Raw genomic sequence first — 69,407 nt, 5'->3', positions numbered from 1 at the left:
GCTAATAATCAAATATTTTATTTTTATCAACTTTATTTCAAAAGAAGAACAAAAAGAAAAAAGGCTAAAAATTGAAACCCAATGAGGATGAATCTAAAAAAAACTTTTATTTCAAATAAAAAAATAGTAATTAAAAAAATTAGAACCAAAATTGAAAAATTAGAAAAATCTTAAAAGGTGAAATTAAAAATCATTTGTAACATGATAGATTATTTATAAATTAAAAATTGATAGGGGGTAAAATAAAAAACAATTATTGAAGACTAATCCAATATAATCAAACAAAAATAATAAGAAAACAAGAGTAAAAAAATTAAACCGAAAAACAAAAAAAAAAGTTAAAAAAAGGATAGAAAATAAGAAAACATTATTTTAGAAAAAATAAAAAAATAGAAAAAACTTCTTAAACTTGGCCTAATCTATAAAATTTGCATCCTGTGAAATTATTGATTCAAATTCAATCTAAAAGCATAATTCTTAAACAATTTAATTTTAAAGGATGAGATCAGTAGAAAAATATTAATTTAAACAATTTAATTTTAAAGGATGAGATCGGTAGAAAAATATTAATAAAAAACCTGTAAAAATAACAAAAAGAATTAGAAAAAAATTTGATAGAAAAAACCCAACAAGGATGCAATTTTATGAAAAAAATAAAATAAATATCTCAAATAAAATAAATATCAATTAAAATAAAAAAATATCAAATTTTAAAGATTAAAAAAATTACATGGGATAAAATTAAAAATATTTGTAAAAACCAACCAAACCCGGACAAATATCCTAAACATGGTTAAATCTTCAAAAGCTTGTAATCTATGAAACCCTAAATCCGAATCCTATCAAGAAATTTATTGTATGCCAATTTAAAAATATAAATTTTAAAAACTTGTCATAGAAAAAATTAACAAAAAAGTTTTGAGCGAATTCAATGGCCAACCGGGTCAACAAATCAAATCTATAACCTAAAACATAAAACTGAGATGATCATATAAATAGGAAAGTGAAAAAAATACTAGCAAAAATATATTAAAAAATGCTTTAAAAAAATATGGAAGTCGACTCGAGCTAATCATACATATTTTTTACCTAATAAAAGCAAACCTAAAAAATAAAGAAGCAAGATTCTTAATCAAATAAATATTAATAGATAAAATTAAAAAAAATCAATAAAATAAAAATGTAAAAAAATAGTAATTAAAAGACTTTGGACTAAATTCAATATAAAAATTAAATGAAATTAAATGTTTATGGAAAAGTCAAATGAAATTAAAGAAATTGTAAAAAAAATCCATTAAAATAATGATTAAAAATAGTAATTAAAAGAATTGTGACCAAATTTAACATAAAAATTAAATAAAAATAAATGACTAAGGGTGGAATTGAAAAAAAAATCAATCAAGAAAATGATTTAAAAAATAAATAGCAATTAAAAAAATGATTAAATTTAAAAAAATAAAAAAATCAAATAACCAAGAATGAAAGTGAAAATAAAATCCAACTAGAAATAATTAATATAAATAAAAAAAATTACAAATAATAAAAGAGGAACTAATCAAAAGAAAAAATAAATTGAAAAGTTAGTATGAGTTTTTGCATTACTAGCACGCAATCCTAAAATAAAATAAAAAAAGCAATTTTTTTATCAAACCTTGCAAAACCACCACACATACATCACTTATAGAAAAAGAGAACGCGAGTACAAATCAAATAATATTGTAAAATCATAATCACAATCAGTAAATCCAACCACATATGATTTTAAAAGACAATGAAAAGTGAAAATATACTTAGAACTAAACAATAATAACTGCTTTCTGAACAGTTATTCTCTTTTTTTTTTTTTTTTAGATTAACGTGGGTGTCCGGGCCAGATTGTGTGCACCACGACTAATCCCACGAGCCCTGAAATTAACACCCATGTAAGTCTCCAATGGCCATCATAAGAGCAATCAAGAACTCGAACCTGAGACCACAGAGGAAGCAAACCCCTTAATCTCAAATCCTTACCATTTAGCCACCACCTAGATAGTTCTGAACAGTTATTCTTGAATGTATAGGTGCTTGTTTGAGAATGTGACAAATGTTAAAATGTATTAAAATAATATTTTTAAAAATTATTTTATATATTAATATATTAAAATAATTTAAAAATATAAAAAAAATAATTTAAATAAAAAATATTCAAAAAATAGCGGTACAGTTATTCACCCTCGTCGCTGAACAGGCCCTGAATATTCCGAACCAGAGTGACCCTGCCATGACGAACGACAATTTCAGCAATGATAAAATCATATGCTCTAGTTTGCACTGAAAAAGACAATATGGCTAATAGAGAACCCATATACCACTCCATGTTTGTGTTGTCTGGTCCACTTATCCATGCCATTGGATCCTATCTCAGTCACAGGAACCTTATGATCGCACAAATTTCATGTTTAGTGTTGAATGGAAAAGGACTTGCAACTACCAGCACCTCTCCTGCTTTGACATGTAGTTGTATTCGCAGCCAAAATGATCAAGCTCAAGCCTACTGGATACGCTGCCAGTAAGCTATTTATTCATCCATTAATTAGACTAAACTTCGTGCAATTAATGGCTGTTTTTTTGGGTTGGACCTGCTGCATGCTGTGCTAGTTACACTTCTGTTTGACTGCTAAGCGCATATTGATTTTAGGTCCACCACTTTGCTGTCAACATGGAAGACTTCACTAAAATGCCAATGGACTGCTGGCATTTTTTCAGAAAAGCAGCGGACTCTTGTTTTGGTATGTCAAGGTGTCACCTTTCATTTGATGCGATTTGTTTTTTTTTTTTTTTGTTGATTGGAACTGCTATGTTTTACTTGATAATGATGGGTATTGTTAGATTGAGGCACTGAGCAATTCGGAATGTTATTGAGTTCATATTTCTTCAACAGGAAAGGAATTTTGTTATCTTGTAACAGTTCTTCCTAGGTGAACTCCTGTTAATTGGCTAGTCTTCTATTTTGAATGGCAATGTCTTCAATATTGTGTGAGAATGCAGGATAATTGAATCTTGTTGTGTTTTCAGGGTTTCTAAGCTGCAAAGGAAATTGCAATGGCTCCTTTAGTGAAAGTGGTTCTAGGCACATTTGCCTTTGCAGTATTCTTGGTGCTGGCAATTTTCCCTGCTGTTCCATTTCTGCCCATTGGGAGGACTGCGGGATCTCTTCTAGGGGCAGTACTCATGGTTATTTTCGAAGTCATATCTCCTTCTCAAGCATATGCCTCCATTGATCTTTCAATTCTTGGCCTTCTCTTTGGAACAATAGTCGTAAGTGTCTATCTTGAAAGAGCAGATGCATTTATGTACTTGAGCAAACTGCTGTCATGGAAGAGCCTTGGAGCAAAGGATTTAGTTTGTAGAGTCAGCTTATTATCTGCCATTTCAAGTGCTTTCTTTACCAATGACACTTCTTGTATGATCTTGACTGAATTTGTACTCAAAGTTGCAAAACAACACAATCTCTCGCCTCAACCTTTCTTGGTTGCTCTTGCCTCAAGCTCAAATATTGGGTCATCAGCAACTCCAATAGGCAACCCTCAAAACCTGGTTGTTGCTGTAAATGGTCAGATTCCTTTTTTGACTTTCTTTGTTGGAATTGCACCTGCAGCACTTGTAGGAGTTTTTGTGAATGCTGTAGCTATCATATGTATGTATTGGAGAGAGTTATCCTCTCATCTCAAGGAAGAAGAAGATGCAAATGTGGAAGTTGTTCCTGATGATGACACGAGTTTCTACAGGTTTTTGCCAGCCACATTGCCACATTTCCCACGCTCAAGTTCTCAAGAAAGAAGCTTCATGTTGGATATGCAGGGCTCGCCTTCAATTCATGGGAATTCGGCTTATTTTAACACGTTAAGATACAGATCTGGTGCTAGTGAGACTGACATGTTCAGGGTTCCCAGTATTATGTTAGAGTCTGCAGGAAACTCGAGAGCATGCTCGAAATGGAAACCCATAATGTGGAAATCTTGTGTGTACCTGGTGACTCTAGGGATGTTGATTGCTTTGGTGATGGGAGTAAATATGTCATGGACTGCAGTCACTGCTGCTGTTGCTCTAATGGTTCTTGATTTCAAGGATGCTCAGCCATGCCTAGAGAAGGCAAGACACCAAACTTGATACTTCCGTTATTTTCTACCTGTCTTCTTTGTTAGTTAATGAAGATTTTTACTGGTCTGTCAAGAACCTGAAGCCTTGAATCTTTCTTCTTACATTTGGCCAGGTTTCCTATTCTCTTTTGATTCTCTTTTGTGGGATGTTTATGACAATTGAAGGCTTCAATAAAACTGGATTTCCAAGCTGTTTGTGGGAATTCGTGGAGCCCTTCGCACAAATTAACCATGCTAGCGGGATAGCAGTCCTTGCAGTTCTCATCCTTATCCTCTCAAATGTGGTGTCAAATGTACCAACTGGTATGTTCATACTTCCTTTTCTCCAAGCCCTAGTTATCCATTGAATGAGATTGGCATGCATGCATGGACCCAAATTATTCTGATCAATGCAACTTCATGCATATATAATGCACGTCATCCATTTATGGGGCATTGTGACATTAATTAATATGACTGAAAAGAAACATAAAAGAAGTTTATGGTAACTCTGCCGACCGTCTCAGTTCTCTTACTGGGGGCTCGGATGGCAGCATCGGCAGCTTGTATTTCCCCGGATTATGTGAGGAAGTCATGGCTGATTTTAGCGTGGGTGAGCACAGTGGCAGGCAACCTCTCGCTATTGGGTTCGGCTGCCAATATGATAGTGTGTGAGAAGGCAAGCCGTGCCCCAGATCTTGGTTACAATTTATCTTTCTGGAGCCATCTCAAATTTGGAGTCCCCTCCACCATTATCGTCACTGCTATTGGTTTGACAATCATTAGATAGTTCCTATTTTCTGGTTACGCCGAGAGAACTTCGCGCTACAGTTGCCGATTCATTCTATCCTTCTTATTTTATGGATAATCTTGTAATATTTTGTTTGGCTTGAAAATACACTGAACTGATATATATTTTTATTTTTAGTAAAGTACAGTTTTAACTGCATATAGATCGCAGCCTCACACCACTTTGTTCTCCCTCCCTCAAAAAATGCAAATGTTTTTGGGCTCAGAACCCTCTTTGGGACTAAAAACCCTGTTGTCAACAGAGACAAGCGACCTCGGCGGCTAGGGTTATCTAAGCCTTTTAAAAGAATAAGTAAAAGTATGATAGTAGTATTTTTTATTTAAAAATACATGTTAAAATAATTTAAAATTATTGAAAAATATGAATTTCAAACAAAAAAATATTTTTTAAAAAAATACACTTAAAACATAACAATAAATGATAGTTCAAGTGCCGGCCACTGCATGTAGTGGTATCGATTGCATCTCTTTGACATCGGTTGTTAGGAGCCCACATGAGCTCTTCATCCTAAACAACCGAAAGTCAAATGGATATTTAAAGAGAGAATGTCAAAAAGGTGATATCTCAGACAAGAAAAACCCACAGGCACAAGTTCCACGACAAGCGAGTGCCCATGAAGAGCATATGCAACTTGAGTACTTCTTTCCAAACATTTTGTGCCAGAATGAGAAATCAATCCATCATGCCCACTGGGTTGATCAAGATGCGTTTGATTAATGTTTTGATGCAGAAAAGGACATAAATGCATTGCCGATGGAGATAAATATAAAGACATGGGATGGATATGCTTTTGAAGTATTTTTGGAATTAATTTATATGTTCTCAAAACAAAACACATCTCTCGTATTCTCACGGCTTTTGTGTTCAAACAGTGACCAAACAGTTTTCAAAGGGAACAAATTCTTGCACAGCAGCCACATGCTGAAAGCGAAACACATGCACATAGGCATATCACATGTGCTGGTGTTTCTTGTCACAGGATGGCCATGGAGTTCAGCTGTGTAACTCAGAGGGCGGCAGCTCTGCCATGTTGCCAGCAACAAGTTAAGAGAGATGATGAGAAAGTAGATGGGACCTGTGGGCACGTGTAGGGCTGATGGTGTGGTGGGGCTAAATCTTTAGGACCCCACTGCCTTCCTTTTCGACCCTTGGGTACATCTCCCCTTCCATCTCCGTCCCCATCTACCGTCGCAGGCCCGCCCCTTCTGTCACATTCCTATTGCAGACCATGCCTCCATATCACATCTCGCCATGTGTTTTCTATGCTTCCTTTCATTTCAGCCACTATCTTCGAGTTTTTGTGCACAAAAAAACCTCTCAGATTGAGTGTGTGTTACGTCTAGTGTTCCACGAGGGTACCCGCCTGAAAAGACATTAAAAATATCCGCACAAAGAAAATCAGGTTGGATAAAAAAATAAAAAAACATTAAATCTATATATTTTTGGTTTTTTTCCTGTATTTGTATCCATATTCCGCAAAGAATAAATAATAATTTTTTAAAAAATATAAAATATAAAAAATTTATTTTAAAAGTTTTGAGTGTTGTAACAATATTAAACTCAATAATCTTGTATATGATAGTTATGCTAGACCGAAAAGCATGAAATCTTACAAACAAGCTTAACCCTATAAGGTCTAGTTACAATGTCTGACCTGGTGCTAGGGACGGAGCTATAATTATTTGTTAAGGGAGTCAAAATTAATATAACAAGATATAATATTTGTTTTAATTTATTATGCATGAGTTGTAAAAAAACCCTGTATAATTTAGTTTTATTCAAATAACTTACTACAAACATATAATGATCTTTGTATAAGATAAAAGGTTTGGAGCAATATCGAATTAAGTCAAAGCAATGAAGTTAATTTCATCTTCATAATATATCCATCACGTTAATGTTATTGATCTTTATACCTATCAAATATAAACATACAAAGTATATAAGAAACATTAGCTAAAGCAAAACATTATTTATATTTGATAAACTTTGAAATAGAGTAAAAAATAATTCTTACATATTTATTTTAATTGGACTCATCGTTCTTTCATATAATAGAAATAATCGATTATCATATCAATTATGAATCTTTCAACAATTTTTTTCTATATAGACAATCAAATAATTTGCAAGAAAATCATTCTTCATCCGATTGTTAAGTCTTATTTTAACAATCTTTATTACTAAAAAAAACTCATTCAGTAGTTGCTATCAAAACATGAAGAATCAAAATAAGCCGAGTCAACCTGTCAATTAATAGATAAATTATTAATTTTTCTATTCCAACCAATCCAGGATATAGATGATTGAGTAGATCAAGCTCATAATATTGCAACTGAAGTCTCAAATGAATTTTTTCATTGTCAGAAAAATCTTCAAGATAGAACTTGTCACTAATAAGCATATATCTTCAACATTGAATAATTTATAGCTATTTCTATGATTTAAAGTTGTGCTCAACTTAAAAAGCTCGATTACTTGCTTATTCAAGTTATTATTTAGCTCTTGTAATTGTTGATCAATTATAGCTGTAAATATATTAACTCAGTAGTGATATTCAACTGTTACTGATTTTTTTAATAGTGAGATCGTCCCACATTAAAAAACAAGTTTCCATACCAGGAACTTCAATATCTTAATGCTTACAAAATGATGTCACTTCTTTTAAAAGAGTTTCTCAACCATCTCTTGGCTTCTGAATTAAAGTCTTTATGATAGTCACTAAATGCATGGCATTTAAAATGTCTTGAGATTTTTATTGCAAGACTTGGAAAAACACATCAATAATTCTTACAACATTCTTCATTATAAGTAAGATGAATACAAAATCAAATAACAATAACAACTTAAATGAAAAGGCCGCATCACCATGTTAAGAATAAATAAACTGAAGCAATTTGGGGTTGCTCAATCATAACTTCAACATTACATATTATAGTTAGTTCACTAGGTTATAAGTATTCAAAAAAGAAATCAATTCATTAGGTTGTGAGTTTTCAAAAAAAGAATCAATCCTTCTTATTTTATTTATGGCTCAACCTAAAATCAAAACATATATCATGAGAAAAAATTGATAATTTTGGTGGTCATGTTAAAAATAAAATATATAAAAAAATCTAAGCATGATCAAAATAAACCAATAAAATATATCTAATAAATTAGAAAAAAATCACAATAACAAGAAAATAATTGGTAGAACTAGCATATCTAAAAAAAAAAAGTCAAAATTATAGAATTATAAAAATACCTCATTAAATTATTAATAAATATCTCAAAACAAAACAAAGATAGATTTTAAATTTAAGTTATCTTATTTTGTTTAATGATAGATAATTAATTGGTGGCTCGGCTTCAATCTTTTCACAAGAAAATTTTGCTTGCAATTTGTATTTTTATTTTTGTTTTTGATCGGCTGCAGGATTTATATTAGGACTGCGTAACATAAAATACATAAATGACTTTATATTCTTTTCTTTCCACGTGAGTATATAAAATCAAGAGTAAATTCAAAAAAAAATCAAGACTAAAGTCACACTTAATTACTAGTCACACTTAATTACTGTAAGAAGGTCCATCTTTTTTAAAATAAAAAAATATAACATTTCCTCACACTTAATTACGAAGTAATAAAAAATATTTAAATGTATTAAAGGGGCTAGGGCCCCTACTTGCCCCCATTTACTTCTACCCCTGCCTGATGTTGAGTGTCTTGCAACCATGTCATTCCTTGACATTTAGGGCATGACAGGCCTAATATTATCAGGTCTGGCAATAATACTAAACCTGGTAGCCTGGAGTCTAGTCGACATGTCATTCCTTAGCGTTTGAGGCAAAACATTATATCTCTAACCATTCTTTTAATACCAAATATATACCATAAAAAAAAAAATCTCAACCCCAACTGGATGCTTAACAAATTTTTTTGGCAATGACAATTATTTGAGAAATTAATTTTTTTTTAATTTATTTTAACTATTCAATATTATTAGAATTTTTTAGTTTTTTCTATATATAAAGTTGTAATAACATTTTGACAAGGAAGACATAAATGAATAAAATAAAATATTTTTTAATTTTTACTACAATCACCACCACCACCACCACCACTAACATCATTATTATAATTATCATAATAATTACTAATATTAATATCATCACCATAATTATAGACATCATAACCATTACAGCCATCATTATAATCTGTTGCTATTACTATTATTGAAATAAAAAAATCACAAACTTGATTTTATGAATAAAATTAAAAATCATAAATTTTTTGACAAAAAGGTAAAGGAAACAATTCAAAAAATCAAAAGAAAAAGGATCAAACTAAAAAAATATTATTACTGCTGAAAAAAATCATAAGTTTGATTTGAAGAATAAAATTACAGATGATAACAACTTTGGCAAAAGTGCCAAGGAAAAAAATAAGAAATCAAAAATAGAATGACCAAATCGAAAAGCATCATATACATAAAATAAAAATGAAAAACTAAATTAAAAATAGATAAAACTTTAACAAAAAAGCAAAGGACTAAAATTAAAAAATTAAAACTAAGATGATGGATTATAAACACTAACAAAAATTATGGATGAATTTAGATTTTAGCTAGGAAAGAGATATGAAGGAAAAGAATAAAGTAAATGCCACTGACGATAAACTGACTATTCTTAGGTTACACGCACCGTTTATAATGCAAGAGAACACAATGGAGAACAAAATGGCATAGCAAAATGATGATTTTAACCTTTAAGAGACACCACCTCCCACATGTTGATGTGTGTATAACATGCGCTAATATCATTTTTAACTAAAATAATAATAATAATAAAATGGAAAATTATGATACCACCCTTTACAGATCCATAAATTACAAAAAAAAAAAAAAATTTGAAAAGACAATGATACCCTTGCATTAATGCCTTACTATTTTTAAATCCAAGGTTAAATTTGTAACTATACTATATACTAGAATGTGAAAATACTGAAAAGATGATTTGCTAGAGTTTAATAATTTTTTATTTTTAAAGATAACAAAGTCATTTCACCATGTATAAATATGATAAAAAAAACAATAAATCTTTGGATAATTATTAAATAACAAATTGACAAGAGTGAAAATATTATTTACCCATAAAAAGCAACATTATGAGACTTTTTCAAAGGGTTAAATCATTATTTTAATATTCAAATCTACAATATACAAAAGCATATCCACAATGAAAATTTCACACTTTTAGCTACATGTTTGTGGTTCAAAATAAATATTTTAGTTAATTTTATTTTTTTATTTTTATCTTTCTATTTTGTATTATTATGTTTTTTAGCCTTTTTTATTTAAAGAAAATAGTTTTTCCATTTTATCTTTTTTATTATCCAGCATTACTAATGTTTTTCATTTTTTAAATATAAATAGTTGTAACAAGTTTTTTGCAAATGAGATATGAATGGATAGAATTATATTAAAAAAAAACCTATATATTTTTATAACTAGTATACATATACATTCACAAATAAAAAATACCATGATATAGAAGGAAATAATATATATATATATATATGTGTGTGTGTGTGTGTGTGAAAAAGTAAAAAAGTGATTGTATGGACATGCACAGTTGCTAGAAATGGAGAAGCTTAATAGAACGCTTGGTGACTTTTGTTTTAACCATTTAATTAGTTAAATGGCTTATACTTTTTGTACTGGATTTTATATACATTTGTTTTTCAAGTTTTGATTTTATAAAATCTAAAATAATTTATTTGTTTTTTATTCACGAAAACATATATTTATTTATTATATATATAAAAATCTATCTTATAATATTTTTAATTAAACACGTATTTTTTGAAACTGTAAATAAAAAACCTGTCAAAATACTAAACACAGATTAAAGACTTGTAAGTTACGGAGTATTTATATAACGATTCACATTCAACCACATACTAAACCCTAAATCCAAAAATAAAAATAAAAATCGCATGGCATGGAGAGTTGAAATTGGCGTCACAAAATCAAAGCCACACCCTTTTGGGCCAGGGAGACACCTGCACCCATCTTCATGTTGGGTCTTCATGTGCCAATGCCTGATTTTATGTTGAGGTGGAGACACTCGTACGTTTAATTTTTTTTAGATCTACACGCGTATGTGCCCAGTCCTGTATGAAGCAAGATCATGTCCTCGTCCAGTCTCCTCTTGGATTAGGGATGTGACACCGTCTAACTTCACATTAAAATATTACGTGTTCATCTTTAATTATTTTTAAGTACAATCATAAGCTACATCTAATGTTTTTTGGGCTCATTGTATAAGTTAAACCTAATGCTTATTAGATCGAGTGCATAGCTTAAAAGTAATTTTATACTGACTTTTTTACATTCTATGTCTGGATTAATAATTATAATAATTATTATATTCTATTAAATACAAATAATTATTTTATATTTATATTAATTAGATGTGATAGTACAAACAATAAAATAATATTATTTTATTTATATAAAATTATATTTTTATTTTTTTTACGTTGCATGAACATGTTAAGTCAGGTAATATAAAAAAAATATATAAAAAAGAGAAAAAAAATATACAGAAGAGGTTCAAAACTTTATATTCTCAGACGTAAACACATTCTCTACTTCTTTTTCCTGAATTCTACATCTTCTCTCCTTTCATCTTCTTTATCTTCATAAAAACTCATTAATATTTTTATTAATATATTTTACTATTCTAAAATATCTCATACTGACTTGATTTTTAAACGGTTTCCATCAATATTTTTAGAAGTTTTTAAGAGACTTTGTGTATATATTTCTTCAAGAAATGATTTATATCTCTTGATAAAATTAATTAAAGAAAAAACCAGTATAAAACACATTATACAATGTGTAAGGATTTTTAGGAATAATTTTTTTCAAAACCTCATCAACAACAATAACACAAGCATTAAATCAGTCGCCACTTAATTCATACTTGATATTTGTATATCAAGATTAACTTTTGCATTACATGGATATTATTTATACATAGGTTAATGGATTTATGAGGATTTTTAATATAAAATATATTGAAATACCATTAACTGCATGACTATAAACTTGATGATTTATTTATTTTTATTTTTGATGGTTACATTATTAAATGTGGTGTTTAAGGTTGTGCCATGATTATATTTTTTTAAATAAAAATAGTTTTTTAAAAAATAACTTTAAAAATTATTACCAAACTATCAAAAATGCCCAAAACCTATATCCAAATTAGTGTATTCATAATGCATTTTTGCCTCATTTTTTCTTAAAGTTTTGACGCAGAACACCCATCAAACATATACATTACATTAAACAAGCTTTGGAATAAAATTCCATAATTTTAATGGGAAGTTACAACAAAAACTTAATCATGTAGTAAATCCATGCTAGTCCATGATGTTCATTGCAAATATTAGCATACAAGATTAATAATAGAAGCGAGCAAGGGAGTGTTTGAAAATATAATTATATTTAAAATTTAAATTTTTTTAATTTTTTTTATTGTTTTAAAGTGCTGATTTTAAAATTAATTTTTAAAAAATTAAAAAATTATTTTAATATAAAAAATATTTTAAAAACAAATAAAATAATAAATTTCCGAGCGTCACCATAGACCAAAAGAATCAAAATCAACAAATCCACACTGCAATAATAATAATAATGTTTTTTTATTAAAACAAATTGTAGTAGTGGCAGCAGTGAGTAGTCCTGTTATTATATTATTAATAGAGCAAGAATCGAGCACATACAGAGCTCATGTCTTGGGACGGTCTCCCCCGCCCCATTTCTATCAAAATCTCTCTCTATTTCTAGCGCGATCTCTTATGATCTCTTCACGAACTTGCAAATTCAAAATCTTTTTCTCACTTTCTCACTTCTTAGATGCAGATTTTAATTGGGTTTCTTTTAATTTTGCTTCTTTCACTCTCTAAAGTGGAAACATTGAAGACTTGTTGCTCTATTCAATCACCTGGTCTCCCTCTACTTTAGCTTCTTCACTGCTTCATCAATTGCGTGGAAAAAGTAGGTGTTTTTCTTATGCCCCATTTTGTGTTTTTTTTTTCCTTACTAATGTTTTGAACGGAGTGGATTAAGTTTTGGTGTTTGCTGTTTTTTTTTTTTGTGGAATTTTAGATCTGTATTGGTAAAGTTTTCTTCTTTGTAGCAATTTGAGATCTTTAGAGTCTGTTTGGTTCCTGAGAAAATAGGATTGAATGAAGAGAATGGGAAAGAAACTGAGTGGAGGTATCCACTCTGTGCCCACTCTACTTGCTGTTGTTTTTGTAAAAAAATTGTAAATTCTGAGACTAATAATTGTGATAGAGATATTAAAGGATTGATTTTGGGTTTTTCCAGTTCTTATATATATATATATATCTGTAAGTATTGGAATAAAGGGTTGAATGAAGAGAATGGGAAAGAAACTGAGTGGAGGTATCCACTTTGTGCTCACTCTACTTTCTGTTGTTGTAAAAAAATTGTAAATTTTGAGACCAATAATTGTGATCATGATATTGAAGGATTGATTTTGGGTTTTTCCAGTTCTTATATTTATATCTGTAAGTATTGGAATAAAGGGTTTTTTTTTTCCCCGGAAAATTATATTTGATGTTTCTTTCCATTATTGAAGTCAAATGGGTATTCATGGAATTAGCGTCAGAAGCTGTTTGATAGACCTAGAAAGCACTCGAAAGTGGATTTTTGGGCTGATTTTTGACTTCCTACCAGTGTTTCCAGTAGACCTGTTTCGTACCTGAACTCTCATTGACTCATACAAAGGTTCTGCTAGAATTAAGAAGATGAAACCACACATGGATTCTTTTCATGTCGATGTGTTTATGGGATAATTAAAACTCTATTGTAAACTAGTCACAAGATGTTTCTGATGGTGTTAGTGATTAATGTTCTGTGAACTTCATAGTTTTGGATAATTTGTGTTATTTTTGAAGATGCTAAGTTTCTTAAGAGAACTGAAGACGGGCCTTTTCCATTTATGTCTGCAGGTTTATAATTTCTGACCGTTTTCAATGTCACTCAAAATCTGCCCCCCAGAATGTTAGCCTCAATTTTCATGAAACTCCTTCAGTGAACTTAATTGTTGAACTTTCTAAGACCTCAAGCTCAAGCTTTTTAGGGTTTTCATGTGGTTCATAACTTCATACCTAGGTGCTATATTATTATGTTTGATATCCGAATGGATTAGCTTTGGGAGAACTTTGCATGGTGATTCTTTGTAAATAAAAAAATTAATTTTTTTTTTGAGAAAAAGATGCCTTCGTGGTGGGGAAAGTCATCATCTAAAGAACTGAAGAAGAAAGCAAACAAGGAAAGTTTCATTGATACATTACACAGAAGATTTAAGAGTCCATCTGATGGTAACCTTAATGGTAGATCTGGAGGTTCTCGAAGATGTTGCAGTGACACAATTTCAGAGAGGGGATCTCAATCTCGAGCAGTATCAAGATCACCTTCACCTTCATCAAAACATGTTTCTAGGTGCCAGAGTTTTGCTGAGAGGCCCCATGCCCAACCACTCCCCCTTCCTGGCGTGCACCCTGCAAATGTGGGGCGCACAGACTCTGGAATTAGTATATTGACTAAACCAAGATTGGAAAAGGGTGCAAATTCGTCATTGTTTTTGCCCCTACCAAGACCAGGATGCATTCGTAATAGGCCCAATCCACCAGATTTAGATGGGGATTTGGCCACTGCTTCAGTTTCCAGTGAGAGCGCCACTGATAGTGATGATCCTGCTGACTCAAGTCATCGTAGTCCTCCAGCAACTGACTATGACCTTGGGACCAGAACCAAGACTAGCAGCCCTTCCAGGTAAGCCTTTGTATAATTTGTTAAATGTTCATTATTTGTGGTTTCTTCCATCATTCATTTAACTCATCCCTGATGAATGTACTACATTTTCTCCTGAAGTGCAATGCTCAAGGATCAGTGCACTATTGTGAGCCATTCAAACTCAAAAGAGGCAAAGAAACCAGCTAGTCTTTCTTTTGGTAATCACACCTCCTCTACATCACCCAAACAGAGACCTATAAGCAGTCATGTGCTGAATCTACAGGTTCCGCAACATGTTGCTTCCGGCAGTGCACCAGACAGCTCCATGTCAAGTCCTTCCAGAAGTCCCATGAGAGCATCTAGCACCGAGCAAGTCATAAACTCTGCTTTCTGGGCAGGCAAGCCATACCCAGATGTCAATTTTTTAGGATCTGGCCACTGCTCCAGTCCTGGTTCAGGCTACAACTCTGGACATAACTCAATGGGAGGGGATATGTCAGGACAGTTATTCTGGCAACAAAGCAGGGGTAGCCCTGAATGTTCTCCGATCCCTAGTCCTAGAATGACCAGCCCTGGCCCCAGCTCCAGAGTCCAGAGTGGTGCTGTTACACCAATTCATCCCAGAGCAGGAGGGACGATCATTGAGTCCCAGACAAGCTGGACAGATGATGGGAAACAACAAAGCCACCGGTTGCCCCTCCCTCCTGTAACAATTTCCAGCCCCTCTCCCTTTTCTCATTCAAACTCAGCAGCAGCATCTCCGTCTGTGCCACGAAGTCCAGGAAGGCAAGAGAATCCAACAAGCCCAGGATCTCGCTGGAAAAAAGGAAAGCTTCTGGGTAGAGGCACATTTGGACATGTCTATGTTGGATTTAACAGGTATAAACCCCAAAAGCAAACGCTTGAATTTGTTTGATTTATCAATATTGCATGTAAATTCTCATGGATGCATTATGCTCCAACTGTTTGCAACCTGCACTATAACCTAGTAGAGATGCCTAGTTGAGACCGTTGTTAGTCAGTTAAGTTGACTATTTGTTTGTGGTGCCATTCTTATGAGAACCTACATGATTGATTGACAGTTTTTATTGAATGACATTTTAAACTATTCCTAAGTTTCCAAATGTTTGTGAAATTGAGGACTACATGTCTGATTTTACTTTTACAATCGGGCAGTGAACGTGGCGAATTGTGTGCAATGAAGGAGGTGACATTATTTTCAGATGATGCTAAGTCAAAAGAGAGTGCTAAGCAGTTGATGCAGGTAAGTTGATCACCCCTTAGCAATGAAGTTTCTTGTGACAACACGATAAACTTTTCTGCTTGCATATATTTTTTATATATTATTTAACTTGTAAATAGCTTTGAAAGAAGTTCTTACATTCAGTCTTTTGACAGGAAATTTCTCTTTTAAGCCGTTTACAACACCCAAACATTGTGCAGTACCATGGATCTGAGACGGTATGTCTCTTATGTGCTGTTCTTTATCTTTTGCATGCAAGTGCTATTGAATTTAACCTCTTGTATTCATATTGAAACTTGTGTTGTTGGTACCATAACCTTTGGCTCTTTATAAGTCCTTTTATGTTAGGGTTAGAATAACAGTCAATGGTCAGTGATCATGAAACCTAATTATTGGGTTTGAATAACAGTCAATGGTCAGTGATCATAAAACCTAATTATTGATACTCTAGAGATTAAATTTTGGGTCATGTTGGCTTGCTTAACTGCGTAGTGCAATAAGTTGGCAGGTAGTATTTCTGCTTTGTGTGCAATTTGCTATTTCAAGGGACAATTGTAAGTACTACACTTCATTAACAAAACCTTCAAATGATTTCTTGAACAGGTTGGTGACCGGCTTTATATATACTTGGAGTATGTATCTGGTGGGTCCATATATAAACTTCTCCAGGAATATGGCCAATTGGGCGAGCTAGTTATTCGTAGTTATACCCAGCAAATCTTGTCAGGACTTGCATTTTTGCATTCTAAAAGCACTGTTCATAGGTGAGTGGACTTTCCTCGTTTTGATCTGCTAGATAATAACAATTTATTTGATCATCTTTACAATTGTTAATATTCTCTTGCTGTTCCTCAAATTTTTTTTTCTTGATAAATATCTTGCTTTCCTCTTCAGAGATATCAAAGGAGCAAACATTCTTGTAGATCCAAATGGTCGTGTTAAATTAGCTGATTTTGGCATGGCAAAACACGTAAGTGTGTAAACAGTTATTTTTCTCTCCAAAAGACGATGAATTTCATATTGAACCGGAGCTGATATATGTATATTTATGGATATGGAGTTTGTTGAATGCTGCATATGACAACTTGGTAGCTTGCATAATCCCTTGCCAGCAAGTAAAATTACCTTGTGAAGACTGATTTTTTAAGTTTAAATTCCTTGGGTGCATGCACTAGGTGCAAAAATTAAAGAAAAAAAAAAATTATGTGCTGCTGAGTACAGTCTGATATACTTTTACTGCTACTCCCTCTCTTACGGTCAATCCTAGTAGCTGAGCTAACCTAATCTTTGCTTTGCAGATCACTGGGCAGTCATGTCCACTATCATTCAAGGGAAGTCCTTATTGGATGGCACCTGAGGTCAGAATCTTTTCTTGCTCAACTTTCTAGTCCTTATAATGGCATTTCCATATTATACTCAACCATCTTTTTCATTGTTTTCTCAGGTTATAAAGAACTCAAATGGTTGCAATCTTGCTGTGGATATATGGAGTCTTGGATGCACTGTTTTGGAGATGGCTACCACAAAACCACCTTGGAGCCAGTTTGAAGGAGTAATTCCTATAGACAATATTTAATTTAATGCTGTCTAAAATCTAAATATTTTAGTTGATCAAAGGAAACTGGCACAAATTATTTCTCATGTATCCTGACACGTGCTTCTCATTTATGAAGAATTTACAGGTATTAGATTTTGTTCTTTCTTCTCATGTACGATGTTTTCATGTCGTGAAGGTTGCTGCCATGTTTAAAATTGGAAATAGTAAGGATCTCCCAACAATTCCAGATCACCTCTCAGATGAAGGAAAAGATTTTGTAAGGCAATGTTTGCAACGTAATCCACTACATCGACCTACAGCTGCCCAGCTTTTAGAGCATCCTTTCGTAAAATCAGCAGCACCTTTAGAAAGACCTATTTCAAGCCCTGAACCTACTGATCCACCCCCTGGAGTTACAAATGGAGTTAAAGCTATGGTATGTTCCTTTGTTCATGTTGTTCCTTCAATTTCTACGGAGATCTAATTTTGCATGCTTGGATAGTTGGCTGCATTTATTCCCCTTCATGTGAGATGAAGGAAAGGCTTGGTAAGGCAATTTTAAGCTCTGAAAATGTTTGTTTTAAATAGCAAATTCATCATGTTAAATTTATCTCTGATATTGTGCTGAAATACATTTCATTTGTAGTCCAATGATGTCATGTTAAATATATGAATTTTTACCGTTGTCTATTAAAAAAGTATGGGAAGAAGTTTGGTTATACAAGTTGTCATCTCCTAACTTTTCATCACAATAACCTTACAGTTCGGTGAAGATTGCTCTCTCTGAATTTTTCTGAGATGTTTGTGCTCTGAAGGATACAAGCAGAATTTGTAGTGAAGAGGATGTATGCATCGGATGAGAGGCTTCACATCCTATATTTTTTTGTTTTGTATATTATGCATGTGCCAAATGCATTTATATTTATGAAGTCAATAAACTGGTATGTCTGGGGTGGAAGGTTACTTGACTGTTATTGTTTGGCAGTATGACGTAGGAGAAACCTATTTATCTGTCACTGAAAGCAGAGGAAAATCATGAGAGCTTAAACAAGCTGTTTTTCATGTCTCTTACAATCATTCTGCTTTTGGATACCTGCCATGTTAAGTGTTTCTGTGGTTTATTCACCATGTTTCAGGGCATTAATCAAGCAAGAAACTTTCCCACCTTGGATTCAGAGAGACTTGCAGTTCATTCATCTAGAGTTTCAAAAACTGGTCTGCATGCCAGGTATCTATCTCTCTCATAATATCACTGGCATCACTGCAATCATCATTTCATCATCTTATGATCTGATTTCAATTCCCAAATCTGTAGTGATTTACATATACCAAGGAACATATCATGCCCTGTTTCTCCCACTGGAAGCCCTCTCTTTCATTCGAGGTCACCACAACACCTAAATGGAAGAATGTCTCCTTCACCTATAGCTAGCCCGCGGACCACTTCAGGCTCATCCACACCTCTGACTAGTGGAACTGGTGCTATACCTTTTAATCACTTGAAACAGTCAGTTTACTTGCAAGAGGGTTTTGGAAACATGCCATATCACACAAATGGTATATATGCCAATGGCTTGGCTTATCATGATTCCAGTCCTGATCTTTTTCGAGGAATGCAGCCTGGCTCTCCCATCTTCTCAGAGCTGGTTCCCTGTGAAAATGATCTCATAGGAAAGCAGCTTGGAAGGCCTACTCAAGGGGAACCTTATGATGGGCAGTCAGTCTTGGCTGTTCGAGTGTCTCGGAAGCTTTTGAGGGATCATGTGAAAATGAAACCATCCCTGGATCTAAGTCCCAACTCTCCTTTACCCAGTAGAACCGGAGGTATATAATCTAATGCATTTTTGTGGACTGACGGATCAAAGCAAGCTTTCAAGATTTTGAGACTCATTTTGGTTAAATATGATTGTTTTATTCATCACATTAACAGCTGAGGAAACTAGCATGTTCAATAAAGGGAAGGAAATGTGGAATAAGTTTAAAGGTGATGAGACTTGGCTGGAGGCAGATTGATCAGCGTGGTTCCAAGCTTATGCATTTAGATAAATGCATGCCTCTCTGAAAATATTCTTTCTGGTCAGATCTTCAGATGCACTGAAATGGAGCTTGCTAACTAAACTGAGAAACTTGCTCTTGTGGCCATTTTGTGGTGACATGCATTGCGAACTTGCACACACTTGACGAATCGCTCTAGCACTCAAACTGATTAAGGTGAAAGACTACATCCCCCCTTGCATTGCGTTGCATCTCATGATCCGTTGTATGGCAGTTCCTTCAGTATGGAAATTATTCGTGGCATTGAGAATTGTATATTCCTTTAGATCATGGTATAAAAAAAACAAATATCAAGCAAGTGCAATTACTACTTTTTTGGACAACCTTTTTTTTGGGTCTGAAAGTGCTGTACAGAAGATGAACTGAATCGGGGCTAGAAATTTGTTTACGAAGCAGATGTGGATTTGTCGAGCCTGCGTGTGCTTGTTTCTTGGAGTATTTTTATGCTGGCTCAGATTAACTGTTGCCTTATAGTCGATTCAAGCTGATTTGTATGTACAGTATCACTAGTTATTGAAAAGAATCTAATCCAGTGATTTCTGAATTTTCGATTTCTCATCAAGTTACTGAATGATAACGTTTCAAGCATATGCTTCGAAGCCTATCATGAGTTACAGAGCCAATCTATATATATACGTAGGCAATTTGTATATATGCAGACACAATTTATAAATTTATGAATTAATAAAATAAGTAAAAATTACAATAGATTAAAATAATACGAGTAGGATCTCATTTTATATAATCCCAAGAAAGTGAATCGTCTGAGAACTCACTGTGAAATGAGAAAGTTTGAGATTCAAGCTTTAGAAATTGAATGCTCAATTTTAACATTGCTGAAGCTCCTTAATTCTAGTGAAAGGTAAATCTGGCTAGGAAAGAACTGGACCAACTCCAAATTATTGATTCCATATTCATGGCATGTGTGGTTTCACGCGTGCAGATTGAAATGACTTTACTTGCAATGAGACGTAAAGACTAAAGAGTTTCAAGCAGATGGCTTCTTATTGAGAACTTGCAGCATAATCTTTGCAGGGCAGAATCTCCTTATTGGAATCAGTTTTATGACGTTTATGAAGGAGTTGAGCCTCTACGGACCAAATCTAAGCTGAAATCCCAGAGTTTCGTAGCCAACTCAGCATCATTTGCCTGTAAACTCGCCTTGGCTATGCTGCTGTCAGCAAAATACTGCCCGCTCATGCCTTTAACTTTTGGATGCAACGCTACGTAGCATGTAGTTGCTGCCCCCTACACCCAGATTGATTCAAAAACAGAGCATGCATGACTTCAAAAGCCTGTGTAATCTACAGAAAATCCATTATTTCAAATCAATTCTCACAAGAAAACTGGACAGAGTTTTGTTTCCATCAAAACTTGTGGTGCAAGAAGACATGCACGAGCACACATACACAGAGAGGAAGAGAGGATGCAAGCAATTCTAAAGACATTATCCGATTAATATTTACTTAATTGTTTTTTCTCAGTTAATTATGAGTACCTGCTGAACATTTTTGATGACGTACTTACCAACAAGACCAACAAGACCTGCATAAAACCCACATCATCAGCACTAAAATTAAAATCCCAGCTGACTTTCATCAGATACATCCAAGAGAAGAACATGGGATTTTAACCTGAAAAAAATGATATTAAATCTTAGCTAAACTTTCTCCATGATGAGGCAAACAAGGGTTTTACAATATCCATCCTTGTATTATGGAAGGTTCATTAACTGTGTGATTCAGTGAAAAGTGAAGCACCTAAAAAAGAAAGAAAGAAAGAAAGAAAACTGTTCAGTTTTTTCGCAGAATATGGGCAAGACAGCCTCTGAAAGATAACGTTGCAATTGTGAAGGCCAATAATTCTCAGTCTCGACTGAGCAAGGAGGTTTGAGCATCAACTCTCCTCCCCCCTGGCAGTTGGCAATTGACTGAAGAGGTATGAACATAAATCATGGTTGAAGTTGCCTTTGATTATTTTAACACTCCAAATCTTTTGAAATATATTTGTTGTCCATGGAGTAAGAAAATGAGATCATTTGCCAACACGGTTTTCTTCATCAAACCAAAGCAGAAAAAGTTGTTTCCATCAGCAAAAATCAAAAGCTAATCTACTATGAAAAATAAGTAAAATACCTGTGAGAAAACTGTAATGCCGAAAAAGGTTGGTGGCTATCAATCCCGGATGAACTGAATTTGCAGTTACCTCCACCCTGTCTTCCTGATTGAACAATATATCATCAACATGTTGCGGCAACTTAACATTATCATAACTACCACATTCTACTTCATATTAGACAGAGGAGAGCATTAATTGTGAATTATAACAATAGATTGTCCCTCCTTCAAATTGGAAGAATCCGGTATTTACTTATTGCTGTCTATACACAGCCAATCAACTGAGAAAAACACAATGACCGAAAACTTCAGGTACCAAGGCCAAGGAAGTTCTGCCAAGAGAAAATCCAAGTTTATAGCAAAGAGATAGTGTACACTGACATAGCTTAAAAAATATCATTTCTGGAAGCTCAACAGCACTGTACAGTGCAAGTTCATTAATATGCTTGAACAAATAACACACCTTTAGTTGTCTTCCAAGCTCATTAGCATGCAAAATATTTGCAAGCTTCGACTGACCATATGCAGATAAACTGTTATACCTGTACAATCACGTTCACTATATGTTAAGAGGAAAGCTATATCTTGCAAAACACATTCACTACATGTGTCCTAAGAATAATTTTGCAAAACTGACTAAACATTCATTACAAATTATCAAGAACTATGTTTAGCAATCAATCTCACTTTATGACAAGCTTTAGTAGTAAAAAATGGGGGCAACAAACAGCAAATTCCCCACAAATTCAGTTACAAATGACATCATATACTGAACACATTTGATGTTCTACACTATTGACTAGCCACAACCTGAATGATTAATAAACTGGTGTTTCCCCATTTTGCTCCATGCCTATCCTTACAGGGATTTGCTATGCTAAACACAACTGTGCTCGAAATTCAACTCAATTTTGTTAAAAATTTGCAAGAATTTTCAAATGCTATGTCAAAATCATTTGTAATTATCCAGACCAGAATGCTTAACATGAACAAATAAAATAGACCTCCAAAAGTGAGATCCATGCAATTCTGTGTTGAGATGTGGTTCTACCCGGATGGATCATTGAGTTTAGCAAAACGAATCCCTTCTGGGTATGAGAATTTGTGCCGGCGTGATGAGACATTCACAATCCTTCCTTCTTTCCTGCTTGCGCGAGCTGTCTTTCTAATGGTTTCCATCAGTAAATTCGTCAACAGAAAATGACCTGCAATATCAGAGTCTCAAGTATTAAAAAAACACATCACACGATTGACTCCATTGGATTGATCAAGCTATTTTGTATACATTTAACAGTTTCTTCATCCCACCATCCTGAGCTAAAAAGGAACCCTCCAACACATGCCTGCGCTTGTTCACCCATGCAAATCTCAAAAAAAAAAATACAGACAAAGGTGGAAGCAGGAAGCTTTTTAACATTCAAACAATTGACAGTTCATTTAAAAAAGAAAAATGTACTCACCGACATGGTTTGTTGCGAATTGAAGTTCTATGTTGTCTCTGGAAAGCATGAATGGCGTTGCCATGATTCCTGCATTGTTACTAACAAATGTATATCTGCTTTCAGTGCAGGTTGTCACAAAGTGAAAACATCAAAAGGTTCTGGGTGTAAGCAAAACGAAAATACTAAGCAAATTAGAGCCCGTAAATCATTTTTCCTGTTATCCAATTAACTTACATGAGAAGGTTTAAGGGAAGATTCAAGGACTTGAAGTCTTCTGCAAATTTCTTTACTGATGCCATGGAACTTAAATCCAAATCCATGGCATCAAGCTTTGCATTAGGGTTTCCCTTAACAATTGCTTCTTTGACCGCCCTGCCAGCTTCCAGATTCCTCACTCCCATAACTACATGAACACCCCGTAATGCAAGCACCCGTGCAGTTTCTGCTCCAATCCCACTTGATGCTCCTGCAGCATAATACATCCATGATCATCAAATAAAAAAGTATCCCTAATGCTTGCTTTCAAATGATCACTTTTTTCGGGTTTAAAAACAAATTGACCTGTGACAATGGCAGTCAGACCAGAGCCATCAATCCCTTGTGTAACATCTTCAGCTGTGGAAGAAGCTGAGAACCCAGATGTTCCTTTTCTGCTCAAAAACCACATTCTTTCTGTGTCTTATCATAAACACATCATCTACCGTTGCACTTTGTAGTTGTCCTACTCAAAAGGCAGTGAACAGTAGGCGTATGTCCATTTTATTTCTTCAGGGGCTAAAGGCCTCAGTCCAGTCCAACAAAACATGGCCTGCCCATGAAACCAATTTAATGATCTCCTTACAAACCAGCTCATTATGGTTAATTGGAGAAGCCAGTTGAGATCATGTCTCATAATTTTCGGTTTTGTACAGTTGGAGATCTTAAGGGAAATGTGTCATTTTCTGATTCCCATTTCTGAAATGCAATCATACGAACGACATTCCTTAAGTTTTTCATTCCTTTACTTTTCTTTGTGAGGAAACAGCATTCTATGAGTACATTGTCACAATAAAGCGTTACAACATTGATACCAAAGACAATATGGCAAATAGAATACACCATCATCTTTCATGAAGAACCAAGAATCCCCCTGAAATATATTACATTATCTTGGAAATATAGAAACTTGTAGGCATCAATATTTATTGAACCAAATCCATACTGAAATCCCAGAGTTTCTTTGCTAACTCGGCATCTCTACTCTCTGAGCATGCAGCGGCCGGATTACAACCCGAAAAATATTCCCCACCTACACCCTTTACTTGTGGATCTAATGCCACATAGCACGTTGTTGCAGCACCCTGCAATCCAATTCAAGAAATATGAAAATGGAAACGAAGATCACTAGGCTTTTTGTGCAATGAAGGTGTTTCATTTTAGGGAAACTAAAAAAACAAAGTGTATTTTGGAAGACAGCCAGCTCACCTCCTGGACAATTTTTAGCACAAGCCCGGCGAGAGACTTGAGAAAGACTGCATTAAATCAAAAGAACTGAAGTTAAGATGCTATTTTTCACTTGAATTTGGGACCGAGTCCATTGAAGTAAGACCACAAAGATTAGAGGGGTTAAAATGTCAGACTTCTTATGGCATTGTCGTTGGCAAGGCTCTTATAAACATATGCTGCATGTAACAATTTTGTCTTCCGAATGACATCAATAGACACAAACAACCGCCTAAAAAGTACTGACATATGATAAGCTCTTTACTGAGAAAGTATTCAAGTTTACCAAGAAAATTCCAATCACAGATCATGGGAATTTGACAGGCATTCGGCTAAAATCATATGAAGCATGCACAATAGTTTGAAACTTGAAAACAGATCGAAGTATCAGATGCGAATTATTCTACACGTGTAGCGAGCGAGAATTACCTTTACTTCACCAACTTTGTTCTTGCAGGTTCGAGCTTCACTTTAAGATATAAGATTTATTTCATCATTTAAGCAGCATATGTTTATAAAATTATTTTGATCTTCAGAAAATTGAGATATACAACATGGGCCATCCTATATCCCAGAGCAGGCATGTTTAAAAAAGACATGAAATTAGGGACACTGGTCCTGCTTGATGACTAGCATACTTTTAAAATTAGAAATTGATGCAATACTGAATGATTACAGTGTTACCCTGGCTGATCAATGATTTTATCAAAACGAATTCCCTCAGGATATGGAGATCGGTGGGACTCCTAGGAAACATTTACAACTCTTCCTTCTCTGTCTTTCACGTGCCGTTTTCTTCATGGTACCCAACAAAAGATTTGTCAAAAGAAAATGTCCTGTAGAAAGCATTTGAAGGAATTAACTTAGTCTACTCGTTTGTTTGGACAAGAAATCATTGAATTATTTATTATTTCTTAAAACAAAATGAGTACCCAGGTGATTTGTTGCAAACTGTAGCTCTATGTTGTCTTTGGAAAGCATGAACGGTGTCGCCATAACTCTTGCATTGTTACTTACAATAGAGAAGATAAAATCATTCCTCTCTCTATAATTTACTAAACTGAGCAAGCCCAGGAGACACCAAGAAAGCTATGCATGAATGAACAGAAACCAAAATGTTAAATCATGAAAACTAGCATGAGAGTACGATGAGACAAATGCGGAATATTATCTACCATCAGGGTTCTTTATTTTTCCTAACATTAAGAGGTTCAAGGGACGGCCCGAGGAACTGAAATCCGATGTAAATTTCCTCACAGATGCCAGTGAACTGAGGTCCAATACCATGGGATCAACTTTGGCAGTGGATATTTCCTTAACTATTGCGTCTTTGAAGTCTCTTCCAGCAGCCATAGTCCTGACCCCATAATAACATGGACACCACGCAACGCAAGAACTCGCGCAGTCTCCGTGCCAATACCACTAGATGCTCCTAAAACCAATAGGAAATAAAAATGCTTGTCAAATCATCGTGGCAATACGAATTATTGAATGTCTTGAAACACAAAACCTGTGCAATGCTTGCACAGTCCACAATAAGGATTTATAGGATATACCCATTAATCATAAAGCATGCAGATAGATTTCCATTCTCCACAGTAAACAGTTTTGCATTCTTTCCAAAAGCATGCAAGTGTGTTTATTCCATAGAGTTTTGGAGAACTCGATCCTAATACCCTGTTATTATTGATCCTTCATATGCTGCTATTATAGCAGCATATATACATTATTTCTTAAAAATTATTATGAGTGTTCGTATTAACTTATTCTATAAATCTTAAAATTAATAACCATATAAATATCAAGTAACATTAAAGTTAACATTGAAGTCTATTGAACTCAAATTAATAAAAACCTGACCAGTATACATACACACCTTATTAATCACTTTGTGGTTAGCAAATCAAATGAACTTAAAAACATGTTTTGGATATTGTCTCACCATACAAACGATCTCTGACTTATTTAAGATAAAGTCATGATTCTTGCAAACCTTTACAGCAATTTCATCCTAATAAATCTACTTGAATTTTTCATAAACAAGCCCATATTTGCGCCAAGTGCTACATGAAACAACATCATAAATAAAAAAAAAAAAACACATGTGGATGCTGAAAAACTATTGAAATTTCCATTTGGAAGCACAAAGAAAAACCAACCTATCCCTCATTTCTTTTGCACTCATACGTACCATATAACTACATCAAGAAATGAAGATATGCATAAAATACAAATTTAACTCCTACAGAGGGACTCTAAATAATGAGCACAGATCTCCCATTTTGTACCACGGCAAAACAAAACAATCATAATTTAAATAGAAAAGACACATGCATGTATGGCCTGTGACAATGGCAGTGAGGCCAGAGGCATCAATCCCATGAGTAACTTTCTCAGCTGTAGAAGATGAAGATAGCCCAGATGGTCCTTTCCTTTTGAAAAACCACATGATGAGATGATCTAAATTGAGTCTAGTGTTAAGAGTATGCAATGACAGGATAGCAGCAGCAGCCAGCGACCTTTCTTGACTAGTGCTGCAGTGCAGCAAAGAAAGTCCATGGCCGTGCTGCCGCCGAGCCATCATGACATCCTTTATTTTGTTGGCGGGAGAAATTACATGTGGTAATTTTATAATACTTAAACCAGATAAAATACACAGTTTTATTTTAAAATAATAAATTTATAAAATAAATATAAATTCTTAATATATATATTTTTTTAGTGTTTTTTTTTTATCGTTCTTGTATGTAATAGCATAAACTAAACTATATATTTATATATAAATTAAAAATAAGAAAATTTAAATTCTAAGTGGTAGGTGTTGGTTGATAGTTGATGGCTATAAATGATAATTGGGTGGTTGATAATTGATAATGATAAGTGATAATTAGTGGCTAATGGTTGATTAAATTTATCCCAGCATATCTGGCACGACGGAAACTATTAATGTCCTATAGGCTGTCGTTTCTACATAATTTTGACAGTTCAATACGTTATTATTGCACCGTTTAATTTTGGCTGGGAACAGGTCACTTAGCCGCGCATAAAAATATAAAAAACCTTTAACATAAAAAAGTAAGGTTTTTATTTATTAATAAAACAGATCAAGAATTTAAAATATTAGTAAATATTAAAAAGAAACTTAAAATATTTTATCTTAAGCCACGGAGAGCTCTTTAGTTTTTTTATTTAATTTTATGAAAATTATTATCTTTAATGTAAGAAATGTCTCATTTCTTCTTTTCTTTTTTTATCTCGTCAACATGCTCCATTTTTTATTTTTGACTTTTTTTTATCTGAATGTAAATGATAATAATTTCACGTTGATGGATTAAAAGAATTCAAGAACAGGCGTTGCCATCGATAACATTTTAGCAGTACTGGTACCCTGTTTTTTGAAATGCAATCACTTAGATTTTTCTTTCCTTTTCTTTTCTCTGCGAGGATGTATACTTCTGCGACTTCATCGTCACAATAAAGGAGTACAAACACTGATACCAGAGACCATATGGCAAATGGAATTACACCATATCCCTCTGAAATATATTACATTATCTTGGAAACATAGAAACTTGTAGGCATCAATATATATTTATTGAACCAAATCCATACTGAAATCCCAGAGTTTCTTCGCTAACTCGGCATCTCTACTCTCTGAGCATGCAGCGGCCAGATTACAACCCGAAAAATACTCACCGCTTACACCCTTTACTTGTGGATTTAATGCCACATAGCACGTTGTTGCAGCACCCTGCAATCAAATCAAGAAATATGAAGATGGAAACGAAGATCACTAGGCTTTTGTGCAATGAAGGTGTTTCAGTTTAGGGAAACTAGAAAAACAAAGTGTATTTTGGAAGACAGGCAGCTCACCTGCTGGACATTTTTTAGCACAAGCCCGGCAAGGGACTTGAGAAAGACTGCGTTAAATCAAAAGAACTCATGAAGTTAAGAAGCTATTTTTCACTTGAATTTGGGACCGAGTCCATTGAAGTCAGACCAGAAAGATTAGAGAGGAGTTAAAATGTGAAACCTGTTATGGGATTGTCGTTGGCAAGGCTCGTATTATGACGGAAAAGATTGGTGGCGATTACTCCAGGATGCAATGAATTTGCAGTTATGTTTACTCCATCTTCCTGGTTATCAAAACAATCAAGAACATGTTGCACTTAGCATCATATCTATCCATGTTCAGATATAGTGTAGGGTTGTACTTGAATCCTAGATTCTTCGAATGCTATATACAATGCATCTCTAATTAAGCTGTTGGAGGGGTATTTTTTTTATAAGGAATTGGTTTGATCCTTGTTCGCAAAAGATGCTATCGACATTCTCTTTTTATCAAGCACTTCATGAGACTTTTTTATAAAAAAGAAAACCAGATACCTTGAATCGTCTAGTGAGCTCGTTAGCATGCAGCACATTTGCAAGTTTCGATTGGCCATATGCCAGGAACCTTTTATACCTTTACAAGAGCAAGCATAGACAAGATCAAAATTCTTCATTCAAGATCAATATTGCATAGCATGATTATATCAGACAACAAATTAAACATCCTGAATAGCATGCATCAAGTCCAATGCATGTAGAGGATACAGAAAGAGCTTCACGGTTTAAAAAAAATAATCAAGACGCTGGTAGAAGCAAGATGTGTTACGGAGGTTATTCCAACAACAAAAGCGCATACTACATTTAGCAATTTTCTCTTCTGAATCATATCAGCAGACACAAACAATGGCCTAAGAAGTTATGACATGTGATAAGCTCTTTACCATGAAAGTATTCGTGTTTGCCAAGAAAATTTCAATCACATGTACATCATGTGAATTTGAAAGGCATTCAGCTAAAATCAGACGAGGCATGCACAATAGTTCAGAACTTAAAGACAGGTCGAAGACTCGAAGTATCACAAGCAAATATCCATCATGTGTAGCAAACAAGAATTATCTTTTACTTAATTAACTTAATTTGTTCTTGAAGGTTCAGACTTCACTTTAAGACATAAGATTATTAATATCATCATTTAAACAGCATATAAGAGAATATATGTTGATCTTCAGAAAATTGAAAGACGTAACAGGCCGGACATATGAAATTAGGGACACTGGTTCTGCTTGGTGACTAGCATGCTTTCAAAATTAGAAATGGATGCAACTCTGAATGATTACAGTGTTACCCTGACTGATCATTGATATTATCAAAACGAATTCCCTCAGGATATGGATAGCGGTGAAACCCCGAGGAAACAATTACAATTCTTCCTTCTATGCCACTTTCACGTGCCGTTTTCTTCATAGTATCCAACAAAAGATTTGTCAAAAGAAAATGACCTGCAGAAAGCATTTAAAGGAATCAACTTAGTCTACTCGCTTGTTTCACAAGAAATCATTGAATTATTTATTATTTCTTAAAACAAAATGAGTACCCAGGTGATTTGTTGCAAACTGTAGCTCTATGTTGTCTTTGGAAAGCATGAACGGTGTCGCCATAACTCTTGCATTGTTACTTACAATAGAGAAGATAAAATCATTTCTATAATTTAGTAAACTGAGCAGGCCCAGGAGACACCAAGAAAGCTATGCATGAATGAACGGAAACCAAAATGTTCAGAATAGGATGAGACAAATGCGAAATATATATTGTCTACCATCAAGGTTCTTAATTTTCCTTACATTAAGAGGTTCAAGGGGCGGCCTGAGGAATTGAAATCAGATGCGAATTTCCTCACAGATGCCAGCGAGCTGAGGTCCAATTCCATGACATCAACTTTGGCAGTGGGCATTTCCTTAACCATTGCATCTTTGACATCTCTTCCAGAAGCCATGTTCCTGACCCCCATAATGACATGTACACCACGCAACGCAAGAACTCGCGCAGTCTCAGTGCCAATACCACTAGATGCTCCTAAAACCCACATGAAACCAAAAAAGATACAATCATAAAGTGGTAATACGAATTGCTGAATGTCTTTTGTAGGCTTTAAGTTTGTATGTTATGCATATCTTCATTTCTTGATGTAGCAATGCAATGACGTTATCTTACAGAAATCATGATTCAAATAGAAAAGACATATATGCATGTATGACCTGTGACAATGGCAGTGAGGCCAGAGGCATCAACCCCACGAGTGACTTCCTCTGCTGTTGAAGATGAAGAGAACCCAGATGATCCATTCCTGTTAAAAAACCACATGATGAGCAGAGCATGCAATGACAGGACAGCAGCAGCAGCCAGTAACCTTTCTTGAATAGTACGTACTGTAGTGGAGCAATGAGAGGCAATGGCCATGCTGCAGGCAAGCATCGTGACATCCTTTATTTGGCACCGCGGGAAGGGTCAACGTCCCTTGAGCTGTCGTTTCTACTTAATTGGGGCAGTTCGATACATTTGTCAAGCTAATTAAGAATTCATCACACCGTTTTTTTAGGTTGGAAGTCGTGAAGTTATAACTCTCTGTCTGGCTCTGTCGATAATTTATCTTCCGATTCATTTTTTTTAATTTTTTGCACTTTCATTCATGTTAATTCCCTGTCTTTGTCTGCATGTTGGCTAAGCTACCAAAGATTAACTCATCTATGTGATTAATTTTTTTTTTATTAATTTGGATGTTAAATCAGCTTACACGCAGCCTTTAATTCTTGAGCATACTAGATACCATTAGCTGGGTAGTTTTTTTTTTTTTTTTGCGTAAAAAAAAACATAAAAATATTTAAGTGTTGCAAGTGAATTAAAAAAAAATAATCAATGATTTAGAAGATAAAGTCAACTGAGTCAAGTAACTGGGGTTTTGTTTTAATTAAATGATAAAAAAATAACAATAAATGTACCAAATAAAAAAAATAATAAAATAACTTGAAAAAAAAACTATTTTGCAAAAAAAAAATAATGTAACTAAAATTCTAGTCAACCAAATATAACAAAAATAAATAAAAAAACAAAAATAAATCAATCCGAATTAGCATGATCAATTCTTAGCTGAGGTAATAAAAGTGGGATAACTTAATAGAATACATGTGGAGAAAAAAATCATAAATTTTAATTTTTAATAAATAAAATGTTGAATAATGAAATTAAAAAAAATTATACAAAAGGATCCAAAAATAACAATTGAAAAATTAAAATTAAAATTAAGATACAAAATAAATTAGAGGAAAACTAGTAATTTTTTATTAAGTGACAGAATTAAAAAAAAATTAACAAAAAAAATAAATGTTAAATTAAAAAAAACAACATTAATTTAAGACAATAATCTATAGAGAGTGAGGTAAATGTCTCTTTATTGGATGGATGAAAAGAAATTTAACGGGTGGAACAGGAATTAAGGAATTATTGCACCATTTTTTGGTTGAGAGTTGTAAATTTTAATAATCACTGTTGTTTGCTTGTGAGAGGTTACCCATCTAATCAATTATTTTCTCTGTTTACATCCTCATCTCTCTTTAATTACTGTGCGCTCATCCATTTGCAACATAATCTCCATGAATTAATACTCTGTGACTTTTATTAAATTATATTTTTGACCGGTCCCACTTGTAACCAACCTGTTAAATTTATATCTTGGAAGTATTGACTTGTTTTATTTTATGATTTTTCTTGTTTTGATCTTTTTCTTTTCTCTTTATATTTCGCATATTTGTCACTTCACACTTAATTTATTTATAATCTTTGTTTATTTTTCTTATCTTTGTTATTTTATAATTTTTATTTTTCTTTAATTTAAAAAAAAACTACTGTTATTTTTTCATTATTTTTTTGTTATAGTTATTGTTTTTTATCTTTACACTTGGCATATTTATCACAATTATTTTCATTCTTATCTTTATTCTTTTGCAATTTTTTATTTTTTTCTTTAAAGTTGTTTTAGAAAATTATTATTTTTATTCTTAAAATTTTAAATATTTATCACTTTATGCTTGATGTTTATATGTATCAACTTTCTTTTTTTATTAATGGGGTGGATGACAATCTATAATTATAGGCCCCGCACATGAGCCCTTATTATTACTTTTCTTTTTTGTTTTGTTGATGGGGCGGATAACATGTTCTCCTTTCCTTTTTAAAATAAACATCCCAACCATGTTTGTACTTTTTTTTTTAATTTTGTTTTTTAATTGATATTTTTTTAATATGTATTTTTTAAAAATAATTTATAATTTTTATTTAAATTATTATCCATTCTCCCTAATTCTTAGATTGCTTATCTGGCGTTTTTAAATAGCAATTGTTTTTTTTTGTGTGTGTATTTAATGTTTTGTATAAATTATTTTGTGTGAATTAGATTATTTCAATTTATTTATAATCTTTTTTATGTTTTATAGTAAACTTTATTCTTACAAATAAAAATTATTTGTTCTTTACAAGGAACAACGGCTTTAAGATAAAAAAAAAAAAACAAGGTGTATTAAAGGGAAAATTTGAGTTTAAATATCATAAATATTTATCTTTTACTTTTATAAGAATGACTATCTTTTATTTTAGAATTTCATTGTCATTGGTTCTTTTCCAATTCATTTTAGAATTTATTTTGTTTTATGTAAATAACATTTTTACATCTCTCGATCAAAAAAATCATGACACAATAAAATACACTCACAATATTATTTTTTTATATTAAAAATTAACTCGAGATTCTATACTTTTTTATTAATGCATATGATCATCATTTTATTTCTTTTCAATTCATAGTTATATTTTTTATTCGATGTCAAAAAACACCTATGCATTTATTTTTTTGTGTTAAAAAAAATTATTCGACCCAAGGCGAGTTGAATAGATGTGTTTAACATATATTTTTCATTTATTAACATAAATAGTTCTCAATTTATTTAATTAAATACATACGTCGATTATGAAATTTATTTAATTAAATACATACGTCGATTTTTTTTTTATGATTATGATTTTTTTTTTTGTAAAAAGATGTGTTAAAAAAACCTATATATTTTTTTTTTACTAAAAATTTTATTTGACTCGTGGTAAAGTACATGTCAAATAGTTAGTATTCATATAATCATGATACATAATACTTGCATCAAGTTCAATGTTTTAAGGAAAAAAAAATAAAGAATACCTTGATAAGTTATTTTTTTATTAATTAATGTATATATTAATAAATTTTCATGGTTTTAAAAGTATTGATTTATAGAGATTTAACTATACAATGAGAAACATTTTTCAAATATGTATTCGTATATTATACTAAAGTTATTATAATAGTCCAAACCAAAACCTAATCAATGTATTGAACTAATTGATTATGGTCAATTTGTTTTTTTAAAAAATATTCAAATAACATTATTTTAGAGATTGTTTATTTTTAAAATAAAATGGGTTTTGATTGGTCAACTAAGTCACAAGTTGACTCATTATATCGAACAAATCAAATCAAGTCAATTCCGAGTTTTTTTTTTAAAAAAAACCTAATGTAAGTTAGGGGTTATGTCAACTAGGCCCTAGAACACCTTGTTAAAAACAAACACGAGGTTTAATAACTATGTTATGTTCTCATTTTTAAGTATTCAAAAAAAGTTAGTTTAATTTAGTAATGTATACTAAGAACCATCTAAGTTCAATCAATTCATTAAAAGGAGGTTCAAGAAAAATATTTTTTGTTGTGTTTTCTAAAAAATCAATTTTAAAAAATATATGTATAATTAAAACCACTATAAAATAAATTTTTGTAGGCAAAATAACTAAAAAAAAAAAATTTAAATGAATGGAAAGTAAATATGTATGAGATCCAATGTAAAAAATATAAGTTATTTAACTAATTGAATGGTTTTTTTATAAAAACTGTCTTAGAAAAAAAAAACACAAATTCAATGGTTTTATCTTCTGAAACCCTTCTTTTACTATTGATTCAAACAAACCTTAGATTTAGAGAAGAACACTAGATATGTTTTTCGCGCTTCACTGCGGGTTGAATTATTTTTATGTAAAAAAGTGATAGGTAAAAAATAAATTCAAGTCTGAAGTTATTGGTTAAAGTGAAAATTTAAATGATACAAATAAATTAAAACAATAATAAATAAACTGAGAAAAAAAAAATCACACTTAAGCGTATTAGGATTATCAAACAAATCAATATTAATTTAATTGAAGGAACGTCAGGAAAAGAAAAAAAAGAGTCTAATCTAGATAAACTAAAAAAACAATGAAAAACATATCAACTTAAAAGAAAAGTAAAAAAAAACCAAGCAAACCTAGGTGAACCTTATAAACCTAGTCTAATATAAAAAACTTGCAATTTGTTAAACCATGGACTCGAGTTCAAAAAGAAATTTTAAATGTTATCCAATTTAATTTTGAGTGATAAAATTGTTGAAAAAACTATTAATAAAGAAACTTGCAAAGTAAAAGGAATAGAAAAAAAGAATGAGGCTAAAATCTGACAAGAAAAAATCCAATGAAGATGGAATTTGAAAAAAATAATTATCCCAAACAAAAAATTACAATTAATAGCTTTAAATATTAAAAAAATCTTAGAGGGTAAAATTAAAAATTATTTATAACATGATAGATTATTTGTAGATTAAAAATGACAGTGGTGAAATAAACAAAATATTGTTGAGGGCTAACCCAATATAATAAAACTGAAAAAAAAAATTTAAAAAGATTATTAAACAAAAAATATAACAAAAAAAGATTGAAAAATATGATAAAAATAAGAAAACATCAATGTAGAAAAAGGAAAAAAACAAAGCAAATTCGAAAAATTTCTTTAATCTAGTCTAATTTCTAAAATTCACATCTTGTGAAATTTCTTACCCATATTTAATCAATTACCATGATTATCAACCACTTTTATTTTGAAGAATGAGATCTATAGAAAAATATTAATAAAAAACATTGTAAAAACAATATAAAAAATAAGGATAAAGTGTGATATAAAAAACCCAATGTGAATGCAATTTAATGAAAAAAATAAACAATAATACCAAATGAAATAAATAGCAAATAAATGAATAAATATGAAATTTTAAAAATTAAAAAATAGGGGGTGAAAGTGAAAACATATGTAAAAACTTGTTAAAGCAAAAAAAAAGAAAATAAAAAATCCTCGAGTGAAAACCCCCGCAAAAAAAATCAAACACATAACTTAGGATATGAAATGGGGATGGCCCTATAAATAGGAAAGTGAAAAAAATTTCATAAAAAAATTCAAAAAAAAATACTTTAAAAAGATAGAAGTCAACTCGGGTTAATCTTTTAGATTTATAACCCAAGTTATGAGATTGTGATGATCTCATTAAAAGCAAAGCCAAAAAAATCAAAGAAGAAAGATTCATAATCAAACAAATATTGAGAGATAAGATTGAAAAAAAATCAATACAAAAAAAAATTAAAAGAATTAGGATTAAATTCAATATAAAAATTAAATGAAATTAAATATTTAGGGATGAAATTGTAAAAACAAAATCCATTAAAAAAATAATTAAAAAATAGAAATTAAAATAATTAGGAAAAAAAATGACATAAAAATTAAATGAAAACAAATGTTTAGTAGTGGAATTGAAAAAAAAACAAATCAATTAATAAAATAATTAAAAAATAGCAATTAAAATAATAAGTAGCAAATTTAAAAAAATAATTAAATGACTAAAGATTAAATTAAAAATAATCAATGTAAATAAAATAATTATAAATAAGAGAAGAAAGACTGAATTAAAATAAAAAATAAATAAAAGGCCGGGTAAGATTTTTTGCATGGTCAATAGGCAATTTGAGGAAGAAAGAGAAGGAAATGAAATAAAAAAAAGAAAAGAAATTTTAGGTCAAATTACGCCAAACTATCATACACAATATACATGCCAGTCAAGTAGGAAGAGAATGTTGAGACCGATCAAATAATGTGGTAGGATTACGATTATAATCATGAGAGTTAGATACGCGCGCCACCAGAAAGTGGTAAAACGATTGACACGTATCAATAATTTTTTTTTTTATATAAAACCAAAAATATCGTTAAAACCAAATAATAATAAGAAACAAACCATGATGAAATCACATTATCCTTATATCTAAACAATAATAAGAAACAAACCGTATGAAATCACAATGACACCTCTAAAGCTACGGTTAAGAAATCTGAACGACAAGGATAATAAAGTAGTTTAATTATTATAGCAAATATAAAAATACAAAAACGCTCCTATACAAAAAGCATTGGATTATTTTACTAAGGGTTATATTAGTAATTTTACTGCACATTAAAACATATAAATACCAAAATGACCTCACACTTTTATATCAGTTACGATTGTAATGAATGGTATTTTTGCATCCTGGGAGACCATAAAAAACCTCTATAAGAGTTGGTGTTCTAACATGGCTAGAAGCAGTCAGAAAAGAGGCCAGCGGTGTGAAGTCACGTAAAAGGGAGGGAGATTTTAGTGTTCGAAGGAGGGCAGTTGAGAAGTGAAGTCCCCAAAGCAAAGGGCAACCTGTGAGGTATGATTCATCACGATCGTCCAACGCTTAATCATGCCCCGTCAGGATTTCACTCAAATTATACTATGGTTGCGTATTTACTCGTTTGTTTTAATTTTCTGGGCCTGATATATATATATATATATAATATTTAGAAAATATTTGTTAGTGTGGTAGCGGTGATTAAGAGTATTTTTTATTTAGAAATATATTAAAATATTAATTTTTATTTTTTAAAAATTATTTACATTAAACCAATTTAAAAATATTTTAAAATTTAATTTTAAATAAATGTTTTTTAAGATTTTGCGAACAGGGTGTGTGTTCCCAAACACAACCTTAATTTAAGCAAGCAACTAAAGAGAAACACGTGCGAGGAGGAGGCAGCACTCACTCAGCGGGGAGCAGACAAACTCAAACAGCCCAGCACAGCACAGCACACAATATACCGAAGACAGCCACAGCGCACAGACCCAAACCAAAGAGACCAACAAAACAAACACCATACAAATTAAATTAAATTAAATTATATTTAGCTACATTCCATTTCTCAAGGTAAGCAGCTCCCTCTCCTCCTGTCTCATTCAATCTTAATATCGTTTTTATTGTTAATTAATTAATTAATTTTTTTTTTATCTTGTCTAGTTTCAATTTGTTTTCTTTTTAATCCATTTGTTTTTTAAGGCATTGCACCTCCAAAACAAAAAAATAATAGATGAAAAAAGAAACCAACTTTTCTTTATGCATTTAATAATAATTTATGAAATTGAATTATTATTATCAGCAGCAGAAGCTTCTTTCCTATTTTGGTGAGAAAAATGGAGGTTGGACATTTAGTGTCAGTCTGTTTTATTAAGATAAGATATCTAATGGGTGCTCCCTTTTCTTCTTGTTTTTATTTTTCATGATTCAAGCAAGTTTTGCTGATAAGAATGGTGATATCCACAGTGTTGTTGGGACTCAACAAAGTGTTCTTTTGGGAAGCTTTGGTGCAGAGTTTATGTGCATCTCTACAAGCTGTTGTTGTTTTGACGAGGAGCCTGCTTTTTTTATTGCCTTCCCTTCTCTCTTCTTTGTAAGGCCACTGCTGCTGCAACTCCCTTCCTTTTGTTTTTTTGAGTTTTAACCACATGCCCGAAGCTGGATTGGCTGTTGTGAAACCTGAGGTTTGTCTTTGTTTTAATCTTTTCCCCCTTAATTAGCTTCATTTGTGGTTCCTTTTAATTTGATTTGTCTCGATGTAGACCAGATTTCTAAGTCTTGATTTGGCTTCTTTGTTGGCAATTTGTTTGTGGGATGAATGGTTTCGCAGCAGGATAAATATTGCAGAACTTTTTGGTTACAGAAGTATGATTGTAGAAAATTTATAATTGGGTGGAAGTGGAACTCCTGGAACTTGAATTTCTGGATATCCAGTTCACTCCTTTTCTCTCTCCTATTATTTGTTCATTTTTAGCCTTGAGTTACCTTCTTTCTTTGATTTTGTTGTGGTTTTCTGTATGAAGATGAAGTCTTACATTTGGCTCCAAACTGCTGATGGTTCGGTCCAACAAGTAGAAGAAGAGGTTGCTATGTTTTGCCCCATGATATGCAGAGAAATTATTCAAGCTGGCATGGGATCATCCAAGAACCATGCCATATCACTTCCACAACGGGTGAATCCTGCCATTTTGGGCTTAATTCTTGATTACTGCCGGTTTCATCAAGCAACAGGTCACTCTAACAAGGTGTTACTTTCTTCTGTCTTTCATTTTCTTCTCTTGTTTTTCAGCTCCTGTAATTCTTCTGCTTTCTTAGATGCTATAGTTTCCTAGAACTCTAATAGAGGACACTGAAATTTTTGGGATTAGAGAAATGCCATCATCTCATATTGGATTTTTTTTTTGGTGTGTGTGTGCGTGCATGTGTGTTTCTGCTGGGAGTTGGGGTTGGGGAATGAACAGCATAGCTTGTGGATGATCAAGTCGAGTACTGATATTATTTTTGCTTCCTCATTCTTTTGTTCAGGAGCGAAAAAGTTTTGATGAAAAGTTCATTCGGATGGATACAAAAAGATTATGTGAGTTGACATCAGCTGCTGACAGCCTCCAGTTGAAACCTTTGGTTGATCTTACAAGCCGTGCGCTTGCTCGAATTATTGAAGGGAAAACTCCTGAGGAGATACGTGAAACATTTCATTTGCCTGATGATCTCACGGAGGTGTGTTGGCAACAATAAGTATGCTTACATTCTTTAGCCTGTGTGATTGTTTTTTCATGTAGATTTGGTTTTCTCCAGGAAGAAAAATTGGAGCCACTTGGAAACATAACTGATGATCCACGAATCCGGCTTCTAAATCGTTTATATGCAAGAAAGCGGAGAGAGTTAAGAGAGAGAGAGAAATTGAAGGTTGTTAACATTTTTGTTTGACTTTGTGTTGGCAGCTTTTCTTAGGAAAACTTTTTATTTAATTTGGTTGACCTTTGCTTGTATTGTCTGATTTTAATTCTGTAGTCATTATAGTATCGAACTCCTTATACCTGCACATCTTGTTATAATAGCAAATCGATTTTTCATATGTTCCAGAATGTTGATGTTGAGGACGAGCGTGCGGATAACCGCTCAGTTGAGGATCTCCTATCATTTATAAATGGTGAAGATGGAGGTATGTTTGCAAATGTTCTTCATCTTCCTGTTGAAGATGGTTAGCATCGTCTTCTGACCAAATTGATAGCATTTGAAACAACAGGCTTCTCCAGTTTCTTCAGACTTTGTATTGATATTCAACAATCAGTATATGGCTTAAAGGAACATTTGAGAGGATCAATACTTAAGTAGCCATCTTTTAAAGTTTCTGTGTCTTTGGAAACTTACCAGATGTGCTAACATTTGCAGATTCAAAGGGGGGTAGAAATAGTAAGAATAAAAAGAAAAACCGGAGAAGAAAAGAACAAGCAAAGTACTCCTCTTCAAACAATCCAAATGAAAACCAAAAGAAGGTTTCAATCTCTTTCTCAATCTTCGCCGGTGCATTTCCTTGCTTTATGGGAATGCTTTGCAGTAATCGTGTCATATCTAGTTTATTACATCATGAATAGCTTATTGGCACAGTGAAGGGTGCTTTTTTGTCATTGCTACTTTTTTGTTGTTGGTTGATGTCTCAGGAGTCGGACACGCTCCCTTCTGTTTCCCCTAATGATGAGGTTAACGATATTTTGGCTGCCTCTCCCATTAAAACTTCAAATTTTCAAGATTGTTCTGCTGTCACCTTTTCACCTAAGCTTGATTTTGATGACGCTGATATTGATGATGATTTAGATCCTGCAATGAAGGAGGAACTTGACAGGTTAATTGCTATGCTTGATTGTCTTCATTCACTCAACGAGTTCAATTTGTATCTCGTTTTGAGCAGCATTTCATGTGGAATTTTGACGCTGTTGAAACAGCAGTATATTTTAGACTGCAAAAGTTTGGTAAACCATATGTTTTTTGAGAGAGAGAGAACTATCAGTGCTTGCTGATTGAGATTTACTGTCTCTTTTAATTTTCCATAATACAGGGAAGTTGAGGACTTTGCTCGCAGATTAAATTCTGATTGGCCAGAAAGGATGCAGGAAATATTGTCTTTGGACCCAAAAAAAAGGCCTGTACCATTATCTATGAACGGCCATGGAACATCATGTGGATATTCAGGTTCTTTCCTACATTCCTTCTTTCTCCCCTCTTTTTTTTTGTTTTGGTTTCTTATGAGTATTTGCTTTGGTTATTCTGCATCTTGGTAGGTAGGTCCTGTTAAGTTGTCAGTGATGCTCACACTTTTTAAGAATTAATAGGTTATTTTGTGGCTAAACAACCCTGAAATCAGCAGCACGGGGAAAATGTTTTTGATTCCCCATATAAAGCAATATTTTACATGAATATTTTGCTCTAAATGAGGACTTCCATCGGGCATGGTCGTTGTGTTCATTGATAGACTTTGCAGTATAGCGAATGCGATATTTTATATGGATAACAGGTTTGGACCAGAGATAATGTAAGGATACTCGACCCATATTTAAAAATCTTAAGCAGCATGAGTGTTTTGTTAGACTTGATAGATCTAAATATATTTCTAAAATAATTTGCATTTAGTTCTAATGCGGAGAAATAAATAGATCAAAATATAACTCCTGCCATTGATGAAAAACACTCAATTTTTTTAATAAAAATTTTGGTATTTTTAAGCTTTGACATGCTCAAATTTAATGGTGTATTTCTGTAAATGAAAGTCTGTATTTCAGTGTGTGAGCTAAGAAACCAAAAGTCTGTATTTATATAACAAGAATTCTATTAAACTCGTATTAATATAACTCTGATGCCATTAATTTAGAAAATATTAATATGAGAGTTAATTAATTGGAGTAAATATTAAAGTTATTGAAAAACTGAATCTCACATTAATAGGAAAAAACATAACTTTAGCAATCTCTCACTTGGTCTATATGTTTAACTCAATGTTTTAACTTAAACCCCATCCTTTATCTTTTTTAGAAAAAAAATGCATGAATCATGGAGATAAGTCCTTTAATAACGAGTATTACATTCCATGTATTACAATGTATATAATTTTCTAAGTATTATTCTATATGTGACAACGTTACTTAACAAGTAATCCCTATATTTATTCTTGGTCCTATAAATATGAATTTTCTCTAATGTGCATAAATATGAGAAAAAAATCACAATAAATAGAATTTCCTTAAAAAATAAAGTAGTTCGAACTGCTAAAATAACATTATGGAACCAAGTTCCATTTTCATTACATGATCATTAAATTTAAACGGTAGGATGCCCTTGGTCAAAGGATTTGCAATTAACATTCCCATAACAAATGCAATGTCAAACCTTGTCCAAACTTGCTTTCTACAACAGGAGCATATGAAATGTTCTTGATTTTCTTTCCTTTCAAGATCAGTTTTTCAGCATTGGTTCAAATTGAACCTATCACTCTTCACCATGAGAGTTACATTTGATGAACAATCATTCATTCATGATTTCTCAAAAACTTTATTGATAAAGGTTTCTTGAAAACTAAAAACACTTTTAAATCTGTCTTTATAGATCTTAATATCAATGACATAAGATGCCTCACTCATATCCTTTATGTAAAAAGTTTTAGAGAGACTGTTTCACATCATGCAGCAAACCCTTATCACTAGCCACAAGTAGAATATTATCCATGTATAAAACAAGAAAATAAATCTTACTCCCATTGACTTTCTAGTATATACATTGACCCATGATGTTTTCTACAAATTTAAATGAAGAAATTACATCATGAAATTTAGAGTATTATTGTCGAGACGCTCGTTTTAAACCTTATATGAATTTCTTGAGCTTGCAGACCAAATGCTCACCATCACTAGAAGAGAATTCCTCAAGTTTTTTTACATAAACCTCCCCATCTAGATCTTTATTGAGAAATGTAGTTTTCACATTTATTTGTTGTTTTTATAAGTCAAAATGTGCTATTAATGCCAAATAATATGTAGAGAATCTTTCTCAGGTATTAGGGAGAAAGTCTTTGTGTAATCAATTTCTTATTTTTGAGTGAATCCCTTAGTAACGAGTCTTGTCTTATATCTTTCAATGTTGCCCAATAAGTGTATTTTTATCTTAAAGATCCATTTACATCCAATAGCTCTTACATTATTAGGCAACTCAACAAGATCTCAAACTCTTTTACTTTTCATAGAATTCATTTCTTTCTTCATGTTATTGTACCAAAACTTTAATTCTTTTAATTTATAGCATGTGAAAATGATTTAGGATTGTTTTTGGCTGCAATATTATAATCATATTCTTGTAGATACACAACATAATCATCAAGAATTGTTGATCTCTTTGTTCTAGTTGATATTTTCAATATTCTATCATCATCTTCTTGAGAAATATTTGGTTCAACTGGCTGTTCAGAAATTTTTGTTAATGCTTGAATTACCTAATCTATTGGAATGTTGTCAACAACTTGTGGAACTTCAACGATTGATCGTTCAACACCAATTTATACTTTGAGGATGTTATTAGTAATAACCAATTTATCATTTGATGTGGAAGGTTGTGATTTTGAATGATCCTTTTCAGAAATCATGTTCCTGATTTGATCGCTCTTACTGATCAAGTCATTTTCAAGAAACTTTGCATTTCTTGATTCTACAATTCTAGTGTTATGATGAACAACAAAATCCATACCCTTTAGATCTTTTAGCATATTCAGTGAAATACCCATTAATGGTCCTTGGAACCAGCTTTTTTTCTCATGGATTATACATTTTTACTTCAGATAGGCATCCGCAAACGCACACATGTCACAAACTCGGCTTCCAACCTTTTAATAATTCAAATAGAATTTTTGGAACAATCTTGGTTCGAACTCGATTTAATATGTACACTATTGTATTTAATAGGTAGATTGGAGTTGCTAAAAATACTCTGTGCCATGTCCAATAATGTTCGGGTTTTTTTTTTTTTTCCTGCCACACCATTCTAGTATGGTGAACCAGTTATGGTGTATTGGGCAACCATCCTATTTTCTTGAAGGAACTTTGAGAACGGACCAAGTTCTTGCCCATCCTCTATGTATATGCTATAATATTCTCCATCTTTATTTGACTGCACAATCTTAATGTGTTTCTCACATTGTTTCTCTATTCCCAGTACTTGCCTATCTTTTATGTATCTGCTATAGTATTCTCCATCTCCTTTTGACCTCACAATCTTAATTTGTTTCTCTACTCTCAGTACTTACCTATCCTTTGTATATTTGTTATAATATTCTCCACCTCTATTTGACCTCACAATCTTAATTTGTTTCTCATATTGTTTCTCTACTTTAGTCTTAAAAATCTTAAAGATATCTAATGCTTCGTTCTTGTTATGAAGTAAGTGAAGTTACATATATCGTGAATAATCATCTATAGAAAAGATGAGGTATTTCTAACCATGTGAGTTTATGTCTGGACTATATATATCAGTATGAATGATTTCTAATATGTATAAACTTTTATTGGTACCTTTCTTTGACTTGTTGGTTTGCTTTTCCTTAATGCAATCCACACAAGTTTCAAAGCTAGTAAAAGTATCCCATCATTTACTAATCTCTTAATTCTCTCTATGAAGATATGTTCTAATATCTAGTGCCATAACTAGAAGAATTCTTGTTAATAACACATCGTTTAATGTGAGTGTGAACATGTATTGAACTATAAATGATATTATTTCGTAAAGTAATGCAATAAAACTATCATATAAAATATCATTTCCAACACTATCAGATTTATAAAATAAACTGAAAGTTTCTGAAAACTTAATGAAATACCGAAAAAGTACACGTCTTGAAACTAAAATCAAGTTTCTGGAAAAACTTGGAACATAAAAAGTCATTTCCAACTCTAAATCAAAACCATTACCTATAATTAAATAGCATGTTCCTGTAGCCTTCACATGTGAACACATCTTGTTTCCTAAATAAATGTTTTGCTCACTTCTTATCAGTTTCCTTAGGTTTCGCATACATTGCAAGGTATTCGAAATATAAATTGTAGAATCAAAATCAATCCACCATGTATTATAATTAATATCAACCATATTAGATTCATAACAAACAAATGAGATAGAAATACCTTTCTTTTCAAGCCATTTATGAAATTTAAAGCTTTCTTTCTTCATGTCTTTTTTTTTTTTAACAAAAGAAACATGTAGATTTCTCCTTAATGTCAACTTGGAGGGGCATTTTACCTTTCCGTTTTCTATTGGCTCAAGTTTTGTCTTCCCCCCCGTGTTGCTAGCATTACACTTTCTCCTAGTTCCATTACCAACCTTCCTTCCTCTTAAACACACATGATCATGAGTTTATTGATTGATCATTTGTCTTTATGTGTGTTGTACAGAATCTTGAAAGAGTCATATTGTTGTGGGAGAGTATTCGAGATATAGTGCACAAAAAAAGATTCTAACATCTCAACCTCAAGCTTCTTTAATTGAGCTATAATGTCCCTCATTTGCATGTTGTGCTCATGCACACCTCTCATACTGATGAGTCTCATGGATGAGAACTTAATAATTATGATGCTTGCTAGTGACTTATCTACACTGATGAATTGATCATCAATTTCTTTTAGCAAATCACAAACTTTCTCAAGCTAATCAGCCAAACAACGTATACCGGTGGATATTCTAGTTTTTATGAACTTCATATTGAGACGATTAAATCACTCTTATTTTTCATAAAGTGCAATATCCTTTGAAATGTTGGTACTAGTAATTGCATGTTCATCTTTTCTAATTTGCATAATTCATATCCATCCATCCCATCCTAAATGAAGGATAACATTTTCCTTCCATACTTTGTAGTTATCACCTTTTAGATCGAAAATATTACAATAAATATAGGAGAAATTAACAGGTTGTATAATTGCAAAAACAAATTTAAAGTATGTGTTTATGTCAAAATTGATTAATAAATAAAATTCCATAATTTACCAATGTAATTCATGCTAAAATTGAATTTAATGACATAAAAATTGCATGTGGGCCAAAATTTTAATTCAAGCATATTCAAATATATCTTCAAATATATTATCAACTTATGTATGTAATTTATAATTTTGTGGGTATATATTATGAGAATAATTTGATATTCTATTATAAACCTTTCAATAAAACTATCAAATTATGTAATTAATTTATAATTCTTGCGGGTATATTATAAAAATAATTAGATATTTTATTTTAATCAATGATATAAATATAATACAAAATTCTTGTGGGATAATATTTATTATATTTAGTGTAATTAATTACGATTAATGTATGTAATTCTTTATGTGATCTTAACATAGCATAATATATAATTTTATTTAATTAAAGATGTTGTCGCTAATATCTAATTATTTAAAATCATGTAGATCACTGGACATTAAGTTAAGGCATACTTTTATATAAAATAAGATAATATGCTACCTCTGTTTTTTTTTTAATTCATAAAAGCAACACTAAATAAAACAAAAATAAAGCCATGAAAATAAACCACACAAAAAATAAAAGTGATAACCAGGCGAATTAAAATTACATAGACCAGACATTAAATGATTATAAAATGATTATAAACCATTATTTATGATAATTTATAATCATATAAAGCATTAAAACAATTCATAAAATCAAAAAACCCTAAAATGTTTATTTTTAACACATGGTTTTCAATTTATTCCTACCTTATTAGGCATGTTGATGGCAACTATTTCCTTTGCTACTAGGCATGTTGATGGCAAGGCATCATATTCATGGCATTTATTGAAACTTATTCCATCATAAACTAAACTTTCAAGCCATAAATAAAGTCAAGTTAATCATTAAATTTAATTTGAGAACAAAGGTTGTTCTTAAAAATTTTAGGGCATATAAAATACATGGAATAAAAAAATCAATTGACCACTTGAAAAATTTCATGACCAATATAATTAAGTAGGTTTATTAATTTCTTTGAGCACAAAAAGAAACTCCTGGACAAATACATCAACATGGATACAAGGGTAGATGTATTCTTGTTGTGGCTTTGATACCAACAGTTAGATTTAATAAATCTAAACATGTTTCTAAAACAATTTGTATTTAAATCTAATGCAGAAAAATAAACAGATAAAAAAAAATATACCTCTTGTCATTGATGAAAAACACTATTCGAGTTTTCTATTTTTTTAAAAAATATTTTTGGTGCTTCTAAACTCTACACTCATGTTTGATGGTGTATTTCTATAAGTAAAGGTCTCTATTTCAACGTGAGCTTAGAAATAAAAAAACTGTCTTTATGTAACCGGAGTTCCATTTAACTACTATTGATGTGCTATTAATTTATGAAATATTAATATGGGAGTTAATTTATTGGATCAAATATTAAAATTCTTGAAAAAAACAAAAAAACATAACTTTTAAGCTGCTGTCAGATGCCAGAAGAATTGAGGCCATTATCTGGTGTGTATTGCATGTGAGTATATTGTTTGTTTGACCCACCAAAAATGCAACATTCTTTCTGGGCATCTCGTACGTTCGAAAAGCTTAGAAAATAGAAGTAAAAAGAACTCAAGAGTAAACAACTTGAGCACAATACGCTCAGTTGTCTATATTCTTGCGCGTTATTGGCTTTGCTTGTGACTTCCAGCTGTTTTCATCGGCAAGATCCTGTACCTTCTGAAAAATATTGCTTCCACAGTTTTTGTTTTCCCATTGAATGTCATTCAAATTTTTCTCCTCATTTTTCAGAATGCTTCCTATCGGCTTCTTCATGAAGATCTCTAACCTATAGATAAAGATTTGGGGATATATAGTTGCTTATCTTGCAAATCCTTTGGGGACTCCGCATGTTCCTAGATGTTGCTTGGTGTCACGAGTGGAAGTGGAACTTTAATAGGAGAAAACTGGTAAAGTATTGATTTTTCAGTATGTGGTTTGTAATTATACAGTAAGACCTTCGTAAAAGCATACGAAATTTTTGTTCAGGGGTATTTGGGGACTCGATTTTAAATAGTGAACAGAAGCTGCATTCTCCTCCACGCATAGAATGTTTTGATGTTTTTCCCTTGTTGTGCTCTGTCACCTCTGCAATAAAGAGATCATCATCAGCTTCTTCATGATATCTTATGTGCTCGTTCTGTGTTGTCTGGTTCATAGATATCATTCAAGATGCTTTCGATTTCTGAAGAAGACATGAAAATGGGGAGCTAATGCTCTCATTTGCTGACACATGTTGGAGTTACATGAAAATCCCTTGCCCTTGTGAGATAAATTCGAGAAACTTATTGATTATCAAAGACATGTATTATTCAAAGTAGAATTATCTGGGGTGTCAAATGTCTCAGAGTTTACAATGTTTTATGTCTAGTTAAAGAAATAAAGATATAAAATAAACGTTGTTGAAATAATTTTAATAGAAGAAAATCCTTTCCGGTAAATGACAATTATAATTTAGCACTTCTTCATATGAATCATCTCAACTTGATATGAAAGTGAATTTTTTACCCATGATGTCACACTGACATACAGCACAGAAGCTGCAGAAATTAATATTTTAATGTTCTTTTTTTACTCCATTTTATATAGTGACCTACGAAACAAAAAGAAGGCAATTTAATCCCTGACCTTCAATCCAGTGTAGTACTTCTTGAAGGCTCTAGGGATGTAAACAAGCACCGAAAGGCCAGGTTAGCCACAGGAAGAGGTCTCCTAGTAGATCCTTCGTAATCCTGCTCCACCTTTGTGATCTCATTCCTCAACCAATCCACAAGTGTGAAAATCCTCCTTGAATTATAAAACACAGGCACAAAAACACGTATTGGGATCGAAAACCCATCTGAAAATGCCACTCCTTCCATGAAAACCTGCGTTGCTGGTGCTGCAGCTTTGATTCCTTCTTTATCCCCCTCGAAAATGCCTTCAAAGATGTAAGCTAGGGGGAGAAAGAGTCCAACAATAGCACCAACAAACACGTAGAGGCCGAGAATCTTGGTTTTTGGGTCAAAAACTAGAGTCACTTGGAGGGTTGATGGAATGCAACTTCGGAGAAAAAATACATGTAAATAATGGAAAAGACAACAAAATCAAAGTCTTGAGGGCTTACCGTGCCACAAAACCAGCTTTCTTTGAAGAGGTAGTAGTGCTTTTAGGGTTTTTAAACGGGGACAGGTCTTCTTGGAGTTTCTGTTCTTGTTCTCTTTCATTTGGAAGGCTTATGTCACTACATGTAGGGTCAACACCACCTGACATTTTGCTGTAGTTTTTCTTTGGCTAATTTGTGAGTGAACTAAGTAATGTACAGCTAAAAGAGGAAAGGAAATGGAGATACGAGCTCGAGCGGTGAAATTTAAGAGGGGAGAGAGAGATGGGAGATATGATGAAGGAAGGTGTGAGGCAAGTAGAGTGCACAAGTGACAGTTTGTGAGGAGTTTAAGGTGGAGAACTACTTGGCTCGTATTAGTGTGGAAATCGGGAGCATGGTTTTCATCTTCTTGGTCAAAGTGTTCCCAGATTTTAAGGCTTTAGATTTGCGCCTTGTCACTGTTTCAGCTCTTGGTTCTTACCGATGCAAAAGGCTAGGTTTCGATGCTTAATTGTCCGTGTTTCCTTTTCTGTAGTGGTGGTGCTACCGGCTATGAGATTAGCAAATGTAATAGCTGAAGTTCAGCCATGGGTGATCTTAAATCCCGCCATGCATGTCACCGAAAATTCTTGTAAGAAATTCGGTGAACTTTAATTAAGCTCAGGGGTACCTGGCAACCTATCTTTTTTTCATAAAAAGGAAAGAAATTTTTAATATTTAATATCATTCAAGTAATGTCTTCATCCCTGTACAGATTTTTTGTCTTCATCCATGTACAGATTTTTTGTGAAGAATTGATTGAACATGTAGGTTTTCAATTTGCTCAGTTGGATTTAGAAAGCCCTATTCCATCAGTTTCAAGGATGCTATGCGTCAAGAATCACCTAGATCAGTCTATATCAACTAATGAACAAAGGCCAAAAATGAATACATAGCTACTTTTCGCTAGTCCACATTTAGGCTCCATTTTTCTGCTGAATAGTTGCCAGGCCACCAAAAAGGAATCCCACGAGGAGGAACGAAGCAATGCCAAGAAAACAAAATTTATTACACAAAAATTTGGACTATTAATCCAAAAATACCTAAGTTTAGTTTTCTATGACAGGAAAAAAAAAAGGCAGAATAGCCAAAAAGGGCGAAACCTTTCTTCAACTTTCTGACAGAAGACCATCGGTAAAACTGGAACCTCTGCTAAGAATGCAACAATGATAATACTGTGCACATCCATAAAATAAAAATATCCCTTTCTCTTCTCCATCTTATATTAAATGATCGTTCTTTGTTTCGGTATATACTTTAACTTGACACCATTATCAGGCTTTGTTTTATACTTGGCTCTACCAGCTCCAGAAGTCAAAGGCTCCTGTGCCTCCACATTAACCAACTGATTTTCTGCACTGCTGATATCGTTGTGCTTACTTGTATCCGATGAATGATTTGTAGCAATTTGATAGTCTGGGGATAGAGCCAATTTCACATGTTCAGCAGCAATGGCCTCCTTCCACCCTACAGGAGATATATAGCCAATCAGATTGAGAAGAGGCCAAGCAAATTAAGCTATGAACATATAAGAGCAGAATGATGACACAATATGGTGGGAAAAGGACTATACAAGTGCAAGTGCAAACAAATATGAACTTACTCTCTGCAAGAAAAGCCCTTGCTTCATGGCTTGTAAGCTGCAAGACTCCTGGTAGAAGCCCTCCAGGTAAGGAACCATTTTCCATCCCACCAAAATTATTGTCCATGGCACATGATCTTAGAGAGCTGTCATTGAAGTTCTGATCCTCACCCTTCCCATCAATGTTGTCATGTTGGCATTCTCTTCTGCCATTTTCAACTAGCATTAGATCTTTCGATCCATTTCGACTAACAGGCCTCCAAAGCTTTACTGTTGAATGATTTGTGCCATATTGAACCGAATCAGGTCTGTTGTGCTTCTCCTGCACATTTTTCTTCTTTAGAATTTCATGGTCTACCAGGCAATCATCTCGGGCTCCATCCAAATTGTTACCTTCATCATGGCTGCAATCTCCAAGTGTGACCGATATAGAACCGATCAGAACCTCCCCCTTCTTATCATGATCCAGTACGTTTATTACTTCCTTTTGCATTCTAGCTTTCAAACTCTCCCCATTATATTCTGGTTTAGGTTTTCGGCTCCATTTTCTGTTGCCATTCATTACAGGTCCAGGCTTAAAATCCCTTTGATTTCCATGCTTCTGTATGGTGCCAGGTTTTGGGGCGTGAGAATTTTGATTAGCATGGAAACCATATGACAGATGATTCCGCTGTGATTTTGAAGGACCATGCCATCGAGCAACAACAATATGCATATGACTCTTTCCTTGTAACATCGACCGTCCACCACCACATCCCATCTGATTTTCCAAATCAAAATCTTCATCTGTTCTTGGTAGTTGTAAGGGTTCAAGAAATGAGGGAACATCATCTGGCAGAATCTCTGAACCAAGCGTATCAGAATCAGATATAGCCAAAGGACAGGATTGTTCAGCTTGAGGCACAGCCTCCAGCATGTCTTCGATACACTCCTTATCATCTAGCCTTTGCTCCTTCTCTTTCTGTTCTTTGAGCCTCAGTTTTTTCTGCCTCTTCCTTTCCAGGAGTTCAACTTGCCTTCAAAATTTAGGAAATATAATGAATAAAATATGTTTAGGGAAAGCAAATTCAAGAGTCGAGTTTTTCGAGCCCCACAGTAAAACACAAAAAAGCTCTTGGGTAATGGAACATCTATAATTCTAATGCACTGAAGAGGTTTGTTTTAAGAATTCAGGTAGTACTGAGGAAGATATTAGGTGGTGTAATATCTGAGCAACACCCTGATGGTTGAACAACTATCCTTAAACTGGTTCCATAACAGTTCAATGGACAGTCCAATTTTCAGGAGATAGGTTTGAGAGCTTAATAGAAACTAAGAAAACAGCAGATCCAAGAAAATAAAAATCCTGATGAGACAAAAGAGCTCTTATCAGTGTCTGTCTCTACTTTATGATGTGTTTTTTACACTGGAACCGTTTGATATTCTTTTACTTGAAATAATGAATCATGTAATTTCCATGAAGATTAAACCATGAGCAGCTCCAACCACAAATGTCAAGTTCATTAAGAGTAGAATCACAAACACTCAAACAATCAAAAGAAGAGAATAATCACCAGGAACGCTTCATTCACTCTCAAATGATCATAAAAACCTAACACGAAAGAGCAAAACAAATCTCCTCCTGAACTTTTTTTCTGATTATCTTAATTCTTGCCTTCCATCTTAATTTTTTCTTTCCTGTATGACATCATCAATGGATCCTTGGATATGAAAAGATTCTAATAACTATCAAAGATAAACAATTTCAAGAGCAAACTATACTTGCAATATAAGATACAACATAAAGCAGCATCATAAGTTCAAGATATAAGTGTGAACTTAGGTTGCACCTTCTCTGTGCAGCCTCCTCCTCCTCCACAAGCAACTTTTGGCACCTCAAAGCTTCTGCATCCTGGTCTGCAAGCCATGCGTTAATCTGAATACAGAGAATCACAAATGCAAGAGCAAAGTACATCAACACATTTCTGAATGCAACAGTGCATAAGGAACGTCTGTGGTGCATGCATCACCAAAGCACTGGTTTGTTATGATAACTGGAACTTTGGAAGTAACTGAGCCCAAAAGAATGAAAAGAAAGGAAAGAAAGATACCAATTTCTGTTCCACCACAAAGCTTGTGCAAGCAACTATATTCTTTGTTTCAAGCCCAATCTTCCCAGCCCCACCATCAAAAATATATTTTTGTATTAATACAGCTGTTCCACACAATAACGTTTTCTCACTTGCATCATCAAGAATACTGAATAGCTGTCCAGAAGACAAAGGAAACCTGGAGGGCCTCCCCTGGACAAGATCCTATCATGAATGAGGATACATCACATTTTTAGGATAAATAATATGGCAGATGAAAACTACACAAAATCCAGAGGAAAAACAATGACAAGGGAGGATGCTCCCTTACCAAAAGGGCAGAACCAGCTCTCCAACAAGATTGAGTAAGTGAAGAGATCCCTGGTTTCCGGATAACTGTCATCAATGACCTTATAATTGAAGACCCTGGAACTTCCTAGTAAGTAATTAAAGAAAACAGGGAAAATGTTTACAAAATAATTATAGAATGACAATAGATTGCATTGAAAAGAAAAGGCAAAGACTCCAACTCCAGATGTTTATTAGTCAACGTATAAAAATATGGAACAAATGAAGACACTCAGCAGCTAATATCACTAACTCAACTGAAATCAATATAATATACCTCAAAAGTCACGTCCTTGAATGATAAGATTTCCTTTGCCTCATCCTCAGAGAGCTGAACAAAAGTAAAAGATACTAAAATGCTGCATAAAGAGGGATGGGTTCAGCCAAACCTTCCTAAGGGGAAAATACTTTACCTTATCCCAAAATGCTCCTAACAAGTCCCTATTTTTGGCAGAATCCTACAAGGAAAAACAAAACATCTTTCAGAGCAATTTATTGCATGTAAATTAACAATGAGAGTAGCTATAAACAAAACTATTTGATAGGCAAAATCAACATTGAAGGAACTGAACATCTGACCATGATGAACACCAGATTTACAAGTTCCAAAACGCCCAAAAAATGTTTAAGCAGCAGGACTAATGAAAGAACAGGCATGTCTGTGAAGTGAAATGAATGAAACCTTATCAAGTCTTTTCAATCGATGATGAACCCGCAAGTGTCTTCTATAGTTAATGGAAGAACAAAATTCTCGGGAACACTTGCTGCACTTTTGCATCTGCGCCTTCAAAGGAGTGAGCAAAGGCCAACCTGGGTAATCTGCGAAAATGAAAACCAAGGAAATCAACAAGTTGATTCAATGTCAAACAACGCCATATGCCAACCTTGACCCAAAAACCCACCGACTGTATCAAGAAGAAACCACTACTTATGAATTATGATTCATTTAGACAATATCTGGTACCTGGTTGATCGAGAGCATGGAGTAATTGGATCCACTGAACAGGGTTATCATTCGGCCTTGAAAAAGAAAGAAGCGGTTGTTTTCCAATGGCATCCCTGATGAATGTATCTAGGGAAGAATCATTCCCCTCACCCGGTCTCATCACATCAATAATACTGCTCACAGGTTTCACAACTGGCATTTAACACAGCAACTGCACGCAAAAAAGAAGAAGAGAGAGTTAAGAACTGATTCAAAATACTCAATTTACTAAAAGGGAAATGGGCTCTAGATCAGAAACACGAAGGATAAAAAATGACAACACTTCCATTTCTATGGCATTCATAATGAACTTTCCATAGAAACACATAAAGATTAAAACTTTTTCAAACTGAGAAAGACTATTAAACTCAATAGCAGAAATAAATGAAAAATTACAGCTAAACAAGCCAAAATCAACATATATTCAGTACCAAATCACCATAAAAATTATAAAAACCAAAAGGGCATCACACAAAATTCAAGAAATGATGCTTTATATCTGCATTTTTAAGAGACCCCACAATTCAGAATTCAGTTTATCAACAGCTAAACCGCATAACATAAATTAAACACACACACAAAACCCTTTTTTTCCTAAAAAAAAATAGCATAGTTTACGCGGTCTGTGATGAGTTCTTGAAGGTGACGTACCGAGTGAAAAAGTTGAAAGAGAGAGAGAGATCGGAGAGATTTGAATTCGCCGGGAGAGGGAACAGAAAAGGTGATGAGATTGATGATCGGCCGATTAAACAACAAAACAAAGGAGGAAAAAAAAAGCGAGAGAGAGTTTTGATGAAGAGAACTGGAAGTTAAAAAAAAAAAAAAACCCTGCTTTATATATATATATATATACGAGGCAAATATAGAACCTTGTTTCCTTCTTTCTTTTCGAGGAAGCACCAAGCACCAAAATTAATTTTTAATCAATTCTTTTTATTTTTATTTAAAATAAAACAATGAAATTGATTTAGGATTAGGATACCCTGTTTTTGCTCACATAATTTGATTACCTTTTCACTTCTGCTCCTGTAGTTATCCTTATGATTATTTAAGAGGTGATGATATATTTCATTAGGTATTAAGGGATTGGGACGTTGCAATTTTTCGAACTCTAGGGGTGATGATAAAATCTTGTGTGCTATAGGAGCAGAAATAGAATGCTAATAAAGTTTGAGGACTAGAATGAAGTTTATCTATTAATATATGACATGATCGTGACATGTGAAAATTTCCATCACGCCTGGCGAAGAGAGAATGGATGACATCATGTGATAGACGAGCACAAGAAGCCCTATGTTGTTCTTTAATAATTAACTTTTTATGTTAAATTTAAAAGTTTATCAAATAAATAAAAAAATTATATATATATATAATTAATTAATTATTAACAATAACTAAAATTAAGAAATAAATATAAATTAATATTTTTAATTTCACAATATAATATATTTATCTAATTATATTTACTAACTTTATTTATTAAAGTTAATTTTTATTTAATTAAATAATAGAAAAAATAAAAACACATATAAAATTAGTTGAATAAAATCAAAAGAACAGAATATCTCATAAGAACATATCATTCAAAAATGATGTTTAATTATATAAAACATAAAAAAATTGTACATGACTTATAATAATCTCTTCAAAAAGTAATTACAAACAAAATAATTAAAAAAACAACCATTACTTAAAAATGCTGAATACAAAACACACAAAAAAAAAGTATTAATTTTAATATAAATAAAAAAAAATTATTTTAAAAAAATATAATTATTTAAAAAAAACATAAAAAAAAATATTAAGAGTTACTAAACCTGGCTTATCCAAAAAAAAAAACCTATGTGGAGACCGTTTAATATAATTACGTCCCATTATATTAAAAAAAAATAGCCAAACAACAACGTTGTGTTATATAATATTCCCTAGATTTTGATTACTATTGTGATTAAAAAAACAAATTTTATATTTTTGATATAAAAACTCATTTTCAATATATTTTTTACCCAATACATTTAAAAAAATATATAAAGACCTTGAGAAATTCATAATTAGCTTTAAAAAAACACATCAAAAACTAAAATAAACTCAAAATGAAAGTTTTTCCCTAGCTCGAAATTAATTTTTTTTTGGCAATTTCAAGGTATAAAATATATAAGTGAAACTCCATTCACAATTTTGATAGCCAAACTTGTTGTCAATATCATTTTTATAGTTGTGATTTGGTTTAAAAACACAAGTTTAATAAAAATTATAAATTGCAACTTTTTTGTCAATAATATTTTAAAGATTTAAAAATGAATTTTCAATAAAAACCCATGTAAAATCATGATATATATTAAATAATTAAATACTTTTAAAATTATAATTGAAACAAAATAAAATTTTAACAATACCTCACCACATTATCAATAAAAAGTAATGGACAACGATGTTTTTTCTTGCTATTGGCATTTTTGATATTTTCCTATGAGAGTTGCAAAGATTCAAAATTCTTGGATTGTAAACAAATGGAGGGCAAATAATTTCATTTCTCTCCCATACAACCTGTATGATGATGTTTCAATCTCAACCAAAACACCAACTTGAAGCAAATATGCATTCATCTTCAGCATTTCAATCACTTCATTTCTATATATATCACCATATGTGTTCTTGTTCTATACATCAGGCATGTCCATTAAAGTTGAGCCTTTCAATCAAAAACTTTCAATAGCTATCAACAAGCATAGTGTAGTGTTTAATTGCTCTCTGTCTTTCCTGTAATGTTAAGTCCAATCAATTTCACAAATGCTGACGCCACTCAAGAATCGCTTGATGAAGAGCATGGTTAGGGAGTAGATTACAGTGCTCAAGTTTAAGATTTGTCATCGGTGAAGTGTCGTGTCCGCTCTTCAGCCATCCTCTAATAGCCTCTGCTTCATATGTAAAACCATCTGCAGCAATCTGTGGATCATCCATGACTTCCTGCAAATCCAACATAACAGCCATGGTCATAACTCAAAAACAAAAATGCTAATATGAGAACAGTGGGATTTGCTTATGTTTCATGTTTAATTTTTGCATAAATACAAATCTACAGTGATCAAAGTGAGGGAGCATGCTCAGCAACACCGACCCATGGATGTTATTATTACCTGAAGAATAGGACAGACAAAATGAGATGGAATCCGACTTGGCTCCTTAGGTCCTGAATCAATTCCTGAAGTCTTCATTGGCTCAAGCACTCTCAAGATTAACACAAGATCTGGCCTATCAAGTCGGTTCTTTTCACAGCACCTCAAGGCCAAGTTAGCTAACTGTTCGGCTTCCTCAAATGGCCAATCCCCACCAGAACAGTCCAGCAGTGCTTTGAAATTATCTTTTTCTATTGCACATTTTACTTCTTTCAATATGTCCAAACCAGCTCTCCCAGTCAAAAGCTGTAACAGTATAATTCCAAAAGAGTACACATCTGACTCTGGTGTAAGCATCCCGGTCTCAAGATATTCTGGATCAATATACAAAGAGGTGAAATTGGGGTTGGATTTATTACAAATTCCATTTAAGTTTGAACTGCTTTCACTTTGTGGGATCAAATAAAACATGCCAAAGTCAGTAAGTTTACTGACAAAGTTAGCATCAAGGAGGACCTTGGATGCTTTTAAATTCCCATGTATGATACAAGGCTGGTTAGAGTGTAGGAAGATAAGGGAAGAGCATATCTGGACAGCAATGCGTATCCGAGTTTGCCATGGAAGCGAAGGCATCTTGTCTTTGCAGAAAAGGTTATCTTCAAGGCTTCCATTTCGGACATACTCGTAGACAAGTGACCTAGACTCTGGACAGGTTCCAACTAACATTACAAGGTTTGGGTGCCTCACTCTACTAAAAATCTCCACCTGAAATTCAACAAAGCAGAAAATCCATGGTCAAAAAGTTATCTGATTCCTTCATATGGCTTACCATTTTCATGCTACAGTGACTCAAATTGCTGGACCATGAATCATTTTACACACACAGACAATCTGACTATAGCTCTCGCAGGATGTGATCTGTTTACAAACCAAGCACCTGTGGGATGCATATTTTTTAGCCCCTCAATCATTTGTTTCTTCACAAATTATTTTAGATTCAATAGCTCTCATCCTGGTCTGATATACAAATTGAGCAGATCTTTGAAACAATATTGAAGATATATATCGAAACTTCATAACTATAGGTGAATGGAGTAGCAGATTAAGCAATAATCTCATGGCCAACAGAGGGAAAACCTTAAAAAAATAAAAACTAGCAAGTTTAATTTTATTTCTTTGCACAAGCTTTAACTTTAATCTCTCAATTATCACCAATCACATGTCTCATCATGATTGATTGTTTCAAGCAATGATTCAGCGGGTGTGTAAATAAATTGATGGTTTTATAGAGATGGTAAAACATACCCCATTTTGAAAGTCCAAGAGGCTTTGAGAGCTGTAAGATGGAAACATCTTGATGGCAACAAGGAGATGGCGAAGGAGCCCTTTGTAGACACTTCCATATTTTCCTTCACTGATTTTCCAGGACGGATCAAAATAGTGAGTTGCTTCATTGATTTCCATAAAAGAGAGTTCAAGGATTTCTGACTTGCCGCCTGCAGCTGCTGCTATAGCTGATCTTTTCAGCCTTCTAACTTCCTGTCTTGCATTTTCATACTCCACCATTGCTGCATCCCGCCTTTCCTTAAAACTTATCAGGAGTTGCACAGCTGAGATGATCTTCTGCTCCAACTCCTCCACTGTATTCTGGGACTCTGCAATTCGGCTCTCAAGTGCAAACTTGTGCTCCTGGACCATCTGGAGTTCTTTTAAAAATTCATCACGCTGATTCTTTTTCTTTTCCACTTCTTGCTTTCTTCTATTCAAGGCTTCCTCCATTTCTTTTCTTAGGCTAATCTCCTTAATGCATAAGTTTTCTAATGCTTTGGCCTGTAAGAGTATAGGATGACAACAAAGTTACTGTAAAAAAAAATGTTATTTTCCAATATTCAAAAGAAAGAAACATAGAACCTTAATTAGAATATTCTTTGCTAAAATTTGGAACTTCTCTTTTCCTAGGGAAAACAGAGGTATAGAACGTAATCAAGTCTGAAACAATAATTTATGAACTCAACAGCACCAGAAACTCAATAGCAAAAGATGAAAAAAAGAAAAGAAATAAAAATTTTGCCTTGCATTTGGCCTCCATAACATTGTCTTCCTCTTTCCATCGCTTTACTGCCTCCACAAGAGCCTTTTGCTTTGAGTCCTTGGTATCCATAATTGCTTGTTCCAATCTAGAACATGTTTCTTCAGTTGTTTGCATCTGAGTTTTTTCTTCCTGCGAAAGCCATGGAGCCCTATAACCTTATGAGGTGGTTTAAACTAGAATCGAAGAATTGGCTTTAGTGACATCTATAAAGACCACATGCATATGTACAATGTATTTGTAAGATAATTCTTTGTGTAATCCTCAAGATGATGACCTCAAATTCAGCCTTATCATGTCAAAGTTCCTGGAATTCAACAATTCTGATGGTAGCTCATTGATTTCTTATGTTCTCTATTTCTATATGAACATAAGAATTTTTTTAATGAAAAAAAAAAGATTTTATAAGAATGAAGTATTTGAGAGGTTATTGGGGAATAGGACATCTTCCAATCCAACAAAACAAATCTTAAAACACAAAATCAATATATAAGGGCATTCCATTTACTCTGAATATCTGCTCCAGAAGTGCCACATGGAAGCAAGGAAACATGTGAGATAAAATGGTTTACTGTATTAAGATCTCATGCCATACCATGAAAATCAAAATCACAGATGAAGAGAAAAACATCTCATGACTTTTGAGCTGAGGAAAGGAGCAGAGAACCAGTTTCTCTAACCTCATCTGCCAACAAAGGAATCAATTTGGAAGTGCTGAGTATTATGTTGGTTGATTGACAAGAATGAACAGGATAAAAATCAAATCTTCCCAGTATTCCTTCCAAGTCACCAGCAACTTCCTCTGCATCTGTACAGCCCTGCAACAAAGTTATTCCTCTAGCACTCATTAAGAAAACAAGTCTTTGAGCTCTCCACATGAGAAACAAACTCAATATATTTGATCATCAAATGCAATCTCCGCGTTGGTCAGTAAGCTTACCAAGAGATCTATCTAGTTGAGTGAGAGACTCTGATCTCAAGAGTCTCAATTGCTCAGTATCTGAATCTGAACTCAGCAGCAGCAATGGAAGAGAAATCTCTGTTTCGGATCCATAATCTCTACCTTCCCTGTTTTTTTCACATTCCATCTATGAGCAGCATTGGTGGTTGAATCAAAGTAATAGCAATAACAGAAGGAATTCAAGCAGAGGAGATATTCCAGACTGGCCAAGCCCTCACAGCATGGCTATTGCACAGCATTGATGAGATGCCTATGTTTTAACTGAAATGCTATCCATTCAGTTCAATTCTCGTTCAATTAGAATCCATGGAGATCTACAATTGCGGTTTTGCTAGTAAATTTCAGAATCCAAGTTTATGTCATTAAAATCACGTGCTCGTACATATGTAAATGCAATGAGTCTCATGGATATATTCTCTAACCATGATCAGTCTGATCCAGTGATCTAGAAGTTGTTGATCAAAACAGACCAAACAACCCACTAGCCCAAGATTTATAACACAGTTCTAACTCGGTGGACCACCAAACACAACCAAAGAATCAACAAAAGAAATGGTCTGCTAGTTCAAAAAAGCACACTAAACAAACCAAGAGTGAAATTTTATAAAGTCAAAAGCACCTTGTGTAGATAAGAGAGCCTCTGCAAACAAACCAGATATGGCAGGAAGTTGGTGCTTGCTGGCACACAATTATTGCTTTCTGGGACTTTATTTCTCCCAGTTTCCTGCAACAGAAACACACTCAAATTAACTGGGAGTGGCGTGAGTTCTTTATATCAGCCATACCATGTGAAGAAACTTATTAAGAAGAATCTATACATCATTTCTTAACATTACTGTAGCATCATGGAAATAGTGACAAAGGAGTAATTGCACTAAATAGTTCATACTTTGAATAGTATTTATCAGCTGCTGCTCCCATGACAAGCCACCTAATGTTGTATTGAGCAATAACCTCAACAATTCCCTTTGCTATATCATCCATCTTGATCCACACTTTGTCTGCTTCTACCTACAATATAACCAAGTTTATCAATAAACTGTTTTGAATGCACACATGTATTTACCCTGGCCTGGCTTCCAAAAGCATTTGAGTTTAAATCACATTTGGATAAAGTAAATGTTTTTTTGTGTTCAATTTAATAGAATTCAAAGCATTAGTGTTTAACGTCTGGGACTCAAACTTCTATTCCAAAGCTGACACTGACACTCCATCGTGACAAATTAGAAAAGACTGAAGAATCAGAAAATTACCCCTTCTTGAGCAAGAATGAGACGGTATTGATCTAAGACATCATGCATCTTTTTCGTTTCAAGTTCTTGGAATGCCTTGACAGCATCTTCCTTTAATTTATTGACAGCAAGTTTTCTGTGTGCTGTATAAATCCCAAGAAGATCAAAACAATTACATCAGGCCATCCACGACAAAATTAAAAGAGGCAGAAATCGAAAACACGTTTCTCTTTACAATCTCCATAAGCATGTGGTTTCCTTTTAAAAACCCAGTTAATTGAAATTCTCAAAAGCTTCACATCCTAGGAAATTCGATTCCATTCAAATTCAATATCAAATCATCGGGACCAAAAAAATAATGCCCTTTGATTGCAATACGTTGTGGATTCTTTGTTATCTGGGAGCTGTGATGAAAGAAGAGCAAGCCAACAAATAAATAAATAAACAGAAAGCTCTGCTGAATTCAAAACAAGTAATCAGCCATCAAGCTTATACAGCACTAATATTTTATCCCTGTATAGTATAAACAACAGCACAAGATGGATTAATCACTAATATTTAAATTGTCTTTTTCAATATATAAAACATGGCCTTTAAAATTCAATTTTCCTTTCCTTTTCCTAAATTCTCTCAGGGACCAAACATGGAATTAATCAAAACTAATAGCAACATTAAAATGGATGAAATATCATTAAAAGAAAACAATAAAAAATAAAAACTCACTGAAAGACACAACATTTGCAGGCCGGTGAACATAGAGGAGGCATATCTTCTTGCCTGCAAAACTCTGTAATACCCAAAAAAGCAATCTTTTACTCTTCTCTACATTCTTGCCAACTGCAATAAATATAGTCTCCTCCAAATCAAACACTCTCTCTGCCTCGAGCCCATCAACACCCTCCATCCCTTGTATAAGACGATCACTCTCTCCGTCTGTTAGGCGAGAGCCTAGGGAGTGAGTCAATCAACAGTCTCCTCGAGTAGCAAACTGGGTGGCTAAAAAGGATTAAACTTTCCTTTTCTAGAGTACTTTTTGTGACGTGGGGTTAGCTATTCTAGCTTGCCAACCTTTCGAAAAAGTATCGGTGAAGATGATTTATTTCTCCTTGCATCAGTATTTTTTCAAGAGTTTCTACAAATCTTAAACTGGAAGTCAAGACAAAAGCTATTATAACGAGTGATTTGAGGACAAGTGGAACATCTACCTGGCAATTGGGTTTCCGTTTGCTTGTCGGTTCATATACGCCTACCTACAGTTTCACTCTTTCATCGACCTTTTCAAACAGTTAATCAATTTCTTACATGACAGATTCAACTCAACTCCTTGTTAGTTTCTCGTTGCCTTAGATTTCTGTGTTCAGACAAAAAAAAAAACTTGCAAGTTAGGTGGGGCATGCCAGTTCCTAGCAGTTGAGTTGATTCTGACTTTCCTATTTTATCGTGAACGATGCGTTGGTGTTTTTTTTTTTTACCGGGCCATGGTTCCTTGATAATTACAATCTAAAAAAACTTAAAAATCTGAAATCTACCATTTAAAAAAAAAAAACAGATCTCATTTTTCAAGTATTTTTTTTTATGTATTTTACACTTTGATTTTCTGTTGTTGAATTTTTTCTATCCTCAACAAAACTTGACAAGTTATCAAATTATAAAAGGCTATAATTGTATAATTGAAAAAAAAATTAAGAATGAAAATAAAATTAAAAACTTAATTACTTTATCTAGTTATTTTAATATATTTTGTCATAATTTTAATTGCAATTGTAATGTGATGCAATGTTTTTTTTTTTTAACAATTGGGCTTTAAAGCCAAATTATCACATTAGGAATTCATTTGAAATAGTTGTTGCGATTATTAATATTTTTTTATTTTTAAAAAATTATTTTTTATATAGTATTTTAAAATGTAAAAAACTATTAATTTTATAAGAAAAACACGGTACATCTTAGCTTCTTCTCAAACTATCATGCAATTATGCTACTTGACCTGACCTTTTTTCATTGTGCTCTTTTCACTCTTGCGTTTTAACATTCAACAAAAAAAACACTCTAATTCCCTCCCCTAACAAAACTTTCTTTTCTTTCTCATCAACACTTAAATACTTCAAATCAATGGATCAAGGAAACAACAACACAAAACCCTCATCGGCCCTATATCAAAGACCCTACTAACTCCCCAAACAATATTAACATTAATATCTTTAATCATTATGACCTTCTCCCTCAGCTCCAATCTCTCCAACAGTCTTTTGACACCATTCAAAGGAAGTCCTCCTTGATAGAGGAAAACCGACTACTTTAGCACGGAAAAGATGATGCACTCAAAAATAACTCCTTGATCAATTTAGTCATCTAAGAGGTTTCAAAAGAAAGAGAGTCTTTTCGTGACCAAGTTAGCTAACTTGAGGCCTCTTTGATGTGGGCAATAAATAATTAGAATTAAATCAAGAAAAGAAAGAAGCTTGTAAAAAAAAAACTAACAAGTGAAAGCAGAGAAAGAGAAGAATGGAGATTGGAGATATGCAAAGTTTGCAAATTTTCATTAATCATCAAAACACCTTAACATTTAGAAAAGTAGGATATAAATACTAAAACCCTAGCTAAAACAAGTGATTGGGCTTAAAGCCTACTAAATAAAATACCCAACAATAATTAAATCAAACATAACAAATAAAGCCAAATTAATAAATCTCACTTAAAAGTTCATATAACTTAAACCCAAAAGCATAAGTTAAAGTTCAATCTCTCAATTGTTTGAGCTATCCTCCATCATCTATAATCATACGCGTGCATAAATAATATTTCAAGTTTGGTGTCCCCATCAATTCTCCCGGGGTTGGAAGCATTCGACCCTGTCGAGTATAGATCAAGGCGACTTTGATAACGCTATCAAAGATAAGGAGCAGATTGATGTGATATCTCTCTGATAATCCAATTATAGTCTAAATCTGGTCATTGAGCCAAAATGCTGGAATTTGCTGAAGTTCATCATTCTTGGTAAAAAATACTTGTGCATTCAAAGTAGCATTAATATATTCTTTTTTACGCCAAAGATAAGGATAATGAGGCAATGGTTTCAAAAGGAGCATTAGGGATAGGTTGTTATGTTTTATATATAACAAGGTCCTTCAAGTCAAACGAAGAGCTAATATCAAAATTTAATTGCAATTTAATGACATAATTATTTGATTCAATCATTTGCAACACTTTGAATGGTCTAACACTCCTTACTTGTAATTTATGATCGGTTTTCAAAGGACACCATTCAAGTCTAATCTGTATTATGAAATAATCTCAAATATTAAATGCATTATGATACGTAAGTAAATCAGCTTGAAATTTATATTGTTCATTACTTGCTTGAACTTGTTTCATGATCTCAATATATAAATTATAAATTCTACGTGGTAACGACTCAACTGACTTAGATATCCTATCATGAGAAGATATGGAAAGGTGTTTTATAGGCTCTCAGGTTTGTAACTATAAACATTAAATGATTGAGGGTGTGGAATGAGACAAACATTGTTTCAAACTTGTATAGATATGGTATGGACACAATCAAGTAAACTAGAATTATCATCTTTCTCATCATATGCATGAGGTAAGGGATCAGGAAGCTCAACATATTACTCTAAACTTATGATGTGTTGAACACCAAGCATGTGAGATGAGGAATCAGGTAGTTTAGGAAGATTAATATCATGAGACTATTCTAAGACCATACTTATCTCTATAAATGATTCCATTGAAGAGTTCCCTAAAATTTCCTCTACCATTAAAGTAGATATATCAGACTCTCTCTTAACCTCATTCGCACGCTCACGTGGACTCATTGTGTTAGGTCCCTTTTCTTGCACATCCTCATCATCTAGGTTACTAAAATCCTCAAGATTAGGCTTATACACTTCAACACTACAATATTCCTCTTTACTTATATCTTTATATTTTTGGATGACTAAGAGTTTATATGTGCAATATAAAGAGATATGACCAAAACCTAAACAATTAGTACACTTAATCTTTGAACTAACCTTAGACACTTCATTGACAACTCGTTTGTTCTTGTTTTATACATATAAAGTAAGGCACTATTATGATTATGTTTGTGGGATGGAGCACTTATCAAAGAATCACTACTTTTAAATTGGGACCTAGTATGGATATTATAAGGGTATTGATGATTTATCCACTGATTCTTTGTGACCAATTTATAGTCTTTAATTAAGGTATAAGCTTGATCAACGGTAGATACATCTTGAAATACAACTTCTCTTCTAAGAATATCATTTAAGCCTTTATAAAATCTACACAAAGTTATGGTTTCATTTTCTCTTATGGCACATCTAATCATGTAATCATTAAACTCATAATATACTCATTTATAAACTTATTTCCTTGTCTTAGATTGTTCCATTGGTCTAAGATTTTATTCTTATAAGACTAAGGTAGGTATTTCTTTTAAATTTTTTATTTCATTTTGATCCAATTAGTTGTATGAGGTTTAGCTCTCATCTCTAAATAATCATCAGCATTTCTCCAACAAATTTTGGCTTCACCAATGAGCATCATCTTAGCAAATATAACTTTTTTATTATCAGATAAATTATGCCATTGAAAGAATCGATCCATATCACGAATCCACATATCAAATATCTAAGGGTCATAACGGCCATCAAAAGTGGGGGATTCTATTCTGTTAGGACTCAAGACTCATTCATCAAAGTCATCGTGTTTAGAGTAATCTAAATGATAGTCGTACTAGTGGCGCTCAGAGTGAACTTGTCCATAATGATTGTTCTTGTAATATTTATTGGTCTTTGGATGTCTTATTTGAAAACTCTCTTGGGGTTCAATTCTTTTAAACATGGTGATCACCCAAGTTTGCAGTTTCCTTTAAATGGTTATAAGAGTATTACTAATGGTCGAGTTTACAGTAAGTGTAAACTAAAGCTTGAACACTAGATGATCATGATACAAATGCATGCAACACTAGCTTATAAATGGAATTGAGATAACAAATAGTTCTTGTAAGTAAAATCACAACACAAAAATAAAGCCAATCTTTTTTATATATATAAAGATTAATCAAAAACAGATTATGCTAGTAAAATTATAAGCACGCAATCCTGGACCTTTTAAGTGTAAATGATTAATCAAATAATTGTCACAACTCTTACTAGCTTCAGCAAGCTCAATAACTAGTTGTTAAATATCAATGAAGAAAAAGGTTAATAAACAAGACTTAAAAGATAAAATGCAAGGTAGGATTTTTTTAGGCACAAAAGTAATATTAATGATAACTCTGAATGGCAATTGCATAACCAGAAAAGATAAAAAAAATATCAATAAATTAAAAAATAAAGTGATTTACTAACTAGATTGAGGTGAGGAAGCTTGCTACCATTGACATGATAGACTGAATGTCGACTGACGTGGCATATATGGTGGTAGTCATTGGTGATATATTAATTGGGGTGACAAGAATCGATAACATAGCTGTTGAGATGGAAAAAGTAGGGAAATAAATTTCTAACATTATGATGTGGCAGCTGACGAGGTAGTACATGATGATGCAACAGAATCCTCTTATGTGGTAGACTAGTGACATGGTTGATTATGCTGAATGGTGGCTGACGTAGATCCAGATGGTTGACATGATATGGTTAATTAATCTTACCCCAAACATCTTTTATGCTGCAATCCTCTTTGTTGAGTTTCCTTCTTGTTATTGTTGGTGATGAGGCGTGATTGCTAATCTATTGATACTGCTATTTAGGCTTCGCCATGGTTGAAAGACGAGTTGTGATGGCTGCAGCTGGTGCTACTGCTGCAGGGTGTGATTTAGTAGTGGCTACGACAGATGATTTGTAACGCTGTTTTGGGTTGCTGAAGACAGATCTGCTATAATGGCGCTGCTGGACTATAGAAACAGCAACTCGGTGTGGCTCTATAGGCTTCTTGTGGCGTGGAGTTGTGGTGGTGGCTGTCTGCTTTGTCGATGGCAAGGAGAGGATGAAACTGATAGGTGCGCCACCACCAATGAAGATCTATTGTTGCTAGTATAGGCGACCTGTTATGGATGAGAGTTGTTGACAGCGTGTACCTATGGATTGATAAGGTGGTGTTGGCTATGATCGGCGTTGAAGGTAGACTGATTGGTGTTTTCCATATTGCTACATTTTTTAGGATGAATAGTGAATAATAAACAATGTACAGTGGGTTTTTTTTTTGTAATTAGGACAGTAGGTTTTTTCTAATAGTTAATGCTTTTTTTTTAGATCAAACCGAATATAGGGTTTAACATAAACATTGTAGATTGTTTAATTGTAAGAACAATTAAAACCCTCGCTCTGATACCAAATTTGATGTGAGACAATAAATAATAAGAATTAAAGTAGGAAAAGAAAGAAACTTTTAGAGAAAAAGCTGAGAAGTGAAAGCAAATAAAGAAAAGAATGGGGATTGAAGATATGCAAAATCTGTAAATTTTCATTAATCTTAAAAACTCCTTAAAATTTAGAAAAGTAGGATATAAATACTAAAGCTCTAGCCAAAACAAGTGATTGGGCTTAAAGCTCATTAAATAAAATACCCAATAATAATTAAATCAAATCCAGTAAATAAAGCCAAATGAATAAACCTTAACTAAAAGTTCATATAACTTAAACCCAAAAATATAATCTAAAACCCAATCTTTTAATTGTTTGGGTTATCCTCCATCATCTATAATTATATGTATACATAAATAATATTTCAGGTTTGATATCCTCATCTCAATTTAGGTTTGTGAAAAGGATTGGTGAAGCATATTTGACAACGAAAAAAATTGAAAAAAAAAACACTTTATGCTTATAAGCATGCTTGATTTTGCTTGCATGGGAACACTAATTGGTTTTTACACGTCAGGTCAAACACTGAGCGACTACAAAGCCTTGCGCGAAAACAAGCTTAAGAAATTGTAGAAGCTAGATTATGCATAAAAGATTTGGAAGACGAGAGGGTGGGAGCTCAAAATGTAATCATTGGTTGGTTGAGATGGAATGACTCTTTTATATGCATTCATAATGCAAGATCTTTCCCCAGCTGACTTCAATTCTTCTTGTGTTTTTCACAATAAGGTGGAGGAACTTCTGGGAGAAATAAAAGAAACCTATGCAGAAGTTGTCCTTGGTAAAAGTTGTAAGATGGAGAGAAACTTGCGAGTCGGAGGTTTTAAGCAATTAAACTTAGTCTGAATTCTATTTTTATGTATTTGTTTGTGTAGGAGAAAAGAAAAAAAAATCCGGGGAACCCAAATTTCCATGGAATCCCAATCTGCAAGGAGATATGTAATGAAATTGTCATCGCTTTCTTCAGGGCTCCAAAAGTTGTTTCACAATCACTTGTTGAGCCCTGTTATTGAAATGCTAAAAACATAACCGAGGGCTTATCAAAATATGACCTATCTTTGGGACCTTGAACTATAGGGGAACTATTTTAATTCTTCAATACACAACTGGTTGTTTAGGTTTAACCATCTTCAGTTCTTCAACCTCAGCTTAAACAATTTCCAAGGCACAATCTCAAATTCAATTTGGAACTTGACTTCCGCAGTTAACTTGGGTCTGTCAAACAACAACCTTGAAGGGGGGATTCCAATATCGTTAGGAAGCCTTTGCAACTTAAGATCCGTTGATTTTCCACATGTTTCAACAGCTCAAAACATATCCAAGGTCTTAGATATCTTGTCAGGATGTGCAGTCGTTTGGAATTTCTAGATTTGATCGGTTGTCAACTTTTTGGTCATTTGAATAGTCAACTTGGGCAACTCAAAAGTCTTGTCACCCTCCATCTAAGAGCTAATTCAATTCCAGGTCCACTGCCAGAGTCCTTGGGAGATCTTTCATCCCTGAGAGTTTTGGACCTTTTTTTTAACAAATTGAATGGATCTCTCCTACATTTCTTAGACATCTTGAAAATTTAAAAATATTACAGCTACCTTCTAATCTGTTTGAAGGTGTTGTTTTAAGATTCCTTTACGAATCTCACAAAATCCAAGGAGCTTGATGCATCTAGAAACCAACTAGCATAAAAGTTAGTCCTGATTGGGTTCCTCCTTTCCAGCTAGAAGTTATAGGACTGGCTTCTTGGCATTTAGGTCGTGATTCCCATGTGGCTTCAATCACAAAAGAAGTTTTGGTGTCTGGATATTTTAGACTCGAAAATTCCTGATACCATTCCCAATTGGTTTTGGAATTTATTTTAACAATGTATTCATTTAAATTTCTCTCACAACCAAATCCGTGGAACAATTGTACCAACTGGGCTTGCTTTTGAGTTT

General features: G+C 33.1%; 7 protein-coding genes and 2 pseudogenes across 20 annotated transcripts; 3 read left to right on the top strand and 6 right to left on the bottom strand.

Moving 5' to 3' along the window:
• Positions 1-2,423: 2,423 nt before the first annotated feature.
• LOC105129678 (putative transporter arsB) lies at positions 2,424-5,045 on the top strand. Of its 2 annotated transcripts, none has more exons than XM_011031854.1 (4): positions 2,424-2,551; positions 3,053-4,131; positions 4,253-4,442; positions 4,646-5,045. In XM_011031854.1, the coding sequence occupies exons 2-4, from the start codon at positions 3,082-3,084 to the stop codon at positions 4,906-4,908; spliced, it is 1,503 nt and encodes a 500-aa protein (XP_011030156.1). In that variant the 5' UTR covers positions 2,424-2,551; positions 3,053-3,081; the 3' UTR covers positions 4,909-5,045. The 2 variants fall into 2 exon arrangements, with proteins under 2 accessions (XP_011030156.1, XP_011030155.1); XM_011031853.1 differs by lacking the exon at positions 2,424-2,551 and adding an exon at positions 2,569-2,957 and having other exon boundaries at positions 3,055-4,131.
• A 7,676-nt stretch (positions 5,046-12,721) lies between these two features.
• Positions 12,722-20,124, top strand: LOC105129674 (mitogen-activated protein kinase kinase kinase YODA-like). Of its 2 annotated transcripts, XM_011031846.1 has the most exons (13): positions 12,722-12,980; positions 13,123-13,202; positions 13,961-14,786; positions 14,886-15,626; positions 15,924-16,011; positions 16,146-16,208; positions 16,594-16,754; positions 16,885-16,960; positions 17,289-17,348; positions 17,435-17,542; positions 17,724-17,963; positions 18,664-18,755; positions 18,843-20,124. In XM_011031846.1, exons 3-13 carry the CDS (start codon positions 14,227-14,229, stop codon positions 19,357-19,359), a joined length of 2,706 nt encoding a protein of 901 aa, XP_011030148.1. In that variant the 5' UTR covers positions 12,722-12,980; positions 13,123-13,202; positions 13,961-14,226; the 3' UTR covers positions 19,360-20,124. The 2 variants fall into 2 exon arrangements, with proteins under 2 accessions (XP_011030148.1, XP_011030147.1); XM_011031845.1 differs by lacking the exon at positions 13,123-13,202.
• Positions 20,125-20,292: 168 nt separating this feature from the next.
• Positions 20,293-23,888, bottom strand: LOC105129675 (short-chain dehydrogenase TIC 32, chloroplastic-like). Of its 3 annotated transcripts, none has more exons than XM_011031849.1 (8): positions 23,703-23,888; positions 23,376-23,607; positions 23,160-23,239; positions 22,751-22,904; positions 22,163-22,241; positions 21,718-21,802; positions 21,081-21,127; positions 20,293-20,886 (listed from the first exon to the last, which is right to left on the bottom strand). In XM_011031849.1, exons 1-8 carry the CDS (start codon positions 23,806-23,808, stop codon positions 20,806-20,808), a joined length of 864 nt encoding a protein of 287 aa, XP_011030151.1. In that variant the 5' UTR covers positions 23,809-23,888; the 3' UTR covers positions 20,293-20,805. The 3 variants fall into 3 exon arrangements, with proteins under 3 accessions (XP_011030151.1, XP_011030152.1, XP_011030150.1); XM_011031850.1 differs by having other exon boundaries at positions 20,293-20,830; positions 21,110-21,127; XM_011031848.1 differs by having other exon boundaries at positions 20,293-20,830; positions 23,703-23,887.
• A 376-nt stretch (positions 23,889-24,264) lies between these two features.
• LOC105129677 (short-chain dehydrogenase TIC 32, chloroplastic-like) lies at positions 24,265-30,912 on the bottom strand. Of its 2 annotated transcripts, XM_011031852.1 has the most exons (9): positions 30,710-30,912; positions 30,296-30,527; positions 30,049-30,128; positions 29,800-29,953; positions 29,010-29,088; positions 28,657-28,759; positions 28,497-28,543; positions 28,269-28,374; positions 24,265-24,375 (listed from the first exon to the last, which is right to left on the bottom strand). In XM_011031852.1, the coding sequence occupies exons 1-9, from the start codon at positions 30,909-30,911 to the stop codon at positions 24,323-24,325; spliced, it is 1,056 nt and encodes a 351-aa protein (XP_011030154.1). In that variant the 5' UTR covers position 30,912; the 3' UTR covers positions 24,265-24,322. The 2 variants fall into 2 exon arrangements, with proteins under 2 accessions (XP_011030154.1, XP_011030153.1); XM_011031851.1 differs by lacking the exon at positions 24,265-24,375 and having other exon boundaries at positions 28,072-28,374.
• Positions 25,245-27,171, bottom strand: LOC105129676 (short-chain dehydrogenase TIC 32, chloroplastic-like; annotated as a pseudogene).
• A 6,541-nt stretch (positions 30,913-37,453) lies between the features above and the next one.
• Positions 37,454-47,876, top strand: LOC105129672 (SKP1-like protein 21). 8 transcript variants are annotated; one of them, XM_011031842.1, is made up of 10 exons: positions 37,454-37,607; positions 37,967-38,218; positions 38,558-38,779; positions 39,060-39,251; positions 39,330-39,440; positions 39,618-39,696; positions 39,927-40,030; positions 40,196-40,377; positions 40,591-40,724; positions 47,739-47,876. In XM_011031842.1, the coding sequence occupies exons 2-10, from the start codon at positions 38,183-38,185 to the stop codon at positions 47,765-47,767; spliced, it is 1,089 nt and encodes a 362-aa protein (XP_011030144.1). In that variant the 5' UTR covers positions 37,454-37,607; positions 37,967-38,182; the 3' UTR covers positions 47,768-47,876. The 8 variants fall into 8 exon arrangements, with proteins under 8 accessions (XP_011030144.1, XP_011030143.1, XP_011030141.1 ...); XM_011031841.1 differs by lacking the exon at positions 47,739-47,876 and adding an exon at positions 43,478-43,786; XM_011031843.1 differs by lacking the exon at positions 47,739-47,876 and adding an exon at positions 47,331-47,703 and having other exon boundaries at positions 37,455-37,607.
• Positions 47,877-48,062: 186 nt separating this feature from the next.
• On the bottom strand, positions 48,063-49,361 carry LOC105129671 (uncharacterized; annotated as a pseudogene).
• A 193-nt stretch (positions 49,362-49,554) lies between these two features.
• On the bottom strand, positions 49,555-54,489 carry LOC105129670 (uncharacterized). The gene is made up of 10 exons (XM_011031836.1): positions 54,338-54,489; positions 53,666-53,858; positions 53,384-53,520; positions 53,115-53,159; positions 52,979-53,032; positions 52,685-52,789; positions 52,375-52,578; positions 52,114-52,199; positions 50,306-51,300; positions 49,555-50,169 (listed from the first exon to the last, which is right to left on the bottom strand). The coding sequence occupies exons 2-10, from the start codon at positions 53,844-53,846 to the stop codon at positions 49,928-49,930; spliced, it is 2,049 nt and encodes a 682-aa protein (XP_011030138.1). The 5' UTR covers positions 53,847-53,858; positions 54,338-54,489; the 3' UTR covers positions 49,555-49,927.
• A 1,779-nt stretch (positions 54,490-56,268) lies between these two features.
• On the bottom strand, positions 56,269-62,446 carry LOC105129669 (U-box domain-containing protein kinase family protein). 2 transcript variants are annotated; one of them, XM_011031833.1, is made up of 10 exons: positions 61,808-62,446; positions 61,106-61,227; positions 60,742-60,863; positions 60,472-60,576; positions 59,832-59,959; positions 59,572-59,699; positions 58,874-59,023; positions 58,108-58,632; positions 56,824-57,567; positions 56,269-56,653 (listed from the first exon to the last, which is right to left on the bottom strand). In XM_011031833.1, the coding sequence occupies exons 1-10, from the start codon at positions 61,986-61,988 to the stop codon at positions 56,471-56,473; spliced, it is 2,388 nt and encodes a 795-aa protein (XP_011030135.1). In that variant the 5' UTR covers positions 61,989-62,446; the 3' UTR covers positions 56,269-56,470. The 2 variants fall into 2 exon arrangements, with proteins under 2 accessions (XP_011030135.1, XP_011030136.1); XM_011031834.1 differs by having other exon boundaries at positions 60,505-60,576.
• Positions 62,447-69,407: the final 6,961 nt, after the last annotated feature.

This window comes from Populus euphratica, unplaced genomic scaffold (assembly GCF_000495115.2).
Source record: "Populus euphratica unplaced genomic scaffold, PopEup_1.0 scaffold16.1, whole genome shotgun sequence".
NCBI lineage: Eukaryota > Viridiplantae > Streptophyta > Magnoliopsida > Malpighiales > Salicaceae > Populus > Populus euphratica.
Note: the sequence above shows the minus strand (reverse complement) of the source record. Positions and strands in the feature narration are given on the sequence as shown.

Excerpts from the sequence above, each read along its gene's own strand:
- LOC105129675 (XM_011031848.1), bottom strand. The coding sequence starts at position 23,808 with ATGTGGTTTTTGAGCAGAAAAGGAACATCTGGGTTCTCAGCTTCTTCC. Across the intron at positions 21,803-22,162 it reads AGCTTGGAAGACAACTAAAG|GAAGACAGGGTGGAGGTAAC; the intron begins GTGTGTTATTTG and ends TTGTTCAATCAG. Across the intron at positions 21,128-21,717 it reads GCATTACAGTTTTCTCACAG|GTCTTGTTGGTCTTGTTGGT; the intron begins GTATTTTACTTA and ends GGTTTTATGCAG.
- LOC105129669 (XM_011031833.1), bottom strand. The coding sequence starts at position 61,988 with ATGGAGGGTGTTGATGGGCTCGAGGCAGAGAGAGTGTTTGATTTGGAG. Across the intron at positions 59,024-59,571 it reads TTCCTTTGTTGGCAGATGAG|GAAGAAAAAACTCAGATGCA; the intron begins GTTAGAGAAACT and ends TGGCTTTCGCAG. Across the intron at positions 57,568-58,107 it reads TCTTGGACTTTCAAAATGGG|GTGGAGATTTTTAGTAGAGT; the intron begins GTATGTTTTACC and ends GTTGAATTTCAG.
- LOC105129678 (XM_011031854.1), top strand. The coding sequence starts at position 3,082 with ATGGCTCCTTTAGTGAAAGTGGTTCTAGGCACATTTGCCTTTGCAGTA. Across the intron at positions 4,132-4,252 it reads CTCAGCCATGCCTAGAGAAG|GTTTCCTATTCTCTTTTGAT; the intron begins GCAAGACACCAA and ends ACATTTGGCCAG. Across the intron at positions 4,443-4,645 it reads GGTGTCAAATGTACCAACTG|TTCTCTTACTGGGGGCTCGG; the intron begins GTATGTTCATAC and ends CGACCGTCTCAG.
- LOC105129677 (XM_011031852.1), bottom strand. The coding sequence starts at position 30,911 with ATGGCCATTGCCTCTCATTGCTCCACTACAGTACGTACTATTCAAGAA. Across the intron at positions 29,089-29,799 it reads AATATCAATGATCAGTCAGG|GTATAAAAGGTTCCTGGCAT; the intron begins GTAACACTGTAA and ends GCTCTTGTAAAG. Across the intron at positions 28,375-28,496 it reads TGCTAAAAAATGTCCAGCAG|GGTGCTGCAACAACGTGCTA; the intron begins GTGAGCTGCCTG and ends ATTTGATTGCAG.
- LOC105129674 (XM_011031845.1), top strand. The coding sequence starts at position 14,227 with ATGCCTTCGTGGTGGGGAAAGTCATCATCTAAAGAACTGAAGAAGAAA. Across the intron at positions 15,627-15,923 it reads GTCTATGTTGGATTTAACAG|TGAACGTGGCGAATTGTGTG; the intron begins GTATAAACCCCA and ends ACAATCGGGCAG. Across the intron at positions 16,755-16,884 it reads TCTAAAAGCACTGTTCATAG|AGATATCAAAGGAGCAAACA; the intron begins GTGAGTGGACTT and ends TTTCCTCTTCAG.
- LOC105129672 (XM_011031839.1), top strand. The coding sequence starts at position 38,183 with ATGCCCGAAGCTGGATTGGCTGTTGTGAAACCTGAG. Across the intron at positions 38,780-39,059 it reads CAACAGGTCACTCTAACAAG|GAGCGAAAAAGTTTTGATGA; the intron begins GTGTTACTTTCT and ends TCTTTTGTTCAG. Across the intron at positions 40,031-40,195 it reads CAAATGAAAACCAAAAGAAG|GAGTCGGACACGCTCCCTTC; the intron begins GTTTCAATCTCT and ends TTGATGTCTCAG.
- LOC105129670 (XM_011031836.1), bottom strand. The coding sequence starts at position 53,846 with ATGCCAGTTGTGAAACCTGTGAGCAGTATTATTGATGTGATGAGACCG. Across the intron at positions 53,160-53,383 it reads GATTGAAAAGACTTGATAAG|GATTCTGCCAAAAATAGGGA; the intron begins GTTTCATTCATT and ends TTTTCCTTGTAG. Across the intron at positions 52,200-52,374 it reads TTGTGGTGGAACAGAAATTG|ATTAACGCATGGCTTGCAGA; the intron begins GTATCTTTCTTT and ends CTCTGTATTCAG.